The following is a 72089-nucleotide window of genomic DNA, read 5'->3' as shown; positions in this document are numbered from 1 at the left end:
CCAGTCTTACTATTCACATGAGAACGCACACGGGAGAAAAGCCCTACGTGTGTTCCACTTGTGGTAAAAGATTTGTTCGCAAGAGTGACTTACAAAGCCATCAGGCAACTCACAGTGATGAGAGAAAGTTCAAGTGCGAGATTTGCCCGGATGACAGATATTTCAAAACTAAAGGTCAACTGTCGCACCACATGGTGTATCATTATGAGCCAAAATTTCCTTGTCTCAAGTGTGGTAAAAAGTTTTACACCTCAGTTCACTTGAACAAACACATGACAAGGAAGACGTGTTAGTTGTAGTTTTACTAATTTAATGTTCATTTAATTTAGTTGTAAACTAAGTAACTTAAAGGATTCTTATTTAAACGTTCTGGTGTTTCACCTAATATTTGCTGAGTCAGCATAAATAAGCACTTTTCATTTTGTTTTTAATATCGGTTATTAAAAGTTCGTTTCTTGATTAATTTTAAGTATATTTTGGTAAGGTAGGTGAAGGATAAGGGTATAAATATTAAAAAAAAAGAAAACTTAAAAAACTTGATGACTCAGCAAATATAAATATGGAGACACCGGAGTGTCTCAATAGGTCCCAACTTAAAATAAATATTTTTTTGTGACCTAAAATTATGACTTTTGAGAAATTTAAGTCAAAAAAAATAAAATATAAGTTTCTATGTAAAAATTTTGTATTTGAATTAAGATTTTTTCTTCAAGTAATTTACTATTAGACGTTTGAGTTTTTTTTTTAAATAAAATTAGTAAATGATTTAGTCATCTTATAGGTCTAATAATTGTTTTGCTAACTCTAAGACTATTGATAGATATAGTTTTAATAGATAAGTTTCTGTTTTCTATTGTGGCTAAAGTTATAGTATACTGTTTTGAAATCGTAATAGGTTAACTGATCAAGTTGAATAAAAAATAATCTTTTATGTTGATTTACTTAAAAAACGTATGAAGCATAAAAATTATTTTGTAATTTACTTGTTAATAAAAAAGTCATAGTTAATTTTTATACCTTTTAGAATTTACTTTAAAAGTACCATTAAAGTTTGGTATATGATTATAAAAAGTACTATAACAAAGAACCTACAGGTCTTGATAAAAATAAAGCCGAAATTCCCATAAATGATATAGTCTTTGTTCAAAAATCCGAAGAAATTCAATCAGTTAATGAAATTGAACCAAAAACTAAAGGTCAAAAATTTGAGTAATTTGTTTTAATTTAAAAGTTTCACGTTTTACTTTTTGCAAATTTTATTATTCATTATAAAGATTATGATTTTACTTTATTATCTATTAAAACTGACATTCAAGATATTTATTTCATAAGGTAAGGATTATTTATTTTTAAATTTTTTTTCATTTAGTTTGTTTAATGATTTTTATTTGCTATTTTAAAGATTAAGTGAAGCCTTTCATTAAGATTCAACTTACTGCATATTTTGACGTCAATCATAAAAAGAAGCAAGAAACTAATAGTTTTTCTACTTAAAAAAAAACGTTTTACATCTCAACTAAGTTATATATTAAGTATTAAATACATACTTTTCATTACGTTTAAGTCTTTTTGTACTTTTAAAAAATTTAATGTGGCTTATTATAACATAGTATGTTATTGATATGATTAGACAGTTAATACTGAGTTTATTTTTCATCGATATATAAGTTAAATTATCAATAATTTTATAATTTTTAAACTCTTTTCAAGCTTTGTTATATCTACTATGGTTTATGATTGGTTTAAATTTAACAATAACCAACTGTTGTATACGCCCAAAAAAAAAATTGGCGAAATTCTACAGAGCCTAAGTCTGAACTTTCGTATACCGTGAGACAAGATCAAGTTAAACATAATGTTTGATCATACCAATTAGATCATCAGACCACAAGCCTTTGGTAGACTAAGACCGGTTTCGTCCTTATTAGGACTCATCAGTTAGTCACAACCGAAAACCTGCAGTCATCAACCGTGCTTTCATGTGAAGCAACGATGTTTTCATTGATCGTATTCAATACGAGCGTACCAGGTGTCTTGCCTAGTGAACAATGTCTTAAACGTTGCACGGCAAAAGACAATGCTGACGTCACTGATCAATACAAGCAAATGGTTGCTTAATGTGACAGCACAATACCGTTTGTAAAACTAGACTGCAGGATTTTTGGTTGTGACTGACTGATGAGTCCTAATAAGGACGAAACCGGTCTTAGTCTACCAAAGGCTTGTGGTCTGATGATCGAATTGACATGATAAAACCAACTATTGTTTAAATATACGGTACGAAATTAAATTAAACTGTAAAATTTTAAGATAAGTAATTTGCCAATTTAATTTGTGGTAAGACTTATATTTTATTAATAGAAAGTATGGAAGAACAGAAAACGTATTTAAATTTCACAGCTCTAAGTTATTCAATTATATTAATTATTAATATGTAGTTTAGGCATTAGCTAAAAACTTGATTACAATTTTTTCTACTCATTTGTTTTATTTATTAATGTTAAAGTGTAGTTTTGTTTAATATTATTTTTTTATCTTTTTGTGATTATAGCTTTACTTAATACTAATTTCAGTTGAAAAAATTTAGTACTGGTTGTTGTAGTTGCTTGTAACTAAAATTAGTTTTTAACAAAAACAACTTATTTTATGTTGTGAATTGGGTAAATAATCACTAAATAGTTATAAAACTTTTATTAACTAAATCTAATTTGTACTATAAGTTGAGTATTGGTTAGTTTTATATTTATATAAATTGAAATTAAATGTAACTAACTGTTCTATAAAAAAATTTTTACATCGATAAAACCACTGATTAGTACAAAAAATAGTTAAACCTGCAAAATATTAAAAAATTAACTTGCAGTTCTTATAACAAGTAAACAATTCTTACAGATATCTCTCCAGTCAACAACGTTACCACCAATAAAATTTCTCAGAATAGTTATGCAGATATTGACACTAAATTTCAGAGTAAGCTATTTTTTATGTAGTTTGTTGTTTTACATTTATGAAAATAGTTATTAAGTAATTTGAATTAAAAAAACTAATTATAGTTTTTTTTATTTTGTAAGACAGTTTTAATAATATTTTCTTATATACTACAAAAAAATTACAAAATATTTTTTTAAATAAAAAACCAAGTAAATCCTTTTAATATTTCTTATTTGTAGATATTAGTCAGAACGTACCTACCAATAAAATTTCTCAGAATTTTTTTCAACATCAAGTTGTTACGACTGGCGGTCAAGGTAAGTTATTTTGATTTATTTAATGTTATTTTATTTACTGTGGCTCATTAAATCAAATTGGTAGAATTTTTGAGACAAATTGTTAAAATAAACAAATATCTAAATTTTAAGCTTTTAAAAAGCTTTATACATCTTATTCATATTCAAGAAATATTTTTTTTTGCTTTTAATTTTTACGGTAAAGTTTGTCTAGTATTCATTAGATCAAAGCGTTCTGTTTACTAAAGTGTAATAAAGTCTGATGTTTTATATTATACTCTGTTATTAATATAAATAGACAGTTAATGTATTTATTTTAAAATTCAACTATATCTGAATGTTATCATTGTTGTTAATATCTTTTTTTGAATTCCGTTCCGATTTTTATTTAATTTAGTTCGATTTAAGTTTGATTGAAATTTAAATATAAATGACTATTTTCTAAACATCTTTTATACAATTAAAAACTTAATTGTAATGTATAAATTTTAATAAAAAATATTATTATTCAACGTGCCAAAATTTGTATTTGTTTTCAGACAATGTTGTAGCAATTTAAAAAAAAGTAAATGTATCTAAATTTCATACATGTAATACATTTTAAATATATTTAATATTGTCTAAGATATAGACATAGGCTTGGAACAAGTTTTTTTTTTCAGCTTGATTATTTTATTTATTTATAAATTTTGAAGTTTTGTTTTTTAAATTTATTTTTATTCGTGTATAGGTTTAGTTTATTTAATATTACTTTAAGTTCTTTTTATAATATAAAATTTTTGTTACTGACAGTTTATGTTATTTTTAATTAATTATAAATAAAAAGAACTTATTTTTTTTGATTAAAAGTTTTTTTTTTTAATTAATCAATAAGTATTAAACTTTTATTAACTATATCTAACTTGTATTATAAGTTAAGTTGTGGTTAATTTTAAATTTATTCAAATTTAAATTAGAAGTAAATAACTATTATATAAAGATATTTTACATTAATAAATCAACATATTTGTACAAAAAGTGTTAAAACGTTTTAATAACAAATGTTTTATTTATTTAAAAATAAACCAAGTTATATTCAGTTTTTTTATATAGATATATTTAAAGCTAACAACGTAACCAGCAATAAAATTACCCAGAAAAATGTTACAGATCAAAATATCAAGACTGAAATTCAAGGTAGTTTTAATTCATTTATGTTTTACTTTTGATTAATGAGTAAATAAATTTTCAAAGTAAGTTTTCTTTTGATGCGACAAATTTATGTTATTAAATTTAATTTATTGTTTTTTATTAGTATGTGCTTGCTTGTTTACAAAAATTAATTCAACTCAAACTTCAAGTTGATTCTCTAAACCATTGGTCTTAACGGAGTGCATCAATGCACACTAGTGTGCACAACATTAAGTTTCGGGTGCACAAAACTCATGCAGGGGTGCACGGAATTTATTATGAAACTTACACTAGATGTTCTGGAGTTTCTTAGGAAAGAAAAATAAAAAGGCCTCAGGATTTTTTGCGAACAGTTTTGAAATTTACATTGGAATTCCGCCAATCTTTTAAAACTAACGATTTCAATGTTCTATAACTGTAATACATGTTTTGAAGATTACTTTCAACTTAAAATTTAAGATGTTTCTTTAAAAAGTGAATAAAGATTAAAATAGTACAGTTAGATTTAAAAAAATTATTAAAAAGTATATTGTTTTTTTTTTTTTGGTTTCAAACTTATTGTACCTATGTATGTATTTCTACAAGTTTACCCTTCATTCAGATTAACTCTGGTTAGTTTTTTTTTTAAAGTTTGTTTTGTTAAAAGTTTAGCTGTAAATAAAATATTTAAATATTGTAAACTAGGAAATAAAACTCAACTTAAAACTAATAAAATATTAAAGTTTACTTTTAACTGAAACTTTTTATAACAGCTGAAGTTAGGCAATCTTATATATTTTATTATTCTATTTAAATTAAATTATTTTTTTTTTTTAATAAACTTTTTTTATTTAAACTAGATCGTTTTGTTAATCATACTCGAACAAAAGTACTTATTTTTGCATATTCTGTGTTTTTAATTTTTCAATAATAGTTTTTTTTTATTCGTATTTTTCACAGTATTTACAATTTTTGACAAATACTTTCAACAAGTTACTGAAACATTAAAATTTGGTTATAATTTCTAAAGAAGTTACATATTAATAATTAGTAGCTATATCTTAAAGTTATAAAGTGTTTATAATGCTTTAATTAAAATAAAAACTGGAGGTGTTTGTGATAAATTATAAAACTATTTAATGTGCAAATTTTAAATATTATAATTTCCATCAAGTCATCATTTATAATCAAAAAACTGTTATGATTTTTATTATTTTATAGATGTTAGTCAAATTAAAAACCTAGTTTTGGATGAAATTTCTCGAAAAAGCAATACAGATCAAAATAATGAGACTGAAATTCAAGGTATGTTAATCTAAAATTATATTTTTTTAGATTTTAAAAAGACGATTATACATCAACAAAATTAAAAAAAAAAGCTTTCGATGTTAATAAGATAGTTTCAATTCATGTTACCATTTTTTAAAGTCTGTAATAAATATTTAAAAAAAACTGTTTTTAACTTACAGTTTATTTTATTTCTCTAATGAAGGAACAGAGTTTAAAATATGTAGCAAAGTAGTAACTGAATTAAATTGTTTTAAATTGAACAACAGCTTTTTTTTGTTTTAGAATGTTTGCATTTATAGTTAAAACAAATAAATAATATTTTTCACTAGGTCACCTAACTAAGTAACTTAGTATCAGGCTAACTCAGAACACTTCAAAAATTTATAAATTAAATTAGTAACTATAAATTAGAAATGTTTGAAAAATAGTTAAAATACTCTGATTAAAAGTATACAATTCAGTTTAAAGTTCTTAAAATAATTAAGGATTACTTTTTACAGTTTTTAAGATCTGAAGTTAAACAATATTATTAGTTTTATATAGTTTTTTAGTTAGACGATAATTTTAAACTTGGATAATTTACTGAAAACAGAAAACAAATAAATATCCTGTTTGTACTTGCCAAGACGTTAAACAGGGTTCGTGCGCGTCAGGCTAAATCAGTTTTTTTGAAAAAAGTAGAAAAACGTCAGGCTAAATCAGTTTTTTGTTTAAAAATTCGAGAATCTCAGTTTTTCTCAGTTCAAGTGCTTGAAAATTTTTGATTAAAAAAATTGAGAAATATTTTAAAGATCAAATTGAGATGTGATGTTATTTCTAAATAAAGATTTAGTTATTAAAGACAAAATCAGTCAGTATTTGTAAAAATAAATGCTTAAAACCTTTTGTTGAATCTCTAAAAATTTTTAAGAATCTTCACTATTTTGTTTTGAGTAGATTATATACATCATAATTATGAAAACTAAAAAAAAACACTTCAAACATTACAAATTAGTTCAACAACTAAGCTGTTTGTTTGAATTTGTTTACATCAGCTATGTTTTTCAGAGCTTAGTTGGTTGAACTGCTTTAATTTCTAATTTAAAGGCTTTATACCAAATACTTTTTAGATTGAAACTCTTTATTGATATATTTTACTGTTTGTTTAAAGTTTTTAGAGATATTCACAACACTAAAACTTAGCTTTAAAATATTAGTACTACGTTTTGTAGGAGTACAAATTTTAGGTACAATTCATTTTTCTTTACAAGAACAAAATATTAAAGATTTTTTTTTTAATTTAAGTGTAAGGTTTTTAAATTTGATATGAAATCAACAATCACTGTATTTATTTAGAGTTTAGGATTTATAATTATGCTTCAATTTTAAGTATTAGTCAATATACTATAATAAACATTTTTTACTTATTTCAATACTTGTGTAAGCGTTTCATTTTAAATTTTAATAAAACACGACAATTCACGTTATTTTATTTTAAATCTTTTGGTTATAATGTTTTTACGTAGTGCTTAATTAAATTGAACAATTGTATTTAGTATTATATATTAAACTTTTACACTAGTAATAGATTAGATATAACACTTATTTTAAAACTTATCACTGAATTTGTTATATTAAGGGCATAAGGTGTCAATCACTTTTGCACAGTTTAGTCTTATTTTATTAAGTTGTAACTAAGCTATGAGTTGCTCCTTGCAGATTTTTAAAGCTCATAAAATTTTTGAGATATAGCTGATTGAAGTCAGAGACTACAATAGTACTATTCAAGACTCCCCAATACCTAAAATGACTTATAAAGGGGATTTTCCTTGCTTTGAAAAAATGTCAGGCTAAATTGATCTCGGTCAGGCTAAATGAAAAAAATTTCGCGCACGAACCCTGGTTAAAAGATATCCGTGGTGTGCGACTCGATAACCGAAAGGTTCTTCGTACACCAAGTCCTTGGACCAATTAACTTGAGTTTTTTTTCGGAGGGTCGCTAACAGTAATATTTTATCAAATATTACAACTTCGTACATGCGTCATGCGAGACGGTTCACGTTTGGACGTTTCAAGTTCTTGAAAATATTTTAAATAGCCGCACCTCGAAAAGTATTGTATTCTTGAAAAGTAAAAATTGGCTATTTAATATCTACAAACCTTTTTTTTTTTTTTTGCAAAACTTTTAACATTTTTTCAGATGTAGCTAAAATAAGTTTTAGAATATAGTAATTTTTAATGAGTTTTTAATTTTTCCATATTTTTCTTATAATATCACATTCTTGTTAATTATAGACCTACAAATGCATTATTTATTTTTTAAAATAAACATTACTTTTTGAGCTTTGGCCCTTTAATTTTTTTTAAGAACTTGAATTGTCGGAGTTTGAACTGTCATGTAACCCATGTATGCATACATTGTATTATTTATGTTTTGGTATGAATTATTCTAACAGTTACACTGTAGTTTTAAAAATAATGATATTATAAAACATGAAAAATAGTTTATTGGTTATTTATAATTAATTTCAGTACATAACAAAACAACTGATTCTTGTACTAAAGGTGTGTTTAAAATATTCAATAAAAACCAAACGTATACAAATTAAACGAAACATGTATTATACGTTAAGGTTAACTTACTTTAACTTGAACTAAACTTTGATTTAACCTGTATTGAATAATTAAACCTATATGAAATTTTGTATAATCAAACTCAACTAACTGCTTTAAAAACTCAAGTTACATAAAAAAAAGGCATTATTCAGTACAAAAATTGGTTAACCGTAATAAAGATTTTTTTAATATTTCAGACAATTGGGGTGCGCAAAAAAGAAATGAAAAGCTGTTTCACTGTCCCACGTGCGATAAGAAGTTTTGCAGTCAAATCGGTTTGAACGATCACAGGAGAATTTCTCATCAGTGTGAAGTTTGCCTGAGGTGTTTCGATAGCAAGACAAACCTTAAAATACACATGAGAACGCACACGGGAGAAAAGCCCTTCGTGTGTTCCACTTGTGGTAGAAAATTCGCTCATAGAAATGCTTTGAAAAACCATCAGGCAACTCACAGTGATGATAAAAAATTCAAGTGCAATTTATGCCCGGATGACAAATATTTTAAAACCAAAAGTCAGTTGACCAATCATATGGCGTGTCATTACGGACCGTAGCATTCTTGCTTGCTATGTGACCAGAAGTTTTATAGTTCTTCAATGTTGAGAATACATGAAAAACGAGAGCATGCCAGTTGAATTTGTGCAATCTTTTTGTTACACTTCCACTTGCTAATTTTCACAATAATAAACATGCACAAGCTTAACAGTTTCTATCAAACGTTTTTTACTATGCTTTATTCTTAAAAATTTAACTTGAATCTAAAAGAAAATTATATTTTGTTTCAAATTTTTTTTAAACTTCTAACTTAAATATCTTGTACTTAAAGAAGCTAAAGTGTTTCAATTAAAGAACGTTTTTTGAACAAGCTATTGGAAGTAGATTTAAAGTTTTTATTTTTTAAAAGTGTATTGCAGTTGTATAACAGACTTTATTTTGATAACACCTTGATTTCATATAACGTTTTGTTTTCTTTGTAAATAGTGATTTAAAAATTATAAACTAGTAGGTAAATTAAATAAAAATGACTTGAGTGGTTTTATTTAACTTCACTTTTGAAAGTAAAAAACTAAATTTTAATTTTTATTGCAGAATAATTAGTTTCAATTTAAAGCTGCTTTTTTTAGATAATTTAAAAAAACTTTAGTCGTTTTTTGAAATTAAATTTTCTGTTTAATGCTAATTCATGTATGATCTGTTATGCGTTTATAAATTTAAGTGTTAATTGTATAAAAAACATTGTTCTTTTAATATACGTTAAATATACAAGATTTTGTCGATATGCATAATAAAATATTAAGACATAATCAAATTAGAATAGACATATCTATATCGAAAGAATGAATTGGTATAGTTTTGGTGTTCGCTATTTGAACTATTTCAATTTTATTTTCAATATATATTAGCATTCCAAGTTAGGATAATTCACAATAATTTTTCAACGCTTTGAATTTACTTCACTACAGTTTTTAAAGCTACAACCGTCCTACTTATGTTCGACCGTGGTCAAGTTCATGGAGGTGACTAGTTTAGGTTTTTTTCACGGGTTTGGGACCTAGTAATTCATTTATTAATGTTGCCTACAAACAAGCGTTTTGGCGACTCTATCTTATGGGTTATTTAGTTTTAGTATTACAAACGTTTAAATGGAAAGCTAGCTAAATGTTCGCCGAGTCCTTTAACAGCATCGATGGCGTGGTTTGGAGCATGTACTGCATTGTTGGTTTGGGGCGCAGGTCTAACGATGACTGAACACATTTATAAAATAATTGGAAACAATTATAGATTATAAAAAAAATAAAAATGTAGTACAGCTTTTTAGAGTGTAAATTTTCTTTACACAAACTTGTTTAGCTTATAGTACAACAGCATGTTATATAATATAAAGCTGTGCTTCTGAAATGGGGTTCCGCGAAGCCTTTCGAAATTTAAAAAAGAACATTTATTTAATTAAACATTTTATGTAAAATTTAAATTAGTGGTTCCGCGGAAAAGTTGAACTTTGGAAAATGGTTCCGCCACTAGAAAAAAGTTCAGAAGCACTGGTATAGAGTACAATATACAGTTATTTTGAACTAAGTTTGCAATGATTTCACTGTGTTACGTCAAAGTTAAATCTTTGTTGCTTTCTATTATTACAATTTTAGACTTAGACAAGTATTCAAAATATACAAAAAGTATACTTTACAATAGAAGAAAATTTGTTGTTGTTAATATTATTATTGGATTTTTTTTCTTATTAAAAGCATAAATTTTACAGTACTTAGTTTTATGTTTTCATTTATAAAAATCAAGTTCAGTTATGGTAGAATTAACTTCTTTAAAACTATTAAAAAATTATACAGTAGTTAATTTATCTATTCAAATGTAAAATTATTTTACTGTTCAAGTAAAATTATTAAATAGAATAAAAAATACCTTTTTAGCACTTATAATACTTATAAAAAAAATTCTTAAAAATATTTCAGCGTATTACATTTTACTTTCTTTAAATAGGTTGTAACCTATCATTCAAGTATTAAAATGTTTGCTATTAGTGTTGTTTATCTCATTTTGAAAGTTAATTTAAAGTTATATATATTTTTTAATTCTATGTTACTAAACAAGATTCATAGTACATTATTAAACAAAAAATTCAGTTAATTTTAGTTTTGTTTTCTTTCATTTCGTTTATCTAATTGTTTTATTACTAAAGATTATAGTTAAAAAAAACTATGTGTAATAGCTCGTAAGAAACTTTATAAGCTTTGTGGTGTACTACTAGATAATCGAAAGGTTTTTTTGTACACGAGGTCCTTAGACAAAATTTTTAAAGCGTTTTTTTTATCGTTCAATAATGAATATATTTATTTATAAAGTATGAATAACTCAATGTCTTTAACATTACAACGTATTTTAAAGTAAAAGTTGTGTAAATGTAGTTTTTCTATTTTTATGAAGTTATCTACTCATAAATATTGTTATTTTAACTAACAATAAAAAGTACAATTTAATTTTACTTGGAAAGTGTTGTACTTTTTAATTACGGCTTTATACGTTTAGAGTTAATAAAAACACTACTTAAAATTTCTAAAACTTTTAAACGGCTGATGTATCTGTCAGACAATTGGAAAACATCAAAGTAACGTTCGTGTAGTGTTCAAAGTATAAAACTAATCCAAACATACAACATCGATTAATGTCAATTTAAAAAAAGCATAGTAGATCAATTAAGACTGTTAAAAAAATCTTTATAACAGTATACTTGTAAAATACCGATTAAAAGATTAGTTCAAAATTGATAACATAATAATATACATACCGTTATAAATTTATGTATCATTGTGTTAAGTTGGCAATAATTCAAAAGAAAACTTGATACTGCCAACATTTACTCAACTATAACTGTTTAATAAACTAAACTTTTATGAGTCAAACATACTTTGTGTTAGTAATAACTGAAAAAGGCCTAATAAATACGCTTGATAGTTTAACAATTTAATATAGTATTATTAAACGAAGTATACTTTTTTCGTGAAATTAAATATTATTTCTTCTATGTATCAAACGTTTTCAGACACGAAAACAGTATGAGTTTTTATACCAATACGTGCATGTTGACATAATATAAAGTTCAATGACTAAACAAAAATACCATCGTAAATGTTTTTTTTTTATACCGTTTGTGAAATGTTGTTACAATAGTAATATGAAATTTTATATTTTGTTGTAGTATACGGTCCAAAATAACTTTATATGGGTATATAATTTTCAAAATTGTTTATAAAGTTAATCTTAAGTTTAACTAGTTTTGACAAAAAAAAAATTAAACCTATAAAAATCAAACCTTAAACCCTTATGTTAACAAATATAATAAATCTTCAAAACATTGTTAAAATTTATAAATGTTTGTATCATATAAAAATAAAGATGCATAAATGATGCTTAATATTAGTAAACTGTAAAATTTAATTCATTTTTAATAATAAAAAAACTATAATTCATATATTAATAATTAAAAGCGTTTATTCAAAATTTTATGAATTTTTTTCAATAGTTTGCAAAACCTTTGCTTCTGTTATGGTGTTTTTTAATGTTTATCAATATAAATTATTATTAATTATCAAGCCAATGCTTAAAAGCAGAACAAAATTTAAATGCTATCAACCTCTAATTTTAAACTTAACATTTTAAACACAAAGTTCACCATCTGTTTAAAGTTTAGAAGAATGTCAGAAAAAAGAAAAAAAAAACTACAAACAATCTTTTTCAATTACATCTTGCAAGAATACAATCAATATTAAATGGTTGTACTTTTGAAACACTTTTAATAGCTCGCTAAAATTAAATGCATTTTTGTTGTAAACAACAACTTTAAATCTCTCAAATAACAACCTTATTTCAATTGAAACTACTTGTACCTACTATAAGTAATACAGATTAGTTGTTTGTTGTTGATTAATTTATCGGTTTGTCAAAATATAGTTTATGTTTATAAACCTTTAAAACTATTTTATTTTTAGAGTTATTTTAACAAACTTATACTTTATAGTGTTTTTAAGACTTTATTTTGCAATATAAGAGTGTTTAACAGTTGAAATTTTATTAAAAACAATATGTTTTTATGGAAACAATTAGACCTTCAGGATATTCTATAATTTAAAAATATAAGGATAAAAACCGTTCAATAAATAAATTAAAAAAAGTGTAATTAATAACTTTTTGTAGACCTACAAATACAAGAGACTATATATTATTTGTAATTTTTACAAGTTTCAATAAAATTGTTTTTAGATTGTAATATATTTTACAGAAAAATAATGTAAAATTAGATGTATTTTCTTTATTGATAAATACAAGTATTGAAATTAGTTTTTTTTTATTATTCTAAAAGTTGTTAATAGGGTTTTTTTAGTTGTAAATAAATTCTTTTTAACAGTTTTGTGCGTTAACCTTACTAGTTTTTAAGCTGAGCTTTTTTTCAGCAAAAAACTATTTAGTACTTTTTATTTGATTTTTTTTAATGTAATCTTTTGTAAAACTTTACTTTGAGAATTTTTTTTCAAGTTTTAAAAAAGATAACTTTTTTAAGTTATAAGAAGTATAAATTTTTGTTTTTATTTTGAAAAATCTTTTTTTTTCTTGCCAATCAAAATATTTTTTTATATTTATTAAGTTAGGAAAAATTAAAATTCTTTTTAAACAGCTTTGTTTATCTAAGTTTCAAAATATTTATTTATTTACTTTTTCTTCATAAACAAAAAAGAACTTTTAATTACAAACCTTTAAATAGTTGTTTGTAAAACCTTTTATACATTTTTAAACAAAATTTAATAAACACTTATTAAAGTATTAATTTATCAAAAATTTAAATCTGAAAAAGAAATGTTTTAATGTATGTTGAAACATTAACTAACTTCAAATTTCAGTTTCACAATTAATTTTTATAAACACATTGTTTTATTTCACCTAAACGTTTTTTTTTACTTATGTAAAAACAACCATTGACATAAACTTTATTAAAACAGATGTTTGCTTGCTAAACATATGATGCTAAATACTTTTTATAAGTTTATCTATATGTATTTCACTTGTTTCAAATAAGCAATTGAGATAAAAAATTTAAAACAATATTATTTTTTTGCTAAACAGACGATGCTCTTATTTACATTTATTTTACTTGTACTAGCAAACAATTTTGTCAATTGTCAAGAAGTGAAGAAACGTGTAGTGTTCTGTAATGAAAAATTTACAGAAAGAACGAACAGAGACTACACAAACTATACTGGCTGTTTGATAGAAAAAAGTAAAAATGAAAAGGGGTTTGGATAGTAAGCTAATATAATTTCGAAGTTAAAATAAACAAAACTATTTAAAAAACAAAGTAGGTTTAAAGTTCGATCAAAATTCTTTGAACTTTTTAGTTATGATAAGTTAATTTATGTATTGTAGTTTACAAAAAAAAGATCTTTATATGAAAGATTTAATTGTCATGCGGAAATAATAAAAACTGTTGAAGAAGAAAAATTAGTTGATGTTGTTCTAATTTCGTACACTGTCGGTAAGTTTAGTTATCAATTTCACTAATTTTCTATGTAGTTAGAAAAAACGAAGAATGTTTTATGATCAATTTTTTGTGTTTTTGATACTTTATTTTAAGTTAAACTACACAAAAAAGTATTTGAACAGTCGTTTTTTACTCTAAACTTAAATGATAAAACAATAGCAACAAGTAAACAAGATTATAGTTGATTCTACCAGCATTAAAATACATTTATATGTTAGAAAACGATGAAAAACATTTAAGAGGTATTGTAATTGAATTTAAAGGCTTTCGAAAGTTTGCACACTACTACTTTCAATTTCCAGAAGACAACTATAAAAAGAATCCTGTAAGTTAAAGAATATTTGAATTTAGTAGAAAATTTATATTTAAATTTGCACTCAAATATTACTTAAGTTGCTATATTTGAGTCAGTCATAGATTTGAAACTTTAAAAGTTTAAGTTAGTAACTTTTTCTTAAATAAAACAAAAAAAAAGGCAATAATCAAATAGCAATATCTTAAGATCACTTTCATTAATACTTTTACCTTCAAAAATAATTTCATATTTTAAACTAAAATGTGTCAAAAACTATACACAATGATTTCAGACGATGTTCTTGTTCAAGCTATATCCGTTAGGAGATCCCCTTTTTGACGAAAAATCTTCAAGATTATGGTGGGATTATGAATTTGAAGTGACTGTTACAACTTGGCCTGTAAGTCGTGGAGATTGCAAACAAAACTTGCGTATTTTCGAAAGTTCTTTATTAAAACCTCCATTAAACGATAGCAACTGTTTTAGGGAAATAACAATGCCTAAAGTAATGCGAACAACTTTTATAAAATATCGACAATTTACTTTAATAAACGAATTTTATTTTAGAACTATTGTTGGGGAGAACAAATTTAGAGAAGATATTTTACATAAGCTAATAAAACCACCGTACAGTTTAAAAAGCTACTCAGGTAATTATTGCAATAAAACTTTTGAATGCCACTCTAAAAAAAGCATAAGTTTAAGTTTAGAGATAAATGGAATTGATCAAGTTTGTAGGTTTATCCAGTTCTTTAGTTTTTTGTTATCCGATAAAATAACTTTTACTATAGTTTATACCAACGAAGTAGGCCTTGTTTACTTCAATAACTCTAATCTTCTTCATTATACACGTCTTTTAAGTCGTCTTAACTTTTTGCCTTTCTATATGAATAATAATATCGGTGAAGAGAATATTAAAAAATCAAGTTTTATCAATAAGTTTTTTGCAATATGCGAAAATAATGTGACGACGTGCCATTGGTTTTTTATGTGTGACTATAACCAAAAAAAGTTGATTTATATAAATAAAGTGTGTGATCTAAACTTTGATTGCATAAACCAGTCTGACGAAAAATACTGTTCAAGTAACACACATTTTAATTGCAAATCGGGGCATCCAGTTTCAATTAGTCGATTTAAAGTCAATGACAATCAAATAGATTGTTCAGATCGGTCAGATGAGTGCAAAGTAAATTCAATAAGTTCAGCAGAAGAAATAATTAAAAATCCAAACCTAAGAAAGTACATATGGTTTTGTACGGTAGCAATATTTGTTCTTAATATTTTTTCCTTAGTAAAATGCTACAAAGAAATAAAAAACGTTGACAAAACACGTTTAGTTAGCTTATATAACCTTATATTTGTTTTCAACTTATCAGTTTCCGATATGATATTTGGTTTCGTTTTGGCTATACTAGCAATCTTTTCTAGTAAGTTTTCAGGTCACTATTGTTTAAACGATCTTGAATGGCGGTCTAGTTTGGCTTGCAATGTTATTGGAATGCTTACTATAGTTTCATCTCAAACGTCGCTAAACATACTAGCATTAATTACTGGGTTACGACTGTATACTGTGTATAAACCATTTAACGATATATACGACTTTAAAAACAAAATTGTTTTTTTATTTTTTATTTGCTGGATTGTACCAGTACTATTGTCGGTTATACCAATTGTTCTAGAAAAGAATTTTACACAAAGTATGCTTGTTTCAAGCAATGTCTTTTCAAAATATAAAAGCGTCGATTTAATAGTAAACTTTGCTGATAGAACTGCAAATAATCAAACAAGAAACCAATTAAGCATCCCTTTATTAAAAAATAATATGAAAAATAGCAGTTTTAGTAGCATAGATGAAATGAAAAAACAATACTCAAACACAACTGTGAAAAATATTTTTGGTTTTTACAGCTCATCACCTGTTTGCTTGCCTGATTTTTATTCAAAGCATTTATTAGCTTCAAGATTTTCTTTTATTTTAATGAGTTTTAACTTGTTAATGGTAATTTTAATAACAGTTGGTTATGTCTTGATATTTAAGAAAGTAAGAAAATCAAAAGTAAATAATCTTTCTAAGACCAGATCAAATAATGAAAGAAAGTTTATGATAAGAGTTTCTATGATAGTGGCCACAGATATAGTTTGCTGGTTACCAATTATTGCCTTTACATACGCTAGCTATTTTGGACTTAAGATTCCTGATGTTATATACAGCTTGTCTTCTATTGTGGTTTTACCAATTAATAGTTTTATAAACCCGTTTTTGTACTCAAAAGTAGAGATAGTTTTGTATAAACTTGCAAAGCAGCTAAAAAAACGTATAACAACACACAATACCACAATTAATAGTAAACCAAATGACCGGAATTACCTACAGCACAAACAAGCCACTGAACTTTCAAAACTAGTACATAAATTTAAAAATGAAAACAAAAACTACAAGTTTACATTGAAAATACTAAAAAAAGAAAAAATATCTAAACCCGGAACAAAAACATGCAAGTTGTGCTTAAACAAAGCCTTATTAATACTAGAATCTGACTGCATCAAAATCTGCATCATCAAAAGAACAGAATTAATGAAGTCAGACTACAAAAGACTGAGACGGGTCAGTTTTGCACAAAGACTCTTTTGCTCAAAAGGTCATTTTTGCACGAAGTCAGTTTTGCACGGAGTCACTTTTACACGTAGGGTCAATTTTACACATATGAAAGTTTTGCACGAAGCGTCATTTTTGCACGGTAAAAGAGCCCGCTTACATATTAAGGGTAAGGGTATATGGTGTAACAGTGATAACAAAAAAAAATAAATGAAAAGAAAAAAGTCAAGGGTAAGGGTAAGGGATAACAGTAATAGTATAAACATAAATATATATATAGTTATTTAAGGGAAAAAGTATACCGACTAAGGGTGAGGGTTAGGGAGTGATAATAAAAAAAATAAATAAAAAGGAAAACAAATTAAACCAGTGCAAAGGTCACTTGAAATAAATAGAAATTTTAACTCATTTTTATTTTTTACAAACTTAAGAAAAATATGTGGAAATGTGCTATACTGTTTAAAGCAATACAAATAAAACATTATATATCATAAAAATTAACCTTATTTCTTCTAATAAATTTTTTTTGATAATGCAAGTAATACTAAATGTTACAGTAGCTGTATAACTTGTAACATGTAAAGTATGATCTGAAAACTTAAGTTATGTTAGTATTTGTTAATAAACTTTTTATTTTAGCAAAATCTTGTAGATAAAAATTGTAAAAAACAAGTTAACTTGTTGTTAGATGTGGTAAAGTCTCCTGCAAATTTTTAATCGTTTTAGCTGTAAAGGTTTGTAATAAGTTGATGTTAGAGCTTTAACTACAAACTTAGTCCTTGCATGACAAATTAAGAAGAGAAAGAGATAAATAGTCACTATATGACATTTTAAAAGCAAAGCTTTTGTAAATTCTTTTTTTTTTACTTCCCTGTTAAATCTTGATGCTTATTTGTTTGAATATCAAGCACGCTTTACTTTTTGATCCGCTTTGTTTTTATATTCTATCTTCGAAAGCTTATTTTTTACAAACGTTTAAACTTTTTAGTATAATTTTCAAAATTTTGAGTCTAAACGTAAAGTGAGTGAACATGTACACTTTTTTCATATTTTTATTATAAATTTTAGCTAAACAAATATTTTATTTTTCAAAAGTTAAAACACTTACTTAAGGTTTTTGGCATTGATGTGTAGTTTCTTATTTGTATGTTTAGCTTATAAAACTCAAAAATTAAAAAATTGCTTAAGTAGCATCGTCATTAATTTCTTTATTGTGACTGCTTTACTGTTTTACAGCTGTTCAAAATAATAAAGCTGTTAAAGTCAATAAATTTCTGTTCTTCTAATGAATAAATATTACTTGACATTTTGTTTAAATATGCAAAAAAATCAAACTTATGTATTGCAAATATTAAGTAGTTTTCTAATATTCTTAAAAACAGTATGTATATATTCAAAGTAAATAAAACTTAAAACTTTAACTTTAAAAAAAAAAATTTTACGATTATTAAATATGGTACAAAATCTAAATTGCAAATTTATATGTTTTACTGTGATGTTAATTTAGAGTTTAACCTTTCTTAAAATGTTTTTTTTTTTCATTAAATCAGATTGTATTATAAAAAAAAATTACCAACGTTGAAATGCCGAAGTGTGTATGCAAATATTTAAAATCTTTATGTCAACACGTTCTGCTATTCAAAAACACGTTCTTTAGATCAAACTTTGTTTCAAAATGTAAATAAATTAACATTTTAAAAGCCATGTCTTGTTTTGCATTTATCGATGAAAGAAAAATTAAACTTTGTTCTATATACTTTTATAAAAATGATGTAACCTTTTAGTATTTTTTAAACACTTTATAAAATTAAAATCTTTGAAAAGTTATGTATAATTACATTATATATTATAAGCGTAATATATTTACTTTTAAGCTTTTTAACTAAAAAAATGTTTATTCAGTTGTGTTTTGCTCAAACATTCATCAAAAAAAAACATAATTAGTATAATCAGCTTAAAAAAATTGAAAAATTCATTTACCAAGACGTAAGCACAATTTTAAGCAATTTTGTTCTAAATAAACTTTATTTATACAGTATGCAAAAACTAGTTTTTATTTTTGGTTTAACTTAGTTTTTAAAAAAAAAAATATATGTATAAAGTATTTATTGAACTATGTTTAATATTTAAACAAATAGAAAAACCTTGTGTAGTATTTTTAATTTTTTTTGCCGAACTGAATATTTTACGGTTTTGTTAAACGATCTAATTTTGTTATCAGAATCATTTTTATAATTGTCTTTGAAGTTTACATTTAAAAAAGAAATTTTAAAAATAAGTATAAATATGCAACTAAAAAAGCAAACTATTTAGTAAGTTTTAACTAATTGTTTTGTTTTTTAAAATTGAATTAGAAACATAAACTTTTAGGAAGATAGTTTACTTTTTTAAATATGTTAAGAACATATATATTATTTTGTAACTATACCTTTAAAAAACTTACTTGTCCGTAGTAATATTCAGAAGTACAGCAAAAAAGTTTGTTTAATACGGAAACGTAGTACTGGTTTATGTATATTAAAATCAAAACAAGACAAAACAGTTATGAAACAAAAAAATTAACAAAGTTAACAATTTAAGTCTGAAAGTTTTTTAGATGTTTAACAATTATTCAGTTTTATTTGATTAAACAAAATTGTTTAATAAAAAAAACACATTTATTTATTTGTTGGTAACAAAAAAATATCAACACTAGTAGTGAATTTAACACTTTATGGTTTAATACTTTGCAGATTAAGATTTTGAATACAACTTATTTACTTACTTATACTTTATTATAAATATATTATTAAAGTAATTTTAAACAATCTTAACTTATTTTTTAATTTTAGAAAACATTAGTCTCATGTTCTATTTTTCGCAACGATAAGTATTTTTGGGCAAAAGCGAGTGTGTAACGTCGTGTGTTATTTTACCTACCCAATTGAAAAATTTCGAATTTACCAAAACTAAATAAAAACACTAACTATATTTCAAACAAAAAAAAAGTGTGTCACAAGCCTTTTAAGAACACTTCAAGGACAAAGTCTGAACAACTTAAACCACACAGTGTGGGAACATCATGAAGTTTAAATCCCCAATCAAGTTTTCACCGGCGCTACAACATAAAATCATAACAGCAATCAAACCACGTGATCATAGTACTCGTATCACAGACACCAGAGAGTAACATCAAGTACATTAACTTAAAATAACTATCTCAAAAAGAAAGTTACACAACTATCTTACATTAATAATACTAATGAAAAGTAGTAATTAAAGCTAAAGCTTGTCAATTTTATACAGTTAAGTTATAAAATATTTTACAAAAATAAAGTTCTGCAAAAGTAACATACAGAAAAATAAACTAAAAAACAATAATTATACAAGTAGGCATACTAACAATCCCACTTAAATTAGATCAAAACATATCAAAAAAGAAAAACTAGATAAACATAGATCGTTATAAATATTACATATACACAAAACTTGGAATTTTTAATTTTAATCGTCATAATAAAAACTTTTTGGCTGTAGTTAAACTCATCCTTTGTTAAGTTTTAGTTTTTCTGGAGCACTTGTCTACAACTTAGCTTTTAAATTCCTAAGGAAGTTTAGGCCAAGCCCTGTTCTGGGTCTTCCAACAACAAAGTTATAATTTTTAAATGTCTGATATTGTATGTATGAACCATATTAACTGGATTAAAGCGAATGCGGTCAACATATAACTTTATTAGAGTTTTTAGCATCAACTTACAAACTTGTAAATTAAAAAACCTTCATGAAGTTTCAGAACAACAGTTTTCACAAACAAGGAACTGGTTGAAGACAATGCAGGCTCACGACAAACATTCCTTACGATTTTCTTTTACATACTTACAACTTGTTTAATCAGTTTTGTAAAATTTGTATACATTATCAATTTGTAAATATCTGATAAAATTTGTAATCAGTTGTTAGACAACAATGTTTTAAAAGTAAATGTTTTTTTTTATAATAAAGAAATCGATAAATTCTTTTTGTAATACAATCATAACAATTTTTCTACTACTAATGTAATTATGCGATATAATGTGATCAACTACTAATTTTTCAATTACTGAAAGTACAAGTGTTTTTTTAACTTGATTAAGCAAAATATTTAAAACAAGGTTTTTATTCTAAATGTAAGTCACAGTACAGTATTTTTAGAAGTTAATTTTAGCTTTAATACATTTAACCTTTAATATTTTATCTTTAAACATTGTTTTTACACAGCTAAAAAGCGGGACACTTTCAAAATCCACCCACGATCAAAATCCACCCTGCAAAATCGAAAACCGCTTACCGATCAAGGGTAAGGGTTAGGGGTAACAGTTATAGTGAAAAATAAATAAATAAATTGCAAAAAACAGATAAAATTGATTTACAAATAAAGAAAATATATAAAAAAATTGGGTGGATTTCGAACGCGGGGGGATTTTGATAGTATATCCTAAAAAGCATACCATGTGTCAAGCAATTTTTTTTTTTTTTGCATATGACATGATGTGTGAATAAGTTTTAGTTTTAGTTAAAAAACAACAGACCAAATTTAAAAAACAAACTGTTTTTAATAAACGTTTTTAAAAACTTCATGCTTAACAAAGTTATATTTTTTGTTGCTTCATATCGACGACACTATAAAGCTTTCGTTAATTTCGTAAGTTGAAAATAATATTTTAAACATTCGCTCATATAATACTTAAACTAATGTTGTGATATAAGTCTGTACCTTTTTTAATATTTTTAGCTGTATTTAGTTTTTACATTAACTTATAACTTTTTTAACCATAAAAGCCATTATTTGATAATTTGACTAAACAAGCAAAATATTTATTAACAAACAAAGCTTATATTCTTAAGGAGTTTTCGTATATGATATATTTATGAACTCTCCAACTTAGCTGAAAAAAAGTTAAACTTTATGGTTAATATTTCAACATATTTTATTTCTCAATTTGAAAGTATATCTGTGTCAGGCAAGTTTTTTTGCACATAACATCCTGTATAAATAAGTGGGTATTTTATACTCCAAACACAAAAGCTCAATTTTAAACAACAAGATTTTTGATATTATTTTTTATTCTTTTTGTGCGACTATTTTTTACTCCTTTAACACTACAAGATTATAAAGATTCGAAAATTTATGCAATAACAATAACGAACACATACTTAAATAAAAAAAGAAATACTATATTGGTAAACTTTACTTATGCAATAAGTTATTTAAAAAAAACTATTTTAATAGTATTAGAATGGTTTATATTATATAAATCCTGGATATTTATAAAAAAATTCAGTGTTACTTTTTAATTACGGCAGCTTAAGTTTGTTAGCCTTCGAAGCCAACTGTTGTCTTTTAAATATAGTTTAGCAAAACATAAACAACAATTAAGTTTCTTAATTAAAAAACTCAAAATTTCAACCAAATTAAAGTTATATGATTACATTATATTTAAGTTATACAAAGTAAATTTAATTATAATAAAATAAAATGTACATAAACTTATGAAAATTTCTTTTTTTTTGTTTTTGACTTCAAAAGCTTAATGTACTTTTTTATTAAAACTATGTTTGATATTTTTAAGGACTACTATTTTGTTTATTGTAAAAAAAAAATTTTGAAGATTAGTATTAAAGATTATTTAAAAGTACATGCAATTTAAGGTTATCATCGCAATAATTTACTACTGCTACAAATATTAAATCGGTAATTAAAATAAGTAAAGTTTCAATACTACTTTTAACCTAAAGTTTTAAAAGTCTTATTTAGTGCAAGTTTATTAGATTTTTGTGGCAATGTTCCTAAAAAGCTTTCTTTTTCTTAATAAAGCAATAACAATATTATGGCTTAATTGTATTTATTAAAAAAAAAAAGTTCAATTGAAACTAATTCTGGTTATGCATTAAGGGTTTAAAGTTTTTTTCATTTCAACTAATTAAACAAAGTAGGGTGTAATATTTCATTTCTGCTCATATTTCATTTCATAAAAATGCAGTGTCCAGAAAAGATTTTACGTCAATTCAACTCAGATAAAATTTTCGAACGCTTAACTTTTAAACTTTCAACGTGTTTAGTTTATAACAAAAAAAATCTCATGTCAATATTTTTCACAGTTGTTACAGCGTGTCAAGTATTCTTTTTTTTTACTTTCTATTCAAAACAGCTCGCAGCAGCCGAACTTCACATATTTGAATTTTCTCGTTGGAAGTTCAGCGGTTGAGTACTTTCAGTTTGATATTGAAAAATACAAAGCTTTTCAGCTCGATATTGACAGAATGAAGTTAACAGTCGCTGTTGTTTTAATTGTTGTTTGTTTCACCGCTTTTTCGGAGGCGAAATGGAAAGATTCGTTTTCATCTGAACTTTTTAAAGATTTATAAAATTTAAAGAGCAACCAGGCAAATAAGGCATAAATAACTATAACGAGTTTCTAAAAATTAAAAAAATTCAATCTTCAAACAGTTTTGTCTGTTATTTAATGTTTAACTTAGATTACTAAAGTAAAGACTAAATTTAATTTAGCTTATTTTATACTTATAAATGATATTTGCTTTTAAATATTATAGTTTTTCAGATATCAAAAGCTATAAACATATTGATAATTGTTTTTTTAGAGATTTTATTGTTTCATAAAAAAGTATTCCGATGTTTTTAGTCCGATTGTATTTAATCTTTAAAACATTTTCTATGAATTACTAAAAAGTTTACTATAGTTTAACTTTTTGTTTTATTTTGTTCAATAAAAACAGATGAAAAAATAGCAAAGGAGATTACTGATGAACTTTTAAACTCGGAAGATTACAAAAACAACAGAGGTTGTTAGTTTATAAAAAAATTTTTTTCAACATATACAGTTAAATCATTATAAACTTACTTTGAAATAGTTGTGTATTACACCTTATAAGCTAGTGCAAACAAAGTTATACTTTGAAAAACTCAATTACATCAACCTACCATTGTTTTTATAAATTTGTATGCTAAATTTATCTTCTTACTGTTTATACATTGTTTATAAGGTGCATATTTTAACTCAAAAATGACAAAACGTTCTCTAAAGCGTCATCTTGCGCTGAAACAAATTAAAAAAAAACTTCATCAAATTGAAGCAACAAATTTTTGCAGGTCAAATGAGCGACGAAACTTCTATTGAAGGGTTTGTACAGAACTTGTACAACCGTTTGAAGAACTCGATTTTACATCGATTTTACATGTTTGAACCCACTTTCAAATCGATGGCCAAGAGGATGATCGACACCAACAACTACAGTAACTACGAGAGGCTGAAGAACGCAGAAGGCTCAATCACAGATTGTCTTCAATAGGAACCACCTTTTAACTCTGGTGATCATTAGTATGAATTATTTTCTGATTATCATTTACAATAAATAACTGATATCTTTTCTATTGCTATGATGCAATTTATTCTTTGCTTTGATAACATACAACTTTTTTTATCATTTGCCTTTATCATTCAAAATAACCTAATATTTAATCTCTTTTCCAGAAAATGTATTATTATTTTCGCTGCAATTGTTGTTTTTATAACAAAACGTTAATTTAGCTGCACACGTCGACATTTATTTATAAACTTTTTTTAACATAGCTGATACAAATGCTAAGTTCTTTTCTTAACTTTTTTTGGTTTAAATTTAAAGTTACCCATTGTATTTCGTAATAAGTTTAATCTTTCTTTTTTTAAACATCTACAAACTTTAACTTTTTAAGTAAGATAAAAAAGAATAAATCAAACTAAAACTTTTGGCACAAAAACTGGGTATAAGTATTGGACCTATAAAGAAACCGTAGAAATTATTTATTTTGTGATAAAATAACGCCAATGTCAACTGCATTGGACCTAAAAAATTGCGACCTTAAAGTTTTTAACTGGAAACTGTTTTACATGTGACAATTATCACACAAAAAATTCTGCACATTTTAAAACGATTTGGAAAAACTTTCATGGAGGCACTTTTTGGTTTTATGTAATTTTTTTCTATATTGTACAGCAACATGTGAATAATAACAAACATATGAACACTTTCATTTGATCTTCTTTGTCATCTTCTGTAAACTCTTTTAACAGAATCAATTACTCCTGTTCTTTTCAGCAGTTAAGCTTGCAAGCGGGTTTTCGCGATGCAGTCCTGACCAGCTCAATGCACAGCAGACCAAGAACACGAATTAAAGTAGTTGGTTGTTCCCCAGAGTATAAATATCTCTTACATGTATATAATCTAGAGTTTCTGATAAAAACTAGTTACCAGTAAATAATTGACAAAGTAAACCACAAAAACACATCATTATCACAGAGCAGATCTTGTACAGTGAACTTTTTTTGTTTTCTTTTAAAGTGTTCAGAGTAGTACAAGCGTCTGTTAGATCTCGTATGCAACTTAACTATTATAACTAATAAACGGAAACCTTGTTTCAATAGCATAGAAAAAAAATTTTAATAAGTAGTTTCAGAAAAATTGCATTTTTTGTCGTAAATGAGCCAAAATGATATTACTATATTGGATAGTTCCTTTTTATTCGTGTGAAAATACTTCACTATTTAAGAAGTTTAAAAAAAAAAATTTTTTATCTATTTAACGTTTTAAAGTTTGTAAAACCTTTTGTTCTTTCAAATCAACTACCTAGAAGTTGTGAATGTTAAATATTATATAACTACTTAGGACTTTAATTAAAAGTGCAGAATATCAGTAAGTATATAAAATACTACTTAAAGTTACTATTGAACTTAATTTTTTTTACTAGTTTATTCTTTAGTTTTATCTTAGTATATTTTCTAAAAAAGCTTATAGTATAGTTTTAATCTAAAATCAGCTCTCGTACTTTTAATTACTTAATTATACCAGACTTATTTTTAATAAACACTTATTTTAAACTAAAAGTATTAAATTTAATTATTTTTTTCAATCCAAATACAGTAACATTAAAAACCATAACTTTTTGATTAAGAAAAACCTTGTTTTTTCAACTTTACTTTAATTGATATAAAAACATGGATTTAACATAAAGAAACAATGATAGTTTTTTAGACCTTTTTCGAGACTTTTCTAATTGTTATTGTAAAACAGAATTAGCAATTTAAAATCTTCTTGAACTAATTGTCCGCAACATGCTAATGTATTCTAATTACAAGTAGAAAAACGTTGTTAGTTTTCAACAAGTTGATACTTTTAAAATTATTATTGTAAAATAAGATAAACAAAACTTAAATTTTTCAGGAAAAAAATCAACAGAGCAAACTAATGTGTTATAACTTCAAATAGAGAAACGTGTTAGTTTTTGACAAGTTGAGATTGAATTGTTGTTGTGAAATAACACGTTTAACAAAGTTTTAATTTTTCAAGAACAAACTTTTCTAGAGCAAACTAAAGTGTTTTAAGTACAACTCAAATTTAACTGACAACAAGCTAAATTGTTACATTTGTCATTTGCGCACCACATGACTTCAGCTTATTTTTCTGTGTCATAATGTTATAAGTTTTTAGTTGTCGTAAGACCCTATAAACAAGACTTTTAGTTCTTACTTTTCCGATTCTGTTCAATTTTTGTAAAAAAGAAAGTAAAAACCTACATTTAAAAACAATAAGTTCATAATTTAAAATAGAAAATCTACAAAACTTTTGAACACATTTTGAATATAATCGCACTAATTTTCTTATTATAATAAAAGGTATTTCATAAAATAAAGTGAGAACCACAATAAAGAAACATGAATTTGATGCATGAAATTTTATACTAAATAATGAATATAGAATAAATTTTCAATAAACAACTTTACATAACTGTTTTCAAAAATCTATTCATTAAAAAAATAAGAAAATTTATTTAAGCTTTGTTCGATTATTGTTCTAATAATTTTAGTTTTAATTAAAGGTTAGGTAACAATATGGTGTTTATTTCAAGATTAAGTATAACTATGCTGTGGTTTCGTCAGACCAAAAGTTTTAAGCCTAGCTGGATTAATTGTTACAAAAGATTATTTCACTATTCTATTTGTGAAATACTACTTTTCCTCAAAGTCAGTACTTGTGTACAGAAGTTTTATGAGTAGAAAAACTTCATATAAATAGATTTTTTGTTTGATTTCAATATTTTTAACGATAAGTTTCTTAAGAGCCTATACATTTGCAGTTACTAATACAAAAAACTTGATAATAGTAGATTTTCTATAAAAATTAGTTGCCGAGTTTGTGCAGAGTTTCTTCCTATTTTAATTCACATTATTTTTCAAAAGTTTACAAAACCTCAACATTAATAGCTATAAAATAATTTATTCTTCAATTGTTGTGCAAAACATTTTTTTAAGGGTTTTTTTTTCAAGCTTTTGAAATCTCTCCAGATTTTGAAAAATACAATTTTTTGTATATTTTTAGCATAAAATTTAGTTTAAGGTAAAAACTTTTTTAAATAGTGTAAAATAAACTGAAAATATTGATACTTTAAATGTGTTTTATAATAAATTTCTAAACAATATAAAAAATATTGTATTTGATAGAATTTGAAAATTAATCAAATTTCATCATTACTTGTAAAAGTTGTTAATAAATTCTAGGTTTTTAGTGATTTTAGTTTAAAATTTTAAGTTTTTCAAGGATTTCTTTAAAATGTGCTAAATTTCTGAATAAATAACATACTTATGAAAAGCTATTAACACAGCGTTTAAAATAGAAATCATGACTATGTTTTATAGAAAACCAAAGATTTATATAGCAGTCTGTAATTTACTGTACATAAGTTTATACAATCAAATATTGAATTACATTGTAGCTTAAAGTAAAGAATACTAAGATTTAATAAAAGTATTTATAAGAAATTAGATACATACCATTTTTCTAAAAATACTTCAAAATTAAGTTTTTTTAACTTAACATCTATAAAAATACCTATATTTTATTGATCATTAAAAACAGATCAATCTACTAAATGATATTTTTAAAAGTTAACTTTAAAGCTAAAGTTTCTACAACATAAAACTTTTTACTAGCTTATCATTTTTTTTTCTTTAATAAAATTTATTATTCATGTTTGTGTCACAATAATATTTGGAAGTTTTAACAAATTCGTTTGCGATAGAAAGAATTTGCAAACTTGAACTATTCAACTTGAAATTACCAAATGTCGTTAAACAAACAAGCAAGTTAAATTTAGCGCATTTATCAAGAAACGCTGGTAAGACTTAAGAAATTGCAAAAAGTAAACAAACAAACAACACATTTATATTTTCGTAAGTTTTTTTATAAATACTCGATTTGCCATCATGAATTAAAATCATTTGAAGTTAAGATGATATTATTCACGTTACTTCTTATCTCGACTTTTTGTAAGTTTCTTCAAATAATAGATTAACTTATAACTGTTTGGCTTTAAAATATTATTTTAAATATAAACTTAAAGCAAAAGGACTTCACTAATTTGAAATTTAAGTATTTTTTTAAACATCCAGCTTAAAGTTTATGTTTTTTTTTAACTAATAACAAATATAAAAATTAAAGGTCAGTTCATTGAAGCAGCAACCGATGAAAGCTACAATGTTGCTGAAACTTGCATAGGTTTGTAGTTTATATTGAAGATAATGTAAATTAACTTTGAAGCACATTTAGAAAAAAATTTAAGGGTTTTTAGTGGAGTTTAGAAATTATTTTTTAATCATATCTTACTAAGTCGAAAAAAATATTAAAAGTTATACAAATTTTTAATTTATGTACAAATTTATTAACAAATCAAACAGAATTGCTGAGGAAACCGCGCGATTGCTACGACATCCACTACTACTGCCCGACGGCTCGATCGGGCGAGTACACCGTCTTCCCTCACTTCAGCGAGCCGGGGTTCGGAGGAATGCAAGTTTCGTGCGACATGGTCCGCGACAAGGGGGGCTGGACGGTGAGTTAAAAAATATTTATTGTTTGTAACAGATATGGTTTAAATGGAAAGTTTGTTAAAATCTTTTAAAGAGAATAGAACTTTGTGAGGTAACAGGAGATACTAAAGTTAACCTAATTATATTTCAGGTCTTTCAGCGCCGGGAGGACGGCTCCGTCAACTTTGAACGAGATTTCGGAAATTATACCGTAGGGTTTGGCAACGCTGCCGGAGAATATTGGATGGGTAAGAGTATTCATAAGCTGATATAAAACTATTGGTAAACTTTTAGTCAACTGTCTTTCTGTAAATTAACACAAACTTCATAAAATTCTTCAAGTATGTTAAATTAACAACATGAAGTTTTATAAAAACTTGTTTGTAGGACTTGAAAACTTGCACATGTTCACTTATGGGAGAAAATACACGCTCCGCATAGACATGATGGACTTCAACGGAGTAGACGCATATGCGACATACCAGTAATTAATTTAATACTACATGAGCCATTCTGATATAACACAACTGGTCTAACTATATAAGATGTTTTTTCTAATAACAGCTATATAGTATTTTTTTTAAGTATGTAAAACAAGATAACGTTTTGCAGAGAGTTTTCTGTTGGTAAAGGTGATCTTTATGTATTGGACTACGACAAATACTCATTTTTTGGAGATGCAGGTACAAAATGCTTTTAAAAATAAACTATCTCTTAACGTTTATTTTTGTACTAATACAATAATTTATGTATATTCAAAAGTTATAAGAAACTTGAAATAAAAATACACTCGAGGAACTTTTTTGAAGTTTTGAATTTTATATGTTATAATTGAAATTTTAGAGCCACAATTTGGTAAAACATAGTTATTAATAATTCCACAGGAGATAGCTTACAATACCATCACGGTCAGAACTTCTCAACGTTCGACCACGACCGGGATGGTACTGGTTCTAATCGTGCGGAAATTTACGACGCAGGGTTTTGGTATGATGTAGGCTCTTATGCTCACCCGAATGGCTTGTATGGGGACAAAGATATCAGCAGCCATAGTTATGTTCATTGGATTGACTTCCGAGGTTCCGATGCTTTGAAGTGGATTGAGATGAAGTTTCGCCCGAATTATTAAACGTTCGTATATATTTTATACTTCGTACTTGTTAATGGTGAATCATATTAATCGCTCTTGTATTTATTAAACTGGTGTACTGCAAACATCGTTCTTGTTATCTTAAAATAAAAAATTAGTGTATATATAGAAAAGCTTGCAGAAAATAGACAGAACAAAAAGTTTTTTTCTCTAATACTTAGTTTGAAATCACTACTAATGTTAAAACATTGCATAAGATGAATTACATTTTATTTTTGGAACTTAAAAATAAAATGTAGGTATTTCAGTTGAAAGCAGGTATAATTTTAAGATGAATTTTAACATTTAAGAGTTTAAAAACACTTTTTCGGATACCTTAAATGTTTTGCATATTCTAGTAGTATAAACAAGATAAATAGGGTAATTTCAAAAATTATAAGAGAATAGTTGTCTGCTAAATATACAGCTTATATAAAAATCTATTTAAATGACTCTAACATCTTTATCTTAATAATGAGAGTGAATTGTTTTTTACAAAACATTATTGATAAAACTCATATCTGGAAGCCGGACTAAATAAACTTTAATATATGTTAATAATAAATATATTTTAGGTATGAAATACTAAAAATTAGTTTGTTTCAGTTGCTATAAACTGTACTTAATTTATTATCAGATTCAAATATAAAAACAAATTTTACTACTTTACTAAATAACACTAAAATTACCTAAATAAAACAAAAAAAACATGTTTTGAAAAATCTCTATGATAAAATAGTTTACATAAAAACAAAAATAATTTGCAGCGAAAAAAGTATTTACTTTATAGTTTAAATTAAAGTCTAGTAAACAACCTGCACTACTTTGTAGAAAAAAAATATTTTGCATAAAGTTACTTGTATATTACTTATATAACAACATAAATTTTTAACAAATCAAAACAAGCTTTAACAGTTAAAATTAAGTAGCCAAAAAGGAGATAAAGTATATACTTTTATTGAATTGTTCAATTTAGCTTATGTTTAATATTACTCTCAGTGTTAAAAAAACAAATTAAAACACTACTAACAAACTTAGGTTTTTAGAAAATTAAACACTCTGAAATTGAAATTTACAAAATAGAACAACTTTTTACAAAAATACATATAACCAACTATCAACTTTGATCAAATCTCAATTAAATCCAAAAGTTTAATTACTTGAAATTTGTGTATATTTCTATTAAGTAAAATTTTTACCAGTATAGTTTTGGAAGACAGCTCTAATTTATTTAACACATAAGCACATAAGTAAATTTAGAATTCTATCAGTAAATAAATTTCTTCAAATTAAGTTACCAAAATAAATCACAAATATTCAAAATAAAAAAGTACTAAAGCAACACTAATCAATAATTAAACTTCAAGTGTCTAGAAGTAAACTATACAACATTTAGACACAAACTTGTCCTCAAACATAATTCCCTAAAGCAGTACCTTTATTCATTTGAACAAACCAAATTAAAAGCACCTTGAAACAACTTCTCACGCATTATGACGTCACTACGACTTGTGCATGTTGTTCGCCAGGCTCCCCTTCACCTCCCTCACCGTTTTCTTCAGCACGGCGAAAATGTCCTGGCACCCGTTCTGCACTGCGTCCAGCAGAACGCCGAAGTGGTTCTCGTGCAACCTGTTTGGTTTGTATATAATAAATAGTAAAATACTTCATACTTTTCATTTTGTTTGACTTGGTACCGATCTTAATTTATTAAAAATGATGTTTAAAAATTTTTGTTGTTGATTTTAAAACAAAAATATTAAACAAGAAACTGCATAGCAATTTTAGCTGAACAAAATAATTCAAACAGATTAGTAACGACAGTTCAAGTACAATAATAGCAAAAATTAATAATTAATAAATAAAATAACATACTAAACACAAAACAGCTTAGTACTTTTTGGATGCTAAATAAAATTAAACAGTTAGTTATAACAGTTTAATTTAAATGAAACATAGCAGAAATTAATACCTAAAAAAAATAAGTGTAATTATTACCGCTTAACAAAACATATAAAGTTGTGTTAAGAGCATAGGGGAAAAAGCTACTTTTTTACATGTTGATTTTATTTTAAAGATACTCAACTTAGCTAACAGTTGCTCCTTATTGTTTCTTATAATTAAAACTATTTTTTGAGATATAAAGAGACAGAGTCGGAAAGTTTAGGAGGATCCTTATAGAAGGCCAAGTTAAAATGTCAAAAAAGACTGTTTCATTAAAGTACATCTTCTCCTACAGTTTTTAGGCAATCTTTCTAAAACTTTGTTAACTTATCTTAATTTTAATTAAATGATAAACAATCTTATTGTGAGAATTTTTAAAATTTCGAGTAAAAGTATTGTTTTTTTTTTTCTTTTGGAGACAAAATTTTAATTTTTTGTCTTTTTCAATTCTTACAATGATTTTTTTATTATAATGCATAAAAAATTTTTTGAAAAATTTGAGGTCAATAGCTTGAAAGATAAAGGAGAAGATAGATATTTAGTAATTTTTTTAAACTTCTTAGTAGAGTGAAAAAATTGTGGTACATACAATGGTATCGGAATTTTTTACAAAAATTGCTATACCTCATAAGTTATTTTTTTCTGTTATATAGAAACTAACTTATAGTTCTAAAATTAAGCTTTAATGTAAGAGCCAATTAAAATTTATGTAAAAAAAATCTTTCCTTTATTCCTTTAAATTATATATTTACTATTGATTTCCTCAAAACATTAAAATTAATGTACTTTTACTGAACTCAAAAAAAATTACTAATATTACTTATATGAAATGATAAAAACTCTGGTTACATTTAAAGCTCAAATCTTACTTCTTATAACTAAAATATAATAGGTAACTAAAATATGATAACATGTGTATAAAATATTTAGACAGTACCAAAATATTAGCCAGCTCTATTCAAATATCTTCCTCTCAAATATTTTTTTTACCTACAAAACCTAAACTAACATACCAAAATAATTTACTATCAATAAACTTGTAAATTATGTATTTTAATTAAGTAATCACAAATTTAGGTTAGATATTATACAATTTTAGCTTAATGCAACAAATGGGTCTATAATATTAGTATATTTAATTGTGAGACATTTATTGTCTAACTCTAAAAGAAACATAGTTTGATTGAAAAACTTAGCTTATCTATATTAAATGGTTAAAATATCTGTTGTCAAAATAAAAAATTAAAGTTCTTTGAAACTCTATTTAAAAAAATTAATTTAACTAATTAAATTAACAACATATTGACAAACTTTTTACTTAGTAGACTACTTATAAAATTTTAGAGGAGTATAAACATTTTTTAGAAACAAACATGTTAAATTTATTTAGTGTAAAACTATTTTTAACTTTTGTTGACTTATAAGAAAAATAGAATATTTTAAAATTGTTTGACTAATATTTGAGTCAGACCACTCAGCCTTTTTACACGAACAAAATCAACTTGTTTTTATTTAGTGTAACACACGAACGGATAATTAATTTTATCGAAACTTTAAAAATAAATCTAAATTGATACATTTGTCCATAAATGTTTATTAGGTCAACTTGATTAATAAAACGTGCAAAACTAAAACTTCATTTAAGTATGAAAAAATCCTTAAAAATCTACTAACTTTAAATTTTCAATATTCAATTCATAATGTTTTGAAACTTATTAAAAGGTTGAAAATAAAATAACTATGAGTCTACGTCTGAACTTGGTCTTATTTAGTAACAAAACTAACTAAACCTAACCAATAAATATATATAATACTTAAGACTTATCTTATTTCAAAATTGTTAAGTTATTAAATATGACATCTTAAGAATAGTCTGGTAGGGTTTAATTATTCAAGCAAAGTTTTTTTTTTTTTTTTTCTACTTTGATCAAACAATTATGACGTCACACAAACTTTGTGTCGTATCATAAAACATAAAATCAAAATTAAATCCGTATTTAAACTAGTGATGTACCGGACTCACTATCCGGGTCCGGCCGGTTATTGCCATTTTTGTCTGATATCCGATCCGGCCGGATTCTAATTTGAAAAAAAAGTCCGGATCCGGGTCCGGCCGGATCTAGTTAGTAAAAAAGAGCATATTGAAAAGTATTTTTTCAAAAACAAACCCTGTGTAAATTAAAAAGAGTCATTTTCGTCAGTTAAAATTAAACACCTACCGTGATTGGCTCATTTTGTACACGTGACTAATTTACATTTGTTTACATTTAAACTATGAAATAAACATTTCAGAAATGCAACTCTTTACTATGTTGTAAAATTGAAAACTTTGGAATGAATACTTGCATTATTTATTGTTTAAAGTTGAGCTCAGAGAATATTTAGAGTAATACGGTTGGCTGTAAAATGCCAATGAGAATTATATGACGAAATGTTTTAAACTAAATGCTGATGCAACAAAACATCAGAACATGACAGGCAGTTTATATGTAAGCAGTTAGTTAGTTTGGTGTGCAGCTTGAAGCAACGAAATATATTGAACTTTTTTGTGAATGCTTGTTGTAAGTAAAGTTTTGTTTTAAAAGTGAATATTTCAACTGGTGTTTAATTGTTTAAATATTTAAGCCAGGTTCATAGATTAATAGTCTATTAAAAATTTTAGTTTCTTGTTTACTAAAAGTTTTATTTAATTTTTAGTTTATTGTTTTAAGTCTTTTGTTATAGATTTAAATAGCTTCCAGTTTTTAAAGTGTTACCAAAGTAATTAATAATTTTGTATATGCTAGTATTTCTTGTTGTGTTTTATATAAAAGATTCATCACTCAAAACTGTCGTGTCTGATTATAGAAAGAAGTCTCAGTTAAAATTTAGTATTTGTTAGATATTAATTAAATAAGGTATAATTTAGTTATGATGGGTAGTACTAATAAATTAAGTGTACCACAATCAGTCCACAACTTTACTACCAAATTGTCAACCTTTGCTAGCTGTTCTACTGATTATTAGATTAAAGTAATTTTTTTAATTTTTTAAAAACCTCATTCTGACTCAGGCTTGTTTATACTCACTCTAGCTAGTTTTATTGACCTAAACAACGGCAACCCTGCTAGTTTGAAAATTTTTGGGAATTTTTGAAAATCTTGGATTGTCTCAGGCTAGTTTAGTTTTTTATAAAAACTCAGGCTAGTTTTCTTTTACATTTTGAATGAGTGTGAGGTGATCCAGTTTTTAATATTTTGTAATTTTCTAGGTAATTTTGTTCAAGAACTTGATTTCAAATTTTTAATTGTAAATAACACCTAAATTTGTAAACCTTGTGGCTAGCTGTTCTACTTATTAGTAGATTAAAGTTTTTTTTCAGTTTTTAAAAACCTCATTCTGACTCAGGCTAGTTTATACTAGTGATGTACCGGACTCACTATCCGGGTCCGGCCGGATATTGCCATTTTTGTCTGATATCCGGATACGGCCGGATTCTAATTTGAAAAAAAAGTCCGGATCCGGTTTCGGCCGGATTCTAATTCGAAAAAAGAGTCCGGATCCGGGTCCGGTACATCACTAATTTAAACTTGATATTTTAATCGAAACTATCACACAGTTATCAAAATCTTTCATTCTGTTATCTTTTTACACAACCAAAAAAATACTCATGTGATCTTAATTTGATCTGAAATACTCTTGCGCTTCTTCAGGCCAGGACATTATGTTTTATATACTGGTAAATCTATTAAAAAATTTATAAAAGTAACTTAATTTGCCTTGTAAATATCAAGCCTAAAAACTAAAAACTGTACTGTTAAATTATCAGCATTACTATTTAAAAGTTAACTATGACGTCACACAAACTTTCCGTCGTCTTGTAGGAAGACAATTGTGTTGGTGACGGGGTGAATAGCGGCGCTGAACTGGCCCCTGCCCACCGACTCCTCGATGTTGTTCACGTCCGTCAGTATCTCCTCCTTGGACGGAGACGCGCTGCACGCTATCGTGTAATCCTGTTTCGTGTTAGCTTGTTTGTTATAGAACTTTTGTGTGTAAATTATAAATTATGTTTGTTAAAATTTAGTTTACAAGTTTACTAAAATTCTCTTTTGTGGTTTAACTGCATACTTTTTGCTTCTATACATTAAAAAGTATTATTAAGATAAAAGACTGCTACTTTATTGACCTGTTTGTTGTTAGATTCTTGTAAACTATTTTTATGCAATTTTTGTTTACTATCATTTTTTTTTTTAGAAATAAGTAAAAGTTTTAAATATATACAATTTTTGTTTAATTGTGGACTGTAGAGTTATACCATTTGGTAATATATATTTATTCATTGCTTTTTGTTATTATGCAATCAATATGATTGAGATATACGGTTATTTTTAGTTAAATGCATGAGGGCTTAAGAAGTAGACATCGATTACAAAACTTAAATTAACAGTATTTTATTAAGGCCATAAATATTTTTCTTTTTACATGTTGATACTATTTTAAAGATCTTTAACTAAGCTAGCAGTTGCTTTTTATCATTTTGTAAAATTCAAAATAGATTTTGATATATGATGGTACAAAGTCGGAAAGCTCAATAGGTTTCTTATGAAAGGACCAAAGTAAAAAGGCAATAAAAGACTATTTTATTAAAAATCTATCTTCTCCTACAATTTTTAAGCAATATTTATAGAACTTTCTCAGTTTAACTTCAACTAAGCAACAACTATTTCTTTTGTAGGACTTCTTTAGAGTATAACATTTTTTTATTAAAAAAAAATATCTTTTATTTTGGTCATTAAGTTCTTGAAATACATTTATGTTACAAACTTTTATAATAGAATTTTTTCTGTTAATGCAAACAGATTTCCTAAAAACTTGAGGTTAATTGACTAAAAATTGAAACAGAATATATGTTTTTAGTGAACTCTAAAAAACTTAGAGAAAATTGGCAATGAAAAATTTAATCTCCATACATTTGTATCGGACACTTTTTACACAACTGACGATATCTCAAAAGTTAAAAAATAGTTTTTAGCATATAAAAATAGCTTTCGTGAGGTCTTATGTTTTTTTTTAATGTTAGATCCCCTACTACGCCATTAAAAATTAACTCTTTTTTTAATCTTCTACTTAACAAATTATTTTCAGTTTATTAGAGCTTTCTTTTAAAATTTTTATCAGAACTTAATAAAATATATACTGTAAATTTTACAAGCGTCTTGTTAAAACTTCCGAATATATTTTATTTTTTTATTAGAATAAATATGTTTTGTATTAAGTCAAAATTAGTTAAAACTACTATACAATATTTCATACTAATATAATCTTCCAAAAAACTTGAAGATTGTTGAATATATTTTAAAACCAAGTCTTTTAGCCTTTTGGTAAACTAGTACTTTTTATTTAAAACAGTTTCTTTTGCTTCAGCTTAATTATACAAAATATAGATCAATAAACAGCTTAATTTTAATAAAAGTATGGTCCTCTAATTTTGTATAAACACTAGCTTATATTTAATAACTTTAAATTATCAGCAGCATAAAGTTAATAATGTACTTAAAACTTTAATTAATTTAAATACAATAATTGTTAATATTTTTCAATACCTAGTCTATTTTTTAATTTACTTAGTCTTCAGATTTCCAACACTTTTTTTAATTGCTTGAAAGTCATGCAAATATATTGAATATTTGCTGAGTCATCATTTTTTCTTATTATTTTTATTTATAATGATAAAACTTTATTTATGATTTATTTTATGTTTGGGTTAGGGTTGCTCTTTGAGTCAAAAAATCTTCCTTGAGTGACCAGAAACTTCCCTGAGTTTCCCTGAGATTTTTCAAATCCTTGAAAACCTTATTATTTATTAAAAAATAACATTGTTAATTCTAAGAATATTTGAAGAACTAGCAGCAAGTATAATAAAAATCTAAATAAGCACTTAAAAATAAATAAAGTTAATTTTTTGAACAAAATATCAAAACCATATTTTAACTGAATCTCATTCTAAATATAGAAAAAAATTTCCCTGTGATATTTAAAAATACTTAAAATTTCCCTGAAATAAAAAAAAAACCATTACTTCCATGAGTTTCCCTGACTAATCAAAATTCCCTGAGTTTCCCTGAGATTTTCTATAACTCAAAAATTCTATGAGTTTCCCTGAATTCCCTGAGTTCTTTGAGTATGTGGCAACCCTGTTGGGTAAGGTGGGTTAGGGATAAGGGTATAAATATTTAAAAAAAACTTTGAAAATATTTTGCTGACTCAGTAAATTTGCAAATTGTTTGCATAATTTTCAAGAAATTCGAAATAGTAGTGGTAATTTGAAGCTAACCGTCTTTCAGTCATATATTTATTTTAATCAATTTATAGTTTAAAAATATAGAGTAAAAACAAACCATAGATTTAGAATAGACTAAACTCTTAATTCGTTTAATATTTTATTTAAATTGGTATTACATTAGTATACTTTTAATCATAAGATATAAAAAACTTATTTGTTTTTTAGCTTTAAAGAAGTAATGCAAATAGATTTTTTTTCCTAAATTTTTTGTTGTCTTTGAATAAGAAATGTTTTCACAGAGTTTAGAAACAAACTGCCAAAGTTTGATGACAAAGGATAAATATTTAAACATTGAGTTTAAAAAGAATAATAAAATGCATTTTTAAATGAATAAAGTACATAAATATGACTTTAATTGGTTAGTATTTGTACCACAAGAAAAGGACTAAACTTATTTTTAGACGCTAACTTTCTTTAACAATAAAACCAACTTTGTTCATAAAATTTACTTTTATTTACTTGATAACTTTTTACACTTTTGCCTCTATAGTTTTTTTATAAAGTATTAGATTTTGAAAAACTAAATAAATACTTAATTAAAATCTACAAACAAAAAGTTGCAAACCTTCATGGGAATCCCTGCGTCAATGAGGGCGAGTGTGGCAGCGTTGACGCCAACCGCGAATTCCGAGCCGTCTGATTGGATGACGTGCAGGCAAATATCTATCTGCGTTCTGTGATTGGTTGAAAATTTATAATCGGTAGAAAATTTTATTATATGTTCATATTAAAAATGATAAGCAAGCAAACAAAAAAAAATTTACAGTAATTTGTCGTTGTTAATTTTATAAAAACATTGAAGAACCAATAAAACTCTATATATATTTTTGTTTTTGAGCTAGAGACCTCTAACCTTTAGGAAAAAGTCCTAAACTAGTCGAATAGTATTGGTGTTTGAATATTCAGAAAATTTAAAATCATAAATAAAAAAGCAAAAATATAAAAAACTTTCCTTGGTAATAAATATTACTAATGGACTAAATGTTTAAGTTTCAAGAAGATTGGTGAAAAAAAAAGGTATTAAATATAAATTTTCAGTGATTTTTTTTTTGTGATTTCTTAGTTTTGCGCCTATCATAAGAAATTTATTTAAGTTACCAAATTAATAATCTTACTCTTTACTTTGTAAAGTTTTAAAAAGTGCCTGATATCTAATTAAAATTCTACAAATTATAACCAATTTCAAAAAAGTCACTATGGGCTCAATGTTAAAGTCAGGGTTGTCAAATATTTTTTGTAAACTTCTTTCATATTTAAAAAAAAATAGTTTTTTGGTACAGTTTTAGTATAACTTAAATTTAAAAAACTGTCTAAAATAGTATAATAACAATGAAAAGATTTTGTTAAGCTTCTATAAGTGTGTTTCTTGATGGAAAAAATACTAGTGATGCAAAATACTTTTTATCTTATGATAGATTTTTCGTATCTCAACGAAATTTTGCTACTTTACATGCTAAAATATTTTAAAATTCCAGGTTTAAAGTGATTTTCTTAGAAATTCCAGGTCTTTTATTAATTTCTTAAATTCCAGGTTTATCGAGGTGTTTTTTGCCTAAATTATCAAATTCCAGGTTTTCTAGGATTCCAGGTTTTTTGGCAACCCTGTTAGGTCCTCAACATTTTTATTTTAACTTAAGCCTTAGAAAAAACTAAATTGCACTGTTTAAAATGTTAATTTTCATAATTCTTCAAAATTACAAATAAAAATTAAACATTGTGTTTAAAAGTAGCTAATTTTTACACATAAATGTGCAGTATATGAATATATTTATTTTCAACTAATTAATTAAATCACTTAAAATTTAGATTAGCTTGTTAACTTAAATAATATTTCAAAGTGTCCATTATTGTGTATAGAAATTTATGTGGTTGACAGAAATATTTTTTTAATATCAATATATCTCCATATTTGTAAAACTCTATTTGTTTTTAATAATAGTTTTATACTTACTAAATGTACTAATAAGAAGATTTGAACTATAATGAGGTGTTATTTTTTACAATATGTTCACTTAATACTAAATACTTTTTTAGCAATCTAACTTACTTATTACCGTAAAACTTGGGAAAAACTGATTTTTACATAAACTAACGAACACTAAATTTGAAGTTTTGAAAACTAAATGAAATTAAAAACTAATCTTACTTATTTTAAATGTAAACTGTCAGAAACCAACATTTGTATTTAACATATAAGATTTAACTAAAACTTAATACTTAAGTGCATTAAAATGTTCAAACTCTAAAAAAAATGGTTTGTTTTGACAGTCTTATACAATGTTAATTTTTTTTTATTAAAAATAAATATGTAGTTTGAAAAATTTTCGCTATTTATAAAGCAACTACTAAGAAAAAAAACTTGCAGCAAACTAAATTTAAAACTTAATTTAGTCTGCAGCAACTTTTTGTTTTTAATTCAAGTATAACTATACTGGAAAAAAAACAGTTTTTATTGTCTGGAAGTATAAAAAGTTGCTTTATTTATTTAAAAGTTTTGATGTAGTATTTTCATTATGGAGATAAAGACAACAATTAAAGCAAACTAAACTGACAATTTGAAATTTTAATTATTAAACCAGATCAAAGAAAAATTGTTTAGACCCACATTGAAGTTGTGTTTACTCAATGATCAAAAAAAACAGTTAGCTTTACTTCTACTTATAACTTTTTATAGCATACCAAACAATAATTAAATTACATATAGCTAAAAAACACAATTAGCTTAACTAAAAAATACATATACATACATAATATAATAATCACAGACATTCAAAACTTTTTAAATCCATGAATATAAATTTGAAATTAATTATTTTCAAGTATTTTAGCCTGAATTGTCAAATTTCAGGTTTTTCCAGGATTCCAGGTTTTTTGGCCACCCTGTAATTAAAACAATGCAAGCAACTAATCCAAAATATACATATTATATTAATACTACACACTAACTTGGGTTATTAAAAAAGATTTAGCCTTACTTCTACTGATAACTTTGTATACCACATCAAACATAAATTAAATTACATAACAGCTAAACAAATACAATTAGCTTAACTAAAAATACATATAAATACTACATTCTAACTTGGGGTATACGGTGGTGATGATGGAAGCTTCGAAACATTCTTTTATGTGGTGGCTCATGTCCAACCCTCTCCGGTCGCCCCTCGGTCGGTGCTTCCTCTCCACGCTACAGAACGGCGCCTGGCTGTACTCCACGTTTATCAGGCTCTTCGTTTGCGACAACTGTTGATTAGAGGTTCTTGAATTATCTAAATTAACTTTTTTGTACAGTAAATTAGCTGCATGTGGCTGAGGTTTATTTGTAACAAATACGTTTATTAATTTCTAACAACAAGGTAATTAAGTAATTAACTAATTAACAAATTTACTGTACAAATTTAGAATTACAATTTTAATATATTTTACATACTGTTTAAATATCATAATACTTATTGTTATCATACTATTTAAATACTTTTTTCCATGACTGTTACACATATTTTTAGATTTTTTATTTAAGCACTGACGAGGTCTTCGACCGAAACTTAGTTTGCATAATAAAGTCTTTGAAAGAATAAATATATTGTACATTGTTTTAAATTATGCCTGCCAAGTTAAGTTAATGGAGTTCATTGTTTCAAATAAATTTATAAGACTTAGATTATAATAACAAGCTTAAATAAAATTTATATGCAATGGATAAGCTATTCGTTGTTTAAAACCATTATTACTGATCAAAAGGTATTTTTTGTTACAAAATTTTAAAGGAAAAAACAAAACATGACAACTTAATTATTAGACTTGAATTATAACTTTTATTGACAATTACATTCAGAAAAGTGTTGATTCTTTTTAATAACTTATTTTAGTTCAACTTATTAAACAATAAAAAAAATAGTAAAAATGAATAACTTAGAGTAATTTTAAAACAAATACTTAACTTTTATTAAAGACTTTGTATGTTATTTTTTTGTTTATATGAAACTAAATTGAATGTTAATTTAAATTAATTTAGCTTTTACAAATAATATAATAACACTTAAAAACTTGGATCATACTAGAATAGAACTAACTCGCAGATTTTTTTTTTGTAAACTGTATAGTATAAAAGTTCTTTTATTGTTTTGGGTTTTAAACTAAAACAGTTTAAAAATATTATTTGAAGCTTGAAATAGTAATATAATTCTATTAAATATGCAAACTTATTAAAATTGTTAAAGTTTAGAAATAATTAAATGTAATTTATTAAGTTTTTAACATAAAATTCAAAGACTCATTCCTAAAACTAATGTAAAAAATAATCCATAAAATTGCTGGCAGGTTAGATAAAAAAAAATTCAAAGAAAAAAATGTTTAATAATTGAAATGTATTAAATTGAAATATTAAAAATGTATTAAGTTTTAGTTAAGTTTTTTCAAAGTTGAGACTCAATAAATATTTTCCTATGTTCTTTTACTGAGTTGTCAAATAATAATAAAAACTTTTTGAAAAAAACTCATAAAAAAGGAAAAATTAATCAAAAATTAAAACTTATGCTGACTTACAATTCCCTTAAAAAAAATTAACAAATATGCAACTTTGACCGGGTTTTTCTCAACTACAGAATAAGTTTACTTTTTAGATAAATATAAACACAACATTTTTACTCTTTTAATTTTTATAAGTTTTGTTATTTTTTACCAAGGAAAAAAATATTATGTTAATGATATTGATAAAATTATTAACCAAAATATTTCCGACTAACAAAAAAATCATCACAATTAACTGCTTATTAACCAATAACTATTTTAAATCATCAAAAAGAGGACATGTAAACTTTTATGAAGACCTGGTTTTATAGTACACAAATCATTCAATTAACAAAGTATTACAACTAAAGTTGATACTCTTTGAAAGCCGATCAAGTTGAAAATATACAATAGTTTTTTAATGTTGCTTAAATGAAATACAGAGCACGTGAGCATTGAAACTAGCTCTATTATTTTTAACATATAAGATTACTAAGCTAACACTTTTATCAAATAGTTTTTGGAACTTTAAACACAGCTCAAAAATATTCATGTTAAACTTTATAGCTTTTGAGTATGCAAATATAATAGAGATTGATAAAATTCTGTAAGTAAAAACATTGTGGAAAACTGATTTTATAAATGCAGTCAAATTTAAAACATGCTAATTTTAGAAAAATATATAACTTTTAACAAAGCTTTGAAAAATTTTGAAAACATAATAGAGGGAAAATTATCAAAACACATTATGTTAAGTGTGAAGTAAATATTAGCTATCAAAAACTTCATTTCACCGCAAAATAATTTTCTTACTGATCACTTCTTTTATAATACAAATTAAGCTACGGAGAATAAACACAATGGAAATTAGGTTAAAGCTAGGTCCGTTTTACAAACTGATTTAAAATATTAGTTTTGATTTAAAGATGTTAACTTAATAGTTGTGCTTTTACTAATAAACAACTTTCAACATTTTAATTAAAACATAAGGGTTTAAAAAACACTTATATCAAAAGTTTTAATGAAGAGGATAATTGAAAACTATACCTAAGTATATCTTTTTTGATAGTCAGAAGCAACTTTTTAGGATAAAACAAGATCTGATCATTTAGTATTATTTATATAGATTTTTAAAAGTTTTATATAAAAAATATTTAAACTTGTCATCTTTACATAAATCTTTTTTAAATGCTAACCTATAATTATATGTAATAATTCTACCATTTACTAACTTTTGTATGCAAAAATGTTTATAAAAAATTTGAGGTTCATAAACTAAAAAATGTGATCAGTACATAAGACCTTTTAGTCAAGGAATATATCTCAAAACTTTACTGGGATTTGAGTACTTTGCTTAAAGCTGTTACTGTTGTTTAATATAAAAATACTACAGTTAATATTTAAAAGACTGTCATATTTATCACAAAAATTTTTTATCACATTTTAAAACTGTTTTAATGAAACTGGTTTTGCCTTTGGGTAAACAAATAGAGAAAAGTAGATAACAATGTTAAGTATTTATCTTTTAATTGCTTGAAAAACAATAAAATAAAACGATAATAAATTAACACCTTTATTTGTACCAAAGAAAAAAAGTTTTACCACATCTTTTAAATAGGCATAAGCAAATTATGCTGGGGCACTTAAAATAGATTTTTTTTGACAAAAAAGGTTTCACTACTAACAACTTATTAAAGTTATATTAATTAAAGTTTATATTGAAATAAAAATTTGACTGTGGCACTTTTAACTAAATATATCATTTACTACTATAAATAAATAAAACCATTTTTAACACCCATATAACCATAAGAATTTACAATCTTAAATGTTTTTAAACAAGATTTTTCATTCAATAAAAATCTTGAATACTGAAGTTGTAACTGCAGCCGAAAATTATTTATTTAGTAACCAGCTGTAACTTTTCACACTGCATTTAGCTATCATTATGCTTTTAAATATACTTTAAAATTCAAGTTGTAAAATTTTGACGATCGAAAGTTTCTTGGAAGCTTACTTAAAGTTTTATCTTTTTTAGTAATTTTTAAAAATGGTTGATTTCAAATAACAAAGGTCGGGTTGAAAAAATAACTTTATTTCAAAATAAAATTTTGACTTGATTAGACCACAAAGAAAGTAGGTATATTTTTATTTTAAAATTTAAAGGCATTTAATTAAATATAAAAAAATATTTAAAAACTGTTCACAAATCTAGCTTAAGAGAATTCTAAGAAATAATAAATAGCTCATTATACTTAAATTTTTATGGAATTTATGTTTTTACAAAAGTCAGCAGCCTTTTGTCGCGGGACGCGGTCTAAAGAATTTTTTTTTGCATGCTGCAATTGTGTTCAATTGATTGTAATAAGTTAGAAAAAAGTGTTTTAATCAAAAAAACATATAATTAATAACATAATTTGTTTAAAGGTTAAATATTTTGGTAACCTATTTCTTCCAAAAGATTTGATAAAGTGCCTTTAATGCAGTACAACTTAACACACTAAAGTAGATGAACAAAAAGGTTCAAAAATTTAAAGAATTTAAGGGAATAGGGAAGTAAACATTTTTATTTGCAAAAGGTAATGTTGGTTCTTATTGCAAAGCCTTAAGTGTAAACGATAATTTTTACAGCCTTCAACAAAAAAGTAACTTATGAGATATAAACAGTTAAGAAGTTTCCGATACAAATTTGGATTATTTACTGCCAACTTTCTCAAAATTTGAAAAAAAATATTAAAAATATACCTCCTTCATTTTCACGGAATTTAATTCAAACTTAATTTTAAAAACACTAACAACTTGAAGAAGCAGATTTTTAAATTAAAAAAATAATTATTGTGAACACTTTTTAAACCAATTTTTATTGTTTGAAAAAACTTACAAGAAATTAAAAATTTGTTTCTAACAAATTTTTAGTAATTAATTTAAGGTTTGATTGAGTAAGTGTTTTAACTATTTCGGAAATAGAATTTTAATTAAATACTCTATTTTTGATTTTTCAGTTTGCCTCTTCCAAAAGGAACAAATTGAGCGTTATTAATTTTTACGGCTTATATCTCAAAATTACTTTGTTTTTTTCTTATAAATTCAATTGGTTATTTAGTTCTAATACAAAAAAGTATTTACCTTCTTCCATATGTCCTTTAACTTATATTTTAATTTTTAGGCAATAAGGAGTCAAACCACTCTTTTTTATTTATCAAAGGAATTTTTTAGATAAGTAGTAACTGAGCTATTTTGTAGTACATTATAAAATGTTATTATCTTAAAAACCATATATCCAGTATTATAAAAAGCTTTGTTTACAAATGTATGAAAAGATGTTCTACTATCAATTTTTCATAAGTTTGAAACCCATTAAATATAAACCTCTTACTTAGTTTTGAACTTCAAATGTTTAAGAAGTATCCATTAAATTTTTATTATCTAATTTTTTTCAATATTTAAAATTAAATTTAAGACTAAATTTGCTTATAGAAGCAATTAAAGAGTTAATACTTGTAAGATTCCTTAAAAATGTCAGATATATATATATATCTATATAGATATAAATAGAGAACTTGTATTTTTGTTTTTATTAAGAACCCCACTTAATTATCAAACTTTAATATCGTTTATCTTTAAAATAACGTTAAATTTTATTAGGCTGTAAAAGAATCAACTTCATTTCCTAACCTATAAAACATGATACTACAACAACAGACTTTCAGTGGCTTCTATAACTTTTTGAGTTAAACTGTAAAAATTTTTAAACCAAACAATTAAAGTGCTGTAATCAAATCTAATGACTCAATAATTATTTTTTTGGTAAATTGTTAGGGTGTTTTTAAAACTTACTTAAGTACTCTTCAAATCTTTAAAATTGAAAACCTTAGCTATAATTAACACTTCGAAAATAAGTTTGTAAATTTAAGATACTTAAATTGTTTGATTGTATTACCTCATTTCTAAAATTTCTTGAAGGCTCATGGGGTCCATATACAGAGGCTAGTATCTGAAATATTATGAATAATAATGAAAAAATTTATGGGGCAATGCCAAAAACAATTAAATATAGTTTTTTTAACAACTTAGTCATATTAAAATATTTGAGATAATAAATAATTTTCTTTAAGATAACTACTGAAATTAACATACATAGATATTTTATTTTCAAAACAATAAAAAATTTCTCTCTAGTTAAAATAGTATAAAAATGTAATAGAACAACTAGATTAAATGCTCAGCTCTAAATTCTATAATAACTTTTACCCACTTTAGTATTTCCTTGTTCAATATAAGCAGAGCCGTCTGCCTGTTTAAACACGCCCATATTACATCTGATTTTTCTCAGCTCGTTGGGCTTACGGCCGTCTATCCTGTACCCTTCTTCACTTAAAAGTTGCAATGACATTTTACTTAATATAGGGAAATATCTACGAAAACAGGAATCATAATACAACTATTTTAACAAAAAACAAACTTTATTTCCTATATTGATACTTTATTATACATACACAATTTCAATTAAAAAACAAAAATGAGACTACTGTAAAAGAACAAAAATGTTTATGAAAGTTCAACTGAAGCTAGTGCATTTCTGTACACAAAAATGTCCTGGAGTAGAGCAACAATGCAGAATGTTTCCAGTTGCTCTACAAATTTCTACAATGGGAATTTCCCTAATTAGCGGGCGTAGTTCTGGTAACCTCCGCGGCCTCCACCCCTCTGGAAAGCAGGTGCCCCGCGTCCCCCGCCTCTCAACTGGCTCTTGATCAGCGATCCCTTGCCCTTCATGGTCGCCTTGGCAATGCGCAGCATGGGGGCGTTCTTGAGCATGTCTGGGAGGATCATGAAGCAGATCTGGCTGCCCCTCAGGTAAATGCTGGACAGGTTGGCCTGCCTGCCGTCCCTGTACGTGGCGTGAACGTCCCTGAGCATGCTGTTCATGTTGTCCTCAGCTTCGACCAGCTTGCCGCGGTACACCTCCCCAGAGGACGTTTCCACGGTGACAATGTGGCCTTCGGCCTCGTGAAGAACTTTGACTGGGATTCCAATTGACATTTTGTTTTAGTGTTTATCTAAGCTGAACAAAAGTTTTAAATTGTGTTTAGTACTAGCCTATTTTACATGTTTCATATCACACTATTTACTTTAATATTATGTTAAAATTAACATATTGTATTAAGTTTAAATAATAATACTTTTATTTTATTATTTTTACTTAACCAGAGTGTACTCTTAAATTATAAATATATACATAGTGTTAAATATGTATGGAGTAATTATAAAGCATATATTAGTTGAACATTAATAGTTTATGATAATAACAAAAACTAATTAAAAAACATCCCAAATTAAAAAAAAAATTAGGATATAAAACAAAAGTTTAGCCAATCTTAGTTTCAAGACAAAAATAAAAAAGACATTAATTTATGTATTTAACATAAAAAACAAACAAAACAATAAAACTCTAAATGTACTCACTTCTGATTACTTAATTTTAAATATTGATGCAAAAATAACTACTTTAATTCACTCACAATAACACAAAAACTATATTTTACTCTTTAAATTAAATATGAAAACATGCAAGTCAAAATTTTTTGAATTTTAAAGTTAATAGTTATAAGTTTACTTAAAAAAATTAATTAACTATTCTGTTATGTACAATAAGCTCATGTTAAAGTTAAAATGTTAAAACTTTAGCTTCAATGCTTTAAACTTGTAAACTAAAAATAAAATTAAAATTAACAGGGCTGCAACTCTTTATGGCAAAAAGCCAGCTTGAGTGACCAAAAACTAGCTGAAGTTTGGTGAAGCTGGCCGAGTTAAATACTTTATATACCAAAATAATCACAACAAGACTTCAAAAATCACATTTAAAAAAAAACTAGCTTAAAACTTAGAAAAATGTCAAAATTAATCAAAATTTATATAAAAACTTAAACAAACCTGAGTAAATCAGACCTTTTTATAAAGTCAACACTAGCCTGAGTTTATTGAAAATTTCTAACTAGCCTGAGTTTTACGAAAATTTCTAACTAGCCTGGCTTATCCTGAGTTTATCAAAACCCTAAATTAAGTTATACAGTAAAAATATTACCACCCAAAAACATTTTTTTTCAAAAACAGCTGTTAAAAGCAAATACACTTGTAAAAAAACCAAAATACTTTATATTTTGTAGATAGTAGAATTAAGCACTATTGTAGTATTTTCTATCAAACTTAAACTATGTTTTGATAGTGATTACTGTTATATATTATATTTTAAGTTTGATTTAAATTTATATATTATATTTTAGGGGCTGTAAAGTTTCCAAATTTACTAACAGTAAGAAAATCCAATTTTGAAAAAATTAAATTAGATACATAAAAAATTCTAAACTTATGTACATTAATAGATCTCTTTTGGTCTTAAAGTTAAGATTCTAGCAAATAAATTATCTGAAATGAAAACTAAATAATCAATTAATTTATTTAGAAATTCTTTTAAAAACTATGTTAGTCTCAGTTAATTAATCAGATCCTAAACTAAAATAAACTCTAATAATTTTTTGCTATTATTGTTGCTTTTAAAATAAATGACAAGTAGATAAAACCTATATTGTATACATGGTATTTATGTTTTAATATAGGCTATCAAAACAACTACATAGATATTCAATCTTTAATTTAATTCAAACATTTTTTTAATGATAAAACTATAGCTGTAAATAGCATATTTCAAAATACAAGTAAGTTTATACCAAAAAAAACTCAGAGTTATGAAATCAAAAAAAAAGTTCTATATTGATACAAATGGTAAAAGTAAAATAAAAAACCACTAATTAAGTAAAATTATTAAACAAGTGGTAAAAGCTTGAAATTGTATGCATACTGTATATATAGAGTCAAAGATTTTCTCATGGTAATCAAACAAAAGAATTTAATTTATAATTCAATAACGCTGTAATAAACAGAGCAACAGTAAAGATGTAAAGCTATACATTTGTTAAATTATCTTAATTTCAAAACTGATAAAAGATGCATAAGTGTTTTTTTAATATCACGAAACATATACTTAAGAAATTAAAAATAACAGTTTAGATTTTACAGTTTAGATTAGACTTTATGTGGGAAATTTTATTCAAATTAAAAAAGAAGTGGGCTGTACTGTCTGTAACAAAACATATAATTAAAACACTAAATAAAATTTGATTGTATAAAAATAATATTAGCATTTTTGTAAATTTTATTTTTTTAATTTCAAAATATTTAAAGCCATAAGGAGTCTAACCTTATTAAGTAGGTCTTATTTGGTTATTATTGTCTTATTTTTATACACAATTTTTAAAATTTGTTAAATTGAGCCTAGTTTCTGTAAGAAAAGACAATATTTAATATCTTTTTTTTTTAAGGGCACACTAAATAGGGTAAAAAGTTGTATTCTTCACCAATACCATAGCATTTTTTTTAATGTTTTAGTTATATAGTTTTTATATAGTTAGTCATGTTACAGTTCAATTAAGTAAAACTGGCAGCCTATAATGTAAAATTGTTTTTTATTAGTAAACATTATAGAAAACCTTTAGTAAACTATGCTTTTTATGCATTTATAGTGGGAAAAAGTTTCCTGAAAAAAAAAAAAGAACTTATAAAACTTTTAAGTTTAACTTTAAAGTAGAACTTTAAAGTTTAAAAATTCAGATTTTCCTTTTATTTTTGTATGAAATTTCATCAAAACTAAGTTTTTATATGACAGGACAAGAAAATCATACAAAACTGAAAGAATTTTAAAAATTCTACATTAAAAAATTATAGTTTATATCATACTGAACATCATATTTTAATTTGTAAGAAACTCTATTTAGCTGAAAATTTTGAATTCAGCTGAAAATGAAAAAGAAGTGAATTCCAATAAAATCAGGAACACTGGTGAACAATCAGAGTTGTGCTGAAAATTTTAAGTTGGAGAGATTTAAGATTATTCAAAGTTATTATGACGTGCTTGACTTACTTTAAATGGAAGCTATTTGTATTTTGAATAGAAAACCTGTTCTTTGTAGGCAAAAAAACTTAGTATAGTGTAGCTTTAATTACTTAATGGTCTTTTTGGTGTTTATATGTTTGTATTTTTAAACAGCTTTAATAATTAGGATTTTATATATTTTATTTTACAGTTTATTATCAATAACATTGTTTTGTTGATAATAAACTGGTAAATAAAATTCATAACTAATCTCAAACTATTAAGTTGAGAGCTTTCTATTCTTTGATTTAAAGCAAACTACAACATTTAAAATATTGATTAGTTTTGTGAAACAAATTAAATATTTTAGGGGTGCGGGGCATCAAAATGGTTGGGAACCACTGATGTTGATGGATACACTTTTTAAATACACTTTTTTTATGTTGACCATTTTTTAAAGATTATGAACTTGACTAGCAGCTGCTTTTTACTGTATTTAAATTCAACCAAATTTTTGAGATATGAAAGTGCAAAAATGTATCAAATGTAAGAAAAGTTTTGCTTAAGTTATAGAAATAAACATTTTCTTAAAAAATTGGTTAGTGATAAGATTTAGTCTCAAAACAAAAGACTGTTCATTGAAATATTTATTATTTTAAATGACATTAAATGACATAAATTTAATTTTTGAAAGTAAATAAAAAATATAATATCAACAAGGGCATCGGGATCCCCTTTTTTAACTAGAAATTTTAGGTAGCACTTATCAAACCTCTTAACAAAATTCAAAGTAATTTTTGAGATGAGGTACAATTTGTTGAGCTTAATATGTTGTTCTGAATGAAAGACATAAGCTTTAAGGAAAATTTTTTTTAATTTTTTATGAAATTTATAGTTGTTACTAATAATTTTATTTCAACTTTATCTTAAGAAAATACATTCTTTTACTATATTTTAATATTCAACTCTTTAGAACTTTTAAAATTTTAACTCAATATTTTTTTTAAACTTTATAAAATATGTTTACTAAAAATTTAAGGTTTTTAGTTTAACAAAAAAAAAGAGATATTTATCAAATTCTCAAGTTTCTGAAAAGTTGATGAAAAAATAGCAGTCCAATTAGTTTATGTAAACTTAAAAAAAAAAAGATAATTAACTTCATCTTAATATTTAATTAAAATGTCTATGTTTTATAAGATATTAAGGGTTTTAAATAAACACAAATATCAGAGTTGCCAAATGTTTTTTGTAAATTTTTTCCAGGCTTTTAAAAAAAATGTTTTTTGGTGCATTTTTAATATAACTATTCATAAGATAAAATAACTGTCTTAAAAAGTATAACAACACTTAAGGGCATAGGCCTTTTTTTTTAAATTTGATCTTATTTTATACAGCTTTTCCCAAGCTACAAGATGCTTTTTACAGATTTAAAAAATTCAAAATATTTTTTGAGATATAGCCGTTCAAAGTCAGAGGCAACAATAGGTTCCTTATGGGAGGCGCAAACTAAAACAGCAAAAATAGACTATTTCACTAAAATCTATCTTCTCCTACATTTTTTGAGATAACTACCTCAAACTTTCAAAAAATGTTCCTTGATATATTAAGAAAATTCTGTCAAAATGATTTTTTTTTTAATTAAAAAACAGTATTTTTTGTTTTGTTTTTTTTTTTTATATTTATTTTTTTTAAATTTGTTCTGACAGAATTTTCTAAAAAGTGTAAGGAACATTTACTAAAAATTTGATGTAGTTATCTCAAAAAACTTAGGAGAAGATAGATTTTTGTGAAATAGTCTATTTGCTGTTTTTCCAGGTTTTCCAAATTTCTTCCAGGTTTTTAAAAGTAAACATTTTTGGGTCTATTTTCAGGTTAAAGTTAAGTTTAAGGTAAGACTTTGTGTTAAATAGTATTAAAACATTGAAAACATACTGTTAAGCTAATTTAAATATGTTTTTTAATGAATAAAAAATGTTTGAAGATGACAAATTTTGTTATCTATATGATATATTTTTAAAGTTAAATCGAAATTTTACTACTGAACATGTGAATATTGTTAAAATTTCAGGTTTTTCCAGTTTTTTTTGCCTAAATTGTCAAATTCCAGGATTTTCAAGGTTTTTCCAGGTTTCAAGGTAAAGTGGCAACCCTGTTTCTAATGAAAAAAAAATTAATGATCCAAAAGAAATTTATCATTGAGGTAAAATTTTTGTATCTTTATTTTTGTAAATTTATCATTGTAAAATTTGTTTACTTTACATGTAAAATTAGTTTAAAATTCCAAGTTTTTTAGTGATATTTGTTCAAAACTCTAGGTTTTTCTAGGTATTTTTTGCTAAAATTGACAAGTTGGTTTTTCTAGAATTTTAGGTTTTTTGGCAACCCTGCAATATAAACTTGTGCAATAATCACACTTTCTGAGTGACTTTTCTGATTCATACAAAAAAAAAATTTATTTCTTTTTTTGATGCAATTTTAGATGAAAAAATAATAGTTAAGGGCATAGGGGGTAAGGGGGGTAATCACCTTTTTATAATTAGTCTCTTTTAATTGAGTTTTAACTAAGCTACAAGTTGATTTTTACAGATTTTTAAAACTCAAAAAAAAATTTGAATTATAGCTGGTCAAAGTTGGAGACCACATTAGGTTCCCTATGGGAGGCGCAAACTAAATCTGCAAATAACTAGAAATCACTAAAAATCTATCTTCTCCTACGTTTTTTGAGACAACTACTTCAGTTTTTCAAGAAATTACATCAGAATAAAACTTAAAATACTACAAAAATAAAAAAAATGACAAAAAAACAAAAAAAATCTTTTTTTTTGTTTATTTTTTATACAAATTTTTTATTTATAAAAATTCCTTGGGACAGAATTTTCTAAATATTGCAAGAAACATTTCCTGAAAGTTTGAGGTAGTTATCTCAAAAAACGTAGGAGAAGATAGACTTTTAGTGAAATAGTTTATTTTTGCAGTAGTTTAAACTTCCCATAAGGAACCTATTGTTACCTCCAACTTTGACCAGCTATATCCCAAAAACTATTTAGAATTTTTTAAATCTATAAAAAGCATCTTGTAGCTTAGTAAAAGCTGTATAAAATAAGATCAAATTGTGAAAAAAGTTATTTACCCTTCCCCTATGCCCTTAACTGGTATATATGGAAAAAAGATTGATTAATAGTTGTTAGACAGGATAGTTTTGTAATAAATTAGTGTTTTATTAATGTTTACATGGCAACCACTGGTTTTTAATACATTTGTTCTAGTTTTTTCTGTTGTAATTTATTTTTTTTTAACATAGGTTTTTTATACTTTGTTTAACAATATTAAACTTTAGTAAAAAATATATGTTTATTATTATAAAAATACTGTAATGCTAAATTAAACATGATTTTAATGAATAAAAAACTCTGAATAACATTTTTAATTATAACAAGTTAATTCTTATCTAATGAAAATTTGAATTAATTTTTAAACTATTCTAAAGTTTTTCCATGGTTTTGTTTTCAGTATCAAAATCTTGATTTATTTATGACACAAATTTTTAACTCCATGTAAAATGGTCACTTAGTTTTTAGTTTCAAGCTTTCATATACAAACTATTAGACAGTCAAGGTTGCCAAATGTTTTAGTCAAATTTTCTCCAGGTTCTTTTAATTTCTTTCAAGTTTTTAAAGTTTGGGTTTTTTTTTGGGTCTATTTTTAGTTTAAAATTTAGTTTAAAGTTGAACAATATGTTAAGTAGTATAATAACAATTAGTAGACTGTAAAGCTACTTTAGATCTGTATTTTAACAAAAAAAATAATGATGACAATAAATTTTATCTAAACAACTTTAATTTCTGTGTGAAATCAAAATTTTACTACTTAAGATGAAAAAATTATTAAATTTTCCAGATTTTTTTGCCTAACTTGTCAAATTCAAAGTTTTTCCGAATTACAGGTTTTTTAGCAACCCTGGACAGTTTTACTAATGTCTCTAAAACTAAATTTGTTTATGAATAATTTTTGTTAGCACAATTTTATTTAGCATAATCATTTTAACAGGAAGTTGTCAGTTTTATCATAATTCAATTTGAAATCTTCTAGTGATGATGTCATTTTAGCAATGAACTAAAAAATGTCTCTTTAACTTAATTTTATCTGAAATTTAGCATTTTTTGGTATTTCTGTACACCAAGGTCAAATTAAAAAAAAATAATAAATGTCTCTAAGTTGAAATTACATTGTCATAAAGAGTTAAAGAGACATCTTAGTTTGTTACTGTAATGTCATTTTAGACACAATTGTATACTTAGGCCTTAATTGAGGTTTTATAAATAAGTTGTAAATCAGGGGCCAGAAAACTGTGGGCAGCATTTAAATTGTTTAAAGATCAACACATATACGAAGAAGCTTTAGAAAGCAACCTGTAGCTTAGTTAAAACTCTAAAAAACAAGTCTATTTATAAAAAAATTACATTTTAACCCCCATATACCTTAAAATTAAGTTGTATCAAAACTTAACTGATTAAAAAAATTTAAGGTAATAAATTGAAACAAAAAATTTCACTTATCAAAAGCTTTAAACTTATCAACAAATTAGTATTGTTATTGTATAAATTTACCAACCTTATTACCATTCAAAAGAACAACAGGATTACAACAAGATGAAATATTTACTCTACTTTTTTTAATTTTTGCATTCAAGATTTATATCATAGAATATAAAACTAATCACAATGTAATCAACCATTTGTATATTTTAAATATCTGTTGTAGTTCCATTAAGTACATAATAATCTTTCAAATAAAATCAAAAGACATATAAATGAATAAAACTAAAGATTTTGATAAATTAATATTTTGTAAAACTTAACTTATTTCTCTCATGGAAAGCTGGTGCCTAAAATTTTGAGTCTAAGAAATATTAAAGACATTTTATCTGTTTTATAAAACTTCGCGATCAGGGCAATATAAATAAGATTTATGTTATAACAATGTTTAAAAGTTTTTTACGCAGCTCTAAAAGCTTATTTGTATTGTTTATATACCTGTTTTTTTTATTAATTTTATATTAAAACAAAAATATAAATACGAAAATTAAAAAAAAAGTCATGTACTTTTATTTTTAAATAAAAAGCAGCTTATGACTCGATAACCGAAAGGTTTTATTCGTAAATTAGGTCTTTGGTTTGAACCATTTTGTCTTTTGGGCGCTTATTTTTTTCGTTCAATATATATTTTTCAGAAAAACTTTTTTTTTGAATTTTGATTAATTTTTAATTAAAAGACAAAAAAATTGAAAATTTGGTCAAAGGGTCTGATGCAGTAGTTCCCAACCCAACCTATCTGATGCTTTAACTTGAAGTATTGTAAAAGTATAAAACTAATCTAACAAATTGTTTAAACCCGTGTTGAATTTTACATTAATAATTAAGAAAATTTATTTTTAATGTCATGTCAAATATCATTTTTGTTTATAGGTAATTTTAAAATAATTGTGTTTTGAAGTTTTCAACTGTGTATAATTATTTTAAATCGTATAAAAATTTCTATATACTTTAATTGTGAATTTTTAATGTCTCTATGATAAACACAGAGAAATATTTGCCAACGGTTTTTACTTTAGTTAGAAAAGCATGCAACGCAAAAAATACTAATTTTCTAAAACAAAGTTTGCAAGTATGTTTTTCTATTAAAATTAAGTAATTATTAATTAAGTAATAAATAATATAGTTTAAAAACTATTGTATTAAAATGTCATTATTGACTTTTTTGAAAATATCTAAAATGTTATGAGTTGTGACGGTGCGCGTACATTACTATTACATCTTTTCTTAAAGTGACTGCAAAACTTAAAGTTATTTGTTAATATTGCTTGGATTTAATAAAAGAGTAGGTATTTTCAAGTCGCTTTAAGTACAAATAAAACTATCACATATAAAATATTGAGAAAACAAAAGCTAGTTGTATGCAAAAATTTAGAACTCATTTAAAGTTTATCAAATTATATACAAATTATCCTTTTAAATTTAAACTTATATGAAGAAAACTTAACTAAATATCATTTTGTTAGCTACTGTTTCTACTTGAATAAATAAATTTAATAGATTAAAACAAATTTACTACACAAAACGCAGTTTTCTTCAAAAAGAAATTTATTTATCAAACAAAATTTGTTTTATTGTAAGATTTGTTTCACAAAACAAGAAATGAGGGCAGCATATATAGGTTCCCTGCACGAAGGACAATCAAAGGATCTCAACAACCAATCGTCTATACATTCAGCATGGTAAAAGTGTTTGCACGGCAGGCGTTTGTATTCATCTCCTGAATTTTATTTTATTTTATATGTTATATGTTTTGATTTTAAGAAAACAAATAAAGTGATCTCAACTACTGGAGAAGAAATATTGTATTTATTCTTTCAAGAATTTATTTTACAAATTAAGCTTCGGTCAAAGACCTCGTCAGTGCTTGAATACAAAATCTAATAAATATGTAACAGTCATGGAAAATAGCATTTAAACAATTAAATAAAAATAAAAACAAACATTTTAGATTTATTTAGCACTGACGAGGTGTTTGACCGAAACTAAGTTTGTAAAATAAATTCTTGAAAGAAAAGAATCTTTATTTGATATATTTTAAATAATACTTATTTATGATATTATATTTATCTAACTAAACTAACTTGCTAGTGCGAAATCAAGCAAAGTGCAAAGCATAGAAAATAGTAATACAAAAGTATCAAAAATTGCATTAAAAGACAAGCTATGTTAATAAATTTCACATACAGCTTCAAACATGTTTCCTTTTAACATGTATTTAGTTAGACCACACTATACTGTTTAATCTTTTAATATTATAGCACTTAAAATAGACGTTAAAAAACCTTTTGGAACTGAAAAAAATTGATACAAAAATTAATAACTAAAAAACAAATAAGTGACATTTATTAATTAAAACTTTAATAAACCTTGTTCAAACTCATCCATACATATGCAACACTCTTCGACTTCTTTATTTTCCCAGACAATTGCTTTTAAGCTTTTAATAAAGTTTAATCTTTTGGCTTTTATTACTTGACTGTTTGAAGTTTCTTTATTCGCCTCAAGACTTATGTCATCACCTGCATTAAATTCTTTTACACGTGTATCAATGTTAATTTTACAGCTATTGAATTTAGTTTTTGGATTTCCGAGCATAGCTGACTTTCTTACTGGTTTGTTTAGAGTTTTTCTCATTATTTCTTGAATAGTCTGAGTCGAATCAATGTTTGTTAAGTTATGACGAGTGTTTTCATCCAAATCCTGAATGAAGTCGCTTCTGTATGGAGATGGTTCGTGTCTTGCTGTTGATGACTTGGTGTTTCCCATTTTTTAATATTAAACTTAAAAAACTGTTTTGTTATAATTGAATTAGGTATAACATAATAAATGATAGTTTACTTAAATAGTTTTGATTTTATACACAATCATTAAGCATAAAATCTAATTTTAAACTGACTGTAAGTTTATAAAAAGGTTTTGGATAAAATTTGTTCAAATATTTAAAGTTAATTACTTTGATAAAAATATTAATTTTTCAAGTCATAAAACTTATTATACTCAGCAACAGTTTAATTATTTATTAACTTTTATTATTAGTTCATTGTAAGCTATTATAAACAAAAAGTTTTATAAGTATGGGAATTTATTTTGAAGTACTTTTCGCCCACTATCATTGGTCTTTACTGTAAAGAGTTAGCCCTAAACTTTTTAAATAAATTGCAACAGTTATGCGGTGTGCTGTTTTAAAATTTTATAATTAAGCTATGAAAATAAAATGAGTTACATTTTTTACCAGCATTCTTTATTTAAAACTGTTAAATTTAAGTACTTTAAGAACACTTGAAAACTAAAACAAATTTTTTAACATCTCTAGACTTTTAAGTCCTAGCTTAATAAATTAATAGATTACTTTAAGTTTTATATGTTAAAAACAACTATGTAGAGCAGGGTTTCCCAAACAAAAAAGGCTATTGCCCCTTCCAAAAAGACTACCATTTAAAACATCTAAGACCTTTTTTTTTTGCTCTTCATCTGCTACTCAAAAATATCTAGTGTAAGTTTCAAAATTACTAATAAATAAACCTAAGACCTTTCCCCCCCCCCCCCCCCTTTACAAATTATTGCCCCCAAACTTACTAAAATCGCCCCCAGTGGGGCGGTACTGTCCACTTTGGGTAACCCTGATGTAGAGCATTTTTATCATATAATGACTTATTAAGTAAAGCATAAAAAATCTAAAATCAATTTAAAAAAAAATTTCTAGTACAAGTAATAATAATAAAAAGATATTGTAATATGAAATAATAAGTAAAATAATGTTTTTATGATGCTAGCAGTTCTGAATTAAGGACAATGATAATGAATCATTTTTCTTTTGTTCTAATTAGCCTACTAATCATATTTTCATATACATAGTTTTAAGGGCTTACAGTTAAACTTAACTACTGATAATTTGTTTATTTTAACTACACTAAATTAAAACCAATTATCACTAAAATCAAATCCATTTAACTTTTTCATTTCATTAAATGCTAAAATTATAAAGTTTAAAGTTATAAACTAATAGTAGATAATATGATAATCTACTTAAATGTTAGTGGTTCTTATTAAAAATAACAGTTAACAAGGTAAAATATAGTTATTATGGAATCTTTAAAAAATAATTAATATTTGTAACAAAATACTTAAATTTTAAAGATTACTTAAAAATTGCTGAGCTTCTTTTTTTAAAATACAAATCACAATAAACACATATTTGATACATGAAAATATAAAAGCCGCATTTGCCATGTTCATTTTAATAAAATCATCAGAAAGTTCATTACTAAGTCACGTGACATAACTGTAATTTTGAGAAGACTACTTAAAGTAGTTTTTATGTAATTTTGTCACATTCTAGCCTGCATAAATTATAAACTATTATAAACCCAAAGTTTTGATTAGAATCTTCTTTTATTTTGTTTAAACAAAACTATAAAAGCAGTTAGGATTTTATCTAGGCTTTTTCAAGTGAGTAACACAATAATTTCTGTTTAATAATAATAAAGAAATTTGAAGTATTTGTAAGTAGTAGTAAGTGGTCATTAAAATGGTGTAAATTTTGAAAATTATAAAATTAGTAATAGAGTGTGTATCAACTAAATTATAAAACTATTACTAATACATTTCAAAAGACTCTTCCTTTAAATTTAACTAGAAGTTTTTTTTTTAAAGAAGGCATACTAAGGAAATAGTTTATTTTAGGGATACAGAAAATATGATAACTAACTTACATTGTAAATATTAGCCATTTAAATAAGAATTCATATTCAAAACTGTAATAATTGTTTATACATAAAATGATAGCTATAGGAAATTTTAAAGATATTATTATAGTGCAATTTAAGTTGTTTTTTGTAACTAGAATTTTAAATACTTTAAATTAAAATACCTTCTGTTAATTAAGTCTAAACTATCTTTATCAAATTTTAAATAAAGAAAGTCATTTTAATATAAATAATGGTTATAGCATTAAACTTAGTAATCAAATAAAATGATTAGTTGTACAAAATTTGAAAAATTAAATATTGTTATATAATATATATACTAAAAGAACAAAAACATTTGGTTAATCTGCTTTGAAAAAAAAAACAAGTTTTCTTTTGATATAATAAAACTAATAAAAAAAATTTAACATAAATTTATTTTCTTCGAGCAACTAAGTGTAGCTAAACTTTATAAATTAACTTTTAATAATTTTTAAGTAAAATCTTACTTTTCAATTTTAAAGGAGTGTATAGTCTTAATTTATTATTTATGTAGGAATTTAGTAAACAATTTTCTTTCACAACTAAGGTATTTTAAAAAATGAATTTGTTTAAACATCAAGATTAAATTTTAATTCAAATTGCTTTCAGATGACAGCTTGTCATGAAAACCTTTCTTAATCTTTACATCTTATAAGTTCAACATTTTTTATTAAATAAGAAAATCGCAATCAAATCTATAAGCATGTGTAAAACTACCGATTAACAAAATTTCTAGTTATTTACGCAATTTTTTTTTTTTTAATTCAAGTGACGCAAGGTCTCCAGGAATCTAGTAAAAACACGCCTTTGCCAGTGACTACTCAATTCGGTATAAATAAGCTAAAATGTTTAAAAAAAAACTTTATATAATTTAAATATTTTTGTTTAGAAAAAAAGTGAACAACTATAGAACAACAATACTATAAAGCAACTATAGTTAATAGACTTGATGAGAAGATAGGCCTCTTAGTCATAAAGACCAAAAAATTATTCACTTTATTTAACTGTATATACTGGGTAGCTGTCTAAATTTCACGAGCGTACAAAATTGCACAAGGGGACAAAATTGCACGAGTTCACAAAATTGCACGAAGATACTTTTGCACGAAAGGTCACTTTTGCGCGCACACACTTTTGCACGAGCAGACGATTTTGACGGAGACAATTTTGCACAGGTTAATTTTTTAAAGCTTAATTTTTACTCTTTTATTTATTTATTTCATTGTTTATTTTTTATTTATTTTACTTTAATTTGTTTTTACTTTCACTGTTACCTCTAACCCTTACCCTCGGTCAGTAACGTTTTTTTTTAATAAATATTTTTTTAGTTTTTTTTTGTGTTTATCTTTTGTAACTATTTTTTTCTTTAATTTTTACACAGGTGCAAAAATATAACTCGTGCAAAATTACCCTTGGTGCAAAATCGTCATCGTGCAATTTTGTTCCCTCGTGCAATTTTATGCCCTCGTGCAACTTTGGCTTTGTGCAATTTTGTGCATTCTTGCAATTTTGTGCATTCGTGCAATTTAGTCCCCTCGTGCAATTTAGTAACTTCGTGCAATTTAGACCCGTTCCCGTTTGAACAATGTACAAAAAAGTTAACATTAGAATTAAAAAAAGTTTAATTGAAATTTGACAGTTCAGTTTTAACATTTTAAAACAATTAAGTTCTTTTATGGACCAAAAATAAATATAAAAACATCTTCTTTTGATTCGAAGTAAGTTCTTCCTCATTTTAGTTTTTAAAATTATTTACACTTATATTATTTATTATTATTATATTGTTTATTGAGCAATGTTGGACTCAGGCATCAAAACCTGAGCCACTTAAACAGGACACACAAAAAGAGAAAAAGAAATAAAAACTTATATTCAACACTCTAAGATAAACTATATATATAAACATAATTTAAATGAAAACACAAAGTTAAACACAATATGATATACAAATGAACTAAATTAAAAAAATTCAATTCAAAACATTTTATTGCTTTAAAACTGGTTTGAGTCTTGATGTCCTGAAAAATCACAATAAAAGATAAAATTAATGTGGTTGGATAACAGATACAATGTTTTTTTATGTTAAAAAGTAAATTCTTTAGCACAGAATAAAACTATTGTATTTCAAAATTAAAAACATGACTTATGTTTATGGTTTTGACTTTGTGCTTATTATGTTAAAAAACACCAAAAAACTGAATTGTTTGTAAAAAATGAAACTTATTTTTGTTTTAATTTGGTTCTTGCATGGATTGATTGATTAATCTATGCTAGATTATTTTTTTGAATCTATTAATCTCTTGAATGTTTCAATCATCAATGGTGCTTTAAGATTGTTCTTTTTTGTATTATAAATAAGTTTTTATTATTAGCAGTTATGAGCAACTAAATTTTTAATGAACCTGAAAAGCAATTAGTTTTAAGCCGAATAAACTAAACAAATGTATAAATTTAAAACTACGAAAATTTAAAGAATGATGTTAAATGCAGCTTACAGTTTATATTAAAACTCTGTATTTTGTAGTTATTTTAATATTATGAAAAAAAAAAACTATTAAAGTTCAATCATTTTAGAAATTTTGGTTATTTTGTTTACGAGGGTTACTTTGGCTCGAATAGCTTTTTTTGCAGTTTTTAAAAAATGTCCAAACTTTAGATCCAATTACTTTCCTTACCTTTAAAATTAACCTTGATTTTTTAATTCGAGAGAACGCTACTTTGCTTTCAATTTAAAAAATCCATTGAATATGGGTCTGAATTCAGAAGTGGTACGGGCACCCCTTTAAAAACTTGAAGATATTTTTAATTTTTTACTGATTTTAGATTTTCTCCAAAAATAAGATAAGAGTTTTTTTTAACTTACTTATTAAACTAAGTTGTTTATGATAGAAAAATTTTTTTACCATTAAGTTTTTTTTAAAGATATCCCTAAATATACCCAAATAAAATTTTCAAAAATATTAAAATTTGTCATGACATTACTTCAAATATATAATATTTTTCATATAGTTATAATTTTCAATGTTCTTATTTAACTAAGTTTTATATTAAAGAGATATCAACTTTTCTATTTTTTTTCTTATATGACCTATGCAAGTTTTACATAAATTTACATAATTTGAGGGATTTTTGGCTCAAGTGCTATGAGTTTATGTAGAACTTGCATAAGACAATATAATAAAAAAAAAAAAAAAAAATATTATTTCAATAACATAAATTTAGTTCAATAAGAACATTGATAATAAAAACTATCAAAACAAAAAAATATTTTTGCAGTAAAGCCATGATAAATTTTAATATTTTGGAAAATTATTTGGGGATATCTTTAAAAAATAAAAACAAATTGTACAGTAATTTTCCTTTATTGTACCAACATATGTTTCTGTGTATCAACGAATCAACACACTTTAACTGGGTTGTTAATTGAAAGAAAACTCTTACTTATTAAATATATCTTTAAAAAATAAGTTTAAAGGAAAAAAAATATTTCAAAAAAATTAGTTTAATAAGTAAGTTAAAAAAAATCTTATTTAGTTGTTGGAAAAAGCTAAGATAAGTAAAAAAATAAAATAACGTTAAATTTTTAAATGGGTCACTACTAAATTTAAACCCCAATCCAATGGATTAAAAAAAAAAGGCAAAGGAGCTTTCTCTAGAATAATATAAAATCCAAGTTAGCTTTTAAGATAAAGAAAATAATTAGATTTAAAGTTTGTAAATTTTCTAAAAATTGCAAAAAAAAGCTATTCGAGCTTAAGTAGCCCTCATATTCTGTTTTCAGAAAAAAAAAGTTCTAACATTCAACAAAACTAACCAAGTTAACAAAAAAAAAACCACATTAACAACTGTAAAGCAAATACTAGTTAATAAAGTTGTTTTAGTTGTATATTTTGTCCAATAATTAATGGTAATATAAAAATACTATTTATTTTGAAGAAGATAAAGACCCTGGTAAAGTTTAAAAACGCCAAATTATGCATCTTTTTTTTAATGTGAACTGGTAAAAATTGTTTTTATCAACTAAAGCAGCGATTCTTAACCTGGGGTAAACTCTTTTGTTTTAGGGGGTAAATTTTCTGAATTGCAAGTTATGTAAAATTTGTGTTTAATAATTGTCTTTTTAAATTATAAATTAGTATTTAAGTGTAACTTTTTGTAGTTAAACAAACTCTTCAAATTTTAAAGTTTATTATATTTAATAAGCTTAAATTTCAGCAAATCTAAATATTTCTTCTTAAAATTAAGCACTACATTGCATATTGGTGGTAAATTTGGTAATAAATTTCAAAAAAGGGGTAAATTTGTTAATATCTTTGCAAAAAGGGTAAAAACTTTAAAAAAGGATAAGAACCGATGAACTATAGGATACTTGTAGAATATTTTTGGCTTTAAAAAAAAATAGAACACCTTTTTAGTGTTCCTACCGACTGTGTGTTTATACATCAGTCATAACAATAATAAAAAACTGTGTTTTGTATTTTTAGTTTAAAATACCATTGTTGTAAATTATCTAAAAACGTGGTTAACACAACATATTAATATCATTTCATTTTTTTAGTCTTGTCTGCAACATTATTGTTTATTGATCGCTCAAAAAGTTTGTTATAAAAACCCAGGGTACAAAAAAATCTTTCGGTTGTAGAGTCATCTACGACGAGTATAGTTGTTGTCTTGTCCAGGAAATTATCAAATTATCAGAAACTACTATTTAAAGATCTATTATTTTCGAATCACAAAATACTTTGTTCAGCACATTAGATAGAAACTAACAAATTAAAAAAAAAATCTTATAATATAATTGAGCTTTGAGCAGAGCACAGTTTCTAGAATTAAAAATTTGCGTTAATTTATAAAACTTAGAAAGTAAAAGTTTCTTAAACTTAGATGGTCTTTAAAATTTTAAAGTTAACTAATTTATGTAGTTAAATTAGTTTATAGCAGCTTTGATTTAAAAAAATCATAACTAAGTTTTAAAACGTTTATCGTTGTAGAGAAAAGAATTAGACTAGTAAGTTGAAATTACCTAATTTAATGCTCGTCTTTTTAATTTTTCCTTGAAAAAAAAAACTAAACTGATACATTATTTTAGTATAAATTTTAGAGCTTGTTGTTTTAAAAACTATATTGTAAATTATTTAATAGTACTATACAGGTATAATCAATAAAAAAGTAACTCTTGTATGACAACATTTGAAAAATAAATTCGAAGTTCAAAAAATAAACTATTTTACAAACAAAACAAACAAACATTACTCAGCTAACCATAACAATAGTGGGCTGATAATTATATATTATAAGCTAATAATTTGAATAAATTTACATGAAAAGGAAAACTTTCAAAGTAAAACAGCTGATTAATGAAAAAAAGTGTAAGCTTAAAAATATAGTTAATTGATTAGTGTGAGGAAAGACCTTTCTTTCATCAAGCTACATATCATGTGCTTGTAAACACTGTCTTGACCCATTTCAAATTTTGCAGTTATAAAAAAAAAAAAAGGATTAGTTACATGGTTGCCAGAAAACCTGGAAAAACCTTGATTTTGACAACTTAGATAAAAAAAAAACTAGGAATTTAAGAAATTTTGCAAAAAAACAAAGAAAAACTTAATTTTTTTTATTTATTTTTATTTTCTTGTTATTTATGGTAAACATCTAACAAAATCACTAAAAACCTGAAATATTTAAGAATTTTTACATGTATAGTAATAAAATTATTTAAGATCCAAAAAATCTATTATAAGAAAATAAAAACAGGGTTGCCACTTTACCTGGAAACCTGGAAAAACCTTGAAAAACCTGGAATTCGACAATTTAGGCAAAAATAACCTGGAAAAACCTGGTTTTTGAGAAATTTTGAAAAAAACCTGAAAAAACTGGAAATTTTAATAATTTTAACATTTTCAGTACTAAAATTTAAAATTGACACAAAAAATCTATCATATAAATAAAATTTTTTTGTCATCATCAAAAATTTTTTTATTAAAAAACACATTTAAAGTAACTTTACAGCATCTTTTAAATGTTTTTGTACTATTTAACACAGTTTCTTTTATAGAAATTAACTTAAAACTAAAAATAGACCCAAAAATGTTCACTTTTAAAAACCTGTAAGAAATTTGGAAAACCTGGAAAAAATTTTGAAAAAATGAGTGGCAAGCCTGTAAAAATTATAATGAAAAAATTTATGAATAAAAAACACATTAAAAGTAGTTTTACAGTATCTTTTCAATGTTGCTATACTATTGAAGACAGTTTTTTACTATATTTATTTTTATTTATTCTAAGGTAGATAAACATCAGATATCACTCTCTCCAAATCACAAGTTTTCTGAAGGTCAAGGGAGTGATTTTGAGCTCATCATATGTTATTCCACTTGCCCTTCTTAAAATTTATTAAGAAAAAATTTACCTTTTAAGTTGAAAAAAATAATAAAGATTAAAAAAAGTTAAACTAAACATGTACTAAAAACTTGTTCTTTAAAAAACTTTTGGCAACCCTGTAATTAAAGTTTTTATTATCTTTAAAATAAGTTTAACAAGTGATAAATTTATTTTAAGATAATGGTAAGCAGTAAGCACCCTTTTTTACCCACTACTGCCTATATTGACCATGAAAACCATAATCTACCAAATATACCACATTTCCTTTGTATTTTGAATTTAAAATCAATTACATTCAAAACATTTTGTTGCCTTTTCTCCAAGATTAACCAAAGAAAATGTAACAAACAACTTCATAATAAAAAAGAAGGGAGAAGTGGTAATTTGATAAAAACAACAAAAGTAAATTGTATTTTCAAATAGTGTCTATAAATATTTAGTACATACACTAGTACGCAGGTAAAAAGTTAAAATTCATCTAAAACTTGCTTTGATTTTATATTGATATATAAGTAATTTGGTTCCAAACAATAAAATCTTACACTAATTAATGTTAAATTAGTTTTATATACATTTGAAAAATTAAAATCAAAATATTAATCATGGTTAATAATTTATTACTTTTGAGAAAAACAATTACTAATTTCATCTCGATTTTCAAGTTGTAGATCTTATTCAAATAGAATTATGAATCAGGGTTGCCAAATAATCTGGAATCCTGGAAAAAACTTGAAACTTGACATACTAGGTAACAAAAAATCTTGAAAAAACTGGATTTGTGAAATAAAAAAAATCTTAAAAAGTTTGTAGTTACAGCGCGTCCATATCTGGCCAGTTTCAGTAATTTAATTTAAATAGATTTAGCAAAAATCAATGTTTTCAATTTAAAATTTAAAACTTATATAATTAAAATTGTTTATGGTGTGATTTTTTAACATAAAAATTAATTTAAACTTTATCAAATTTTTGTTTATTTTTTGTCCAAAAAGTATAAAAAATATATTTAATTATTATTATTTAAGTATTTTCAAGTAAGATTTATCAAAAACTGTATCTTACTAAATTAAACTGAATTGGAACTAAAATAAAACTATATTGTAGTCAGAATGTTTAAAGTTTAAAAAATATAAAATGACATAACAATAACAATGATGTAAATTTGAAATTAATTAAATGATGAAGCTTAATTACTTGCTGTATTATTAAAAGTTTTTAGGTAAAAGTCAAACTAAAATGAACCAATAACTTTTTTTGTCTGTTATAGATGTTGAGTTTGTTGAAAAAGATAAAAACAAATAACATTAACAGAAAACGTAGTACCTGTTTTTTTTTTATATGCATTGCACAAAATAAAAGAGGTATGTTAAAAAAATTAAAACAGTGTTTTGTTCTTATATTGCTAAAGGCTAATCTGGTCATAATTACAGAGAAAACCTGCCCAATAAGCTTTTGGGCCGGTTTAGCTAGGAGGCACGTACCAGCAAAAATAAAAATAAAACCTGGAACTTTAAACAACTTCTACATATTAAATAATGTAATTTTAATTATATACAAAAAATATATCATAACCAACATTTGTTGTTTCATTCAGAGTTTTATTTATTGAAAAATAACTTCTAAAGTAGCTTTATAGTATGTATTTAATCTTTTAATACTGGTTAAGACATTTATTTTCAAAAAAAAAAAAATGCTATAAACAGATAAGAAACATGTTCTTTCAAAATTAAATAAATTCAAAATACATAGAAAAATTAAAAAAAAACTTTTGACAACCTTCACTAATGTACAACTAAGCTTTTAAATCAGCCTAACAAGTGTTTATTTGGAAAAAGTAAAGATCACGAATAAAAAATATGATGCTCTCAGACTTTAGCAGGGTCTTAATCTCCTTGAAAAAATATAGCTTTAAAAATATTGTAGAATAATTAAGATCTCAATATGTCTTTAAATTTAATCATAATGTTTTACAGATGAAACCATACTATTAAAATTTAGGCACAAAATAAGATCAATAACTTAGGCTATCCATCTCTGCTCTTACCCAGTCAATAATACTACTAGCATTAATATAATTTCTTATAATCTAAGTTAATTTACATTATACACAAAACCTTCTTACATTATACATTTTTATAACAAGTAAAGTTATGTACTTAATTATTTTTAGATCATAGGTGAAATTTTAAACAATAAAAAGTATTATGTTAGGACAAGGGGTGGCGTCCAACATAATTTTTTTACAAAAGTTAACATTGGGTTTATTTAAGAGTTTGAGTATATAATACTTTTAATAGGACAAAAATATTTAAATAATCTGCAAGATACAACCGTTTGAAACAAAATAATTTTATGGCTGATTAACTCAGAATTTTGAAAAATTTGTTAAAGTTAAATCTCCTCCTTCATTTTAATAGCTATTTACTTCAGACTTTTAGGAAATGGTCTTTTTACTTTAACAACTTGTAAAAAGCATATTTTTGATATTCATTTGATCTTATTTTGTAGAGCTTGAAATAAGCTACAAATTACTTTTAACAGATTTTTAAGATATAGTCTGTTAAAGTCAGAGAGTACAATAGGTTCTTTGTGGGAGGAAAAAAAAATTATTGAATGAACAGATATCATTAAAAATATATGTCTTTCTACGTTTTTTGAGATAAATACCTAAAAGTTTTAGGAAATATTCCTTGCAATATTTAAAAATGTTTGTAATAAAAAATTAACAAAAGGTGAAAAGTAAAAAAATTCTAACAGTCAAAAAGTGTTTTTTTGTTTACTTTAGAAAAAAAATTAGGCAAAAATTTACCAACTCCTTAAGAAAGATATTTCTAAACATAACAAAAAAGATCTCTTAAAAATCTAAGGTATTTATCTGAAAAAACATTGGAGATAGATTTTTACTGAAGTAGTCTATTTTTGCATTTTAGTTTGATCTTTCTCTAAGAAACTTATTGTACTCTCCAACTTTAACCACCTATATCTCACAAATTAGTTTGAATATTAAAAATATGTAAAAAGTAACTTGCAGCTTAGTAAAAACTTTATAAAATAAAATCAAGTTGTAAAATATGCAATTTAGCCCTCCACTTAATGAACAAAACAATTTCGTTTATTTTTATATTACAAAACTTGTGATTAATTATTTAATTTTTAATTTTATAATGCTGCAAGGACATGATTTGACTAGTTACTAAGAAATAATTATAAATTATTATTGAAAAAACTTAATAGTTTAGCTCTACTTAGTAAGTCATTGTTCATTGTTGATCAGTTTTTTAGTTCTTTATTTATACATTGAGTGAAGATAGTCATCTTATATTTGTTACAATTTTTACGTTTTTCAAGGTAATGTAAAGATTATTGCTAATATTTAGAAATCCACTTATAAGTTTAAATTAGAGAGGTATTATCTTCTCACTTATAAAGGTTTCAGCAAATTTATGGCGGTTGTTGGAAATTAGTAAAGTTATATCTTAATATGTTTGGTGTACAACAAATCAGTACTAAAACAAAAATTAAATTAATCTTTTTAGGAATTTTACTTAAGTTTCAAATAATTCTGTTTCATTATGTTTTTAATTATAAATTTTTTATTGATTTCTTATTAGTCTTATTTACACATTTACTGATCAAGTAAAGTAAAAAACCAAAGTTTCTAGAATAAATGTTGTGAAAGCTAAGTTACTTTTTGTTTTGTGTGTGTGTTTTCCTGTGTAAGTTTAAGTAGCATGTCTTCTACGTTTGTGTCAGACCAAGTGAGCTCAACCAATGAGTCCGTTGAAGATTCAGTGTCTTCTCCAACTAACTACACTTTGACAGAGCACGAGATTGCACGGATAAGAAACAAGTATTTGCCCAGTTGTAGAGATTTTCAGAATGGAGAAATGGGAAACTTTAAAGAGTTTAATTTGAAAATTTCTAATCAAAGTTTGCTGGATCGTTCTGTGACTACTAGTTTTAGTAAGCCACAAAAGCTTAGTAAAATTGCACTCACTGATAAAAATTCTAAAATAAAATCTAAAAATGACACAAAACCTGAGGTAAACAAGTTAAAAGAACAACAAAAGCAGCAAACTAAGAGAAACAAGAGCATTAGTTTTTTATCAAATCAGCTGTATAAAGATATTTTGTTGAAAAAAAAGGAAGCATTAAACATTTTTGATGAAGCTAGTCAGAAAGAAATGTTAGAGTGTTTAAAAAATCAGAGAAAAAGTTTAATATCTCAACATAGTTTGTTAGGTAAGATTTAGTTATATATTTTATAACATTTATAAATATGAGTTTGTATAATGTAACGTTGCCCAAAGTTTCATTAATATAATTAGTTGTTTCTCATCATCTTACTATCTTTAATTTATATATGTATATATATAAAATTGTTAAAGATCATAAAAATATTTTATTTGTATTTTGTAAGCCAAGTATGACACAAACAGTTTTATTTAGCCACTGCAAACAATACAACATATGATAGAAATGATGACAAAACAACTGAACTGCAAAATGAGTTGGACCAAGTCATCCAAGTTCTCCATAAAATCATCCAAGAGCTACTGGCTGATCGAGACTCTACTTTGGAAAAACTTAAGGTGATATACTTACAATATTTTGATGATTTTGCACTTAGACGTTTGTATAAACTGAGGAGAATGATACACAACTTTTAATTATGTTACTAAGATGTTGTAAAATGATAAAGTTTTTTATAGGTTAAACAAATTTATAATTATAAAAAAAATTTTTAGAACTAGTTATTAATGTATATTGTTGTAAAAGTTAATAAATTTTTAAAGTCTAAATTTATACATACAGATTGCCAAGCAGCATAAATATAGAGGTGAAAACCCAGATGATTCCTTCACTGAAAAGTATAAGAAAACTAAAGCATTTTTAGGCAAGTCTTGGAATAAAGTTAGTAGTCTTAGTGTATGGAAAACTTTAAGAGATGCTGTTGTTACAAAAACAAACCAGTATCTGAATAAAAACAGCTCTGGTAAAAATGAAAAAAGTCCATGCTCAAGTAAATACAAATCAGAATATAGCAAATCACCCTATGCCGAAATTGGAAGCTACCATGCAGTTTACACTAGTAAGTACATTTTAGTGTCTCAAATAAATAAAAGTTAACCCCTTGAAAATGATATAGCACTTTAGATTAAACTTTTGAGTCTGTAAGTTATTCAGTTTTTAAAGTTTTGTTTTTGTTAATGAAATGCAAAACTTCTGTTTTTATAATATTCAGAAAATGTTGAAAACATGAATTTTTTTGTTTGAAAAATGAATCAAGAAATTAAGAAAACTTGTGATAGTTTAAACTAAATAAAACTGCATAAAATATTTTCGGATTGCTTTTAAAGTTAATTATGTTATAAAACATTGTTTATAAATTGAAATAAAAACTTGTTTTTTAGGTGATGTGATTATTAAAACTCAAGTTGTTAAGTTTACTAGCATTTCAATATACTGAACACAG

General features: G+C 24.9%; 2 protein-coding genes across 2 annotated transcripts; both read right to left on the bottom strand.

Annotated features, from left to right (window-relative positions):
* Nucleotides 1-31384: 31384 nt before the first annotated feature.
* On the bottom strand, nt 31385-47394 carry LOC145849803 (exosome complex component RRP41-like). Its single transcript, XM_082954861.1, has 6 exons — nt 47239-47394; nt 46924-46977; nt 41557-41717; nt 39040-39148; nt 35996-36144; nt 31385-31837 (listed from the first exon to the last, which is right to left on the bottom strand). Exons 1-6 carry the CDS (start codon nt 47374-47376, stop codon nt 31708-31710), a joined length of 741 nt encoding a protein of 246 aa, XP_082810987.1. The 5' UTR covers nt 47377-47394; the 3' UTR covers nt 31385-31707.
* A 3-nt stretch (nt 47395-47397) lies between these two features.
* LOC145849804 (uncharacterized) lies at nt 47398-48044 on the bottom strand. Its single transcript, XM_082954862.1, has one exon. The coding sequence runs from the start codon at nt 48024-48026 to the stop codon at nt 47649-47651; it is 378 nt and encodes a 125-aa protein (XP_082810988.1). The 5' UTR covers nt 48027-48044; the 3' UTR covers nt 47398-47648.
* Between the last annotated feature and the right edge of the window lie 24045 nt (nt 48045-72089).

The sequence above is a fragment of the Thalia democratica genome, chromosome 2 (assembly GCF_965202585.1).
Source record: "Thalia democratica chromosome 2, ktThaDemo2.hap1.1, whole genome shotgun sequence".
Classification (NCBI taxonomy): Eukaryota; Metazoa; Chordata; class Thaliacea; order Salpida; family Salpidae; genus Thalia; species Thalia democratica.
The sequence above is the reverse complement of the archived record's forward strand: the minus strand, read 5'-3'. Positions and strand labels throughout refer to the sequence as shown.

Coding starts and splice junctions, on each gene's coding strand:
- LOC145849804 (XM_082954862.1), bottom strand. CDS start 48,026: ATGTCAATTGGAATCCCAGTCAAAGTTCTTCACGAGGCCGAAGGCCAC.
- LOC145849803 (XM_082954861.1), bottom strand. CDS start 47,376: ATGTCATTGCAACTTTTAAGTGAAGAAGGGTACAGGATAGACGGCCGT. Junction 36,145..39,039: donor ACGCAGGGATTCCCATGAAG/GTTTGCAACTTT, acceptor AACACGAAACAG/GATTACACGATAGCGTGCAG. Junction 31,838..35,995: donor TTCCTACAAGACGACGGAAA/GTTTGTGTGACG, acceptor CAAACCAAACAG/GTTGCACGAGAACCACTTCG.